Raw genomic sequence first — 72,089 nt, 5'->3', positions numbered from 1 at the left:
GGGTAATGCTGGTGGCTGTGTTGTGACACTGTACGTGGGGGAGGGGCTGAGAGGGAGCAGTGGCGCTTGCTCCACTCTCTGCTGGATTTCAGTCACTCCCTCTGCTACCCACAATCAAATTGGGCCCTTCTGGCCCTGATTCCCGAGTGGGTGGGCTTGTGCACACTCTAGGCGCCTGTGGGTCTCTCCAACGAACTCTTCTGTGAGGCTGGGGGTTTCTCCTGCTGCTGCCTTAACCCCCACGGGTGTTTTCAATCAGAGGTTTGAGGCTTTATTTCACCGTGCTGGAGCCCTAGGTTGCGCGGTCTGCTTAGCTTCCCCGCCGTCCCTCCTGGTTTATCTATGTGCGAATGTGGGGACGCAGGGTCTACCTTGTGGGGTCTTCTAGCTGCAGCCTGGCCTGCCCTGTTCTACAATCCGCCACCTCTCTGGGTCTGTCTGCCAGCCGCCACCTTGCCAGGAGTCCTCTCCACCCTGGCTGCCTGTCTGCACCCCTCCTACCAGTCTGGATGAATGTTTCTTCTTTATCTCCTTGGTCGTCGGGCTTCCATACAGTTCGATTTTCTGTCAGTTCTGGTTGTTTTTTGTCTTTAAACTGTTGTTCTTCTTTTGGTTGTGTGAGGAGGCACAGTGTGTCTACCTACGCCTCCATCTTGGCCGGAAGCTCGACCTATTTCTTTTTTAAAAGACTGGTTATATCCCTGGTTCGTGTGGCTCAGTGGATTGGGTGCTGGCCTGCGAACCAAAGGGTTGCTGGTTTGATTCCCAGTCTAGGCACATGCCTGGGTTGTAGGCCAGGCCCCTATAGGGGGCTTGGGAGAGGCAACCACACATTGATGTTTCTCTCCCTCTCTCCCTCCCTTTCTCCAAAAATAAACAAATAAAATCTTTTAAAAAATCAAAAAATAAGAGTGATTTTAAATGTTAACATATATATTGTTTTTCAGTTACCCTTTACACTCAGTATTCTTTTGTATTAGTTTCAGGTGTACAGCAGAGTGGTTAGACACTCATAGACTTTACAAAGTGGTCCACCCCTTCCTGATATTTCAAGTACCCACCTGGGCCCATACAGGTCTTCTGCCCACTTTCTAAATGGGTTTTTGTTTCTGGTGTTGAGGTGTCTGAGTTCTTTATAATTTTAAATATTAACTCCTTATAGATGTATAATTGGCAAATTTCTTATTCTGTTCAGTAGGTTGTGTTTTTATTTTTTTGATGGTTTCCCTTGTAGTGCAAGAACATTTTAGTTCGATGAGGTCCATTTGTTTATTTTTCTTTTGTTTCCTATGCCTGAGGAGGTATGTCAGAAAAAATATTGCTAAAAGAAATGTCTGAGATTTTACTGCCTATGTTTTTTTCCAGGAGTTTAATGGTTTCAGGTTTTATATTTGTGTTTAATCCATTTTGAGTTTATGTTGTGTATGGTGTGAGAAGGTGATCTAGTTTCATTTTTTTGTATGTATATGTCCTAAATATTATTATATTTTAAAATTTGGTTTCCCTGTGTTCATTACTAGTATATGTAAATATAATAGATTTTTGTATGTTTATCTTATATTCTGTCGTCTTGTTGGAGTCACTAGTTTCAGAAGTTTTTGTAGGTCATTAGCATTTTCTACATAGACAATTATGTCATGTACAAATATCAACAGTTTTATTTCTTTTTTCCAAATGTATTCATTTTCTCTTTTTTAATTTACTGGCTAGAACTTTCAACACTATGTTGAATTGCAGTGGTTAGGAAAGATATTTTTTCCTTGTATGCTGTTTCTGCATTGATTGATATGGTCATATAATTTTTCTCTTTTTTTAGCTTGTTAATTTCATGAATTACATTGATTAACTTCTAAACATTCAATCGATCTTGCATCCCTAAGAAAAAACCTCACAGGGTTACAATTTAGAATTCTATTGTGTGGCTGAATTGTCCCTGCTAATATTTTGCTAAGAATTTTTGCATCTATATTCTTGAAGAATATTGATCTGTAGTTTTCTTTTTGTGTACTGTGTTTGTCAGAGCAATACAAATAAATTGGAAAATGTTTTCTCCTGTTCTGTTGTTTGGAAGTGATTATATAAAGTTAATGTTAATTCTTGTTTGTGTATTTGGTAGAATTCTCTAAATTACCTTAGCCTAAAATTTTAAATTTTGGAATTTTTTATTACACATTTAATTTCCTTAATAGTTAAAGAGCTATTCGAATGATCTATTTTATATTGGGTGAGTTGTGGTAGCCTGTATTTTCTAAGGAATTGATCCATTTCATCTATCTTGTCAAATGTATGTGTGTAGAGTTGTTCTTCATAACTTCCTACTATACTCTAAATGCCTGAAAAATTTATAATCTTATTCCTTGTTTCATTCCTGATATTGGTAAGGCATGTTTTCTCTTTTTTTTTTCTTTGTTTGTATTGCTAGGGATTTGTCAATTATATTAATCTTTTCAAAGAATCAGCTCCTTGTTTTATCATTGTTTTCAATTTTATTTATTTTTCCATTTGTTTATTTATTTTAAAAAATCTCACCCAAGGATATGTTAACATGTTTACTGATTTGAGAAAGAGGGAAGAGGGGGGAGAGAGAGAAAGATAGAGGCATCAGTCTGAGAGAAATACATCAATTGGTTGCCTCCTATATGCTGCTCCCCTACTGGGAATTGGACCCATAATTTTTTGGCGTATGGAACAACACTCCAACCAACTGAGCTACCCAGCCAGGGTGATTTATTTCTCCTCTTATTTTTATAATTTTCTTCTTTTTTTTCTTTCTTTGAGTTTAGTCTGCTCTTCTTTTTCTGGATATTTACAGTGGAAACTTAGATTACTAATTGAGACTAAATGTATACATTTAGTGCTATAAATTTTCCTATTACTACTGCTTTAGTGGTATGCCACAAATTTTAATGTTTTATTTTTATTTTCACTCTTTTCCCTATACTTTTAAAATATTTCCCTTGAGACTTCCTCTTTAATCAATGGATTATTTGGAAATGTGGTCATTTGGTTTCCAAGTATGCAAAGATTTTTGTTACATTTCTGTTATGATTTTTAGTTTAATTCCATTGTGGTCAGAGGACAAATTCATATGATTTCAATTATTTTAAATTTGTTGAGGTTTGTCTTATATCTCAGGATATCATCTACTTAGTATAGGTTCCATGGGCACTCAAAAATAATGAGTATTCCACTGTTGTTGAGTAGAGTGTTTTATAAATGTCAATTAGATCCTTTTGTTTGATGGTGTTGTTGAGTTCTTCTATATTCCTGATGGTTTTCTATCTAGCAGTTCTCTCAGTTGCTTTGTGTAGAGTGTTGAAGTTCTCATCTATAATTGTGTTTTTTCTATTTCTTCTTTCAGCACTGCCAGGTTGCCTTTATGTGGTTTTCAGCCTTGGTGTTTTGGTCATAGCCTTTTGGGATTGCTGTGTCTTCTTAGTAGATTGACTCATGTATCATTATATAATGTCCCTCTCTATCTTTTGTAGTTTTCTTGGCTTTGAAGTCTATTTTATTTGATATTGATATAGCTACTTCTGCTTTCCAGAGATTAAAGTTTTCATTATATATAATTTCTCATCCTTTACTTTCAACTTGACTATATCATTAATTTAATGTGAGTTTCTTGTAAACAGCATATAGTTGAGTCAGCTTTTTAATCCACTCTTTAAATTGATGTATTTATGCCACCTAAAGTAATGTGATTATTGATATGTCATGGTTTAAGTCTTTTATTTAAGTGTTTGTTTTTGTCTTTTCTCTCTTTTGGTTTTCTGTTTTTCTTTTCCTGCTTTCATTTGGGTTACTTAAACATTTATTTTAAGAATTTCATTTTGATTCAATAATAGCATTTTTGAATGTTTCTGTTTGTATAGCTTTTTTAGTGGTTGTTTGGAGTATTATAAATACATAACTTATCACAGACTACTAAGGTCATTATTTTACCAGTTTGAGGGAGGCATAGAAATCTTACTTCCTTTCACATTTCTTTACTTTCCCCCATTTGTAAAAGAATTGTTGTAAATAGTTTCTATGTAATATTGAAAACCACATCAGACAATGTTATAATTTTTGCTTCAACTGTCAATATAATTTGGAATGCTCAAGAGAAGGAAAACCTTTTGAACTTACTCAATTTTTTTATTACCATGTCCTTTCTTCCCGGTGTTCCAAGATTGCATTATTATTATTATTATTATTATTATTATTATTATTATTATTAATTTACTTTCTCTTTAACCACTTTTTGGGGTTAGGTCTTCTCGCCCTGACTTCTACTTAGACTTCTCTGATAACACACTGGTGGAGATGTTGGGGAAGCTTGTTATAGCTTTATGAAGGTGGAATCTAGTTTCTCCACTCAGTCTTGAGTAGCATGGGTTGAAACAAAACCAGTTTTTTTCCTGTGGCATTTGGTTGGGGTAGGGAGGCTATTATCTAGAAGTTTTCTGTCTTGCTGAGATGCTTCCTACTTGTCATTGACTACAAAGAACAGGCTTTGCTCTTTTTTCACTTTTCTTGTCTGTGTCCATTGGCATTTCTAGGGTTTTGTCTTGTTTATATATTCTTGTGGGATCATGACTCAAAAAAGAATCTCAGGAAACATGATACCATATTACTCCTGGAGTCCTGAGTTCCCTAAATAATCTGCTTTCTCTCTTACTTTCAGAGTTGTCTTATGTTTTATATACAAAATATTAGTTGTACTTAGACAGAAAAATGAAGAGCGCATTCACTCCATCTTTCTAAGAGTGGAAATTTTTTTCTGCTTTCTTTTGATTAGTGTTAGCATGTATTATATCTTTGTCTATCCTTTTACTTTTAAACCCTTTTGTATTTTTATATTTAACATGCTTTCCTTGTTGGAAGTGTATACTTAGATCTTATATTTTTTAATCAAGCTTGATAATTAAGGTATTTAAAGTCAATTTAAAATTTTTTACTATAAACGATTTTTTTTTAATTTTAATTTTTTATTGTTATTCAATTACAGTGGTGTGCCTTTTCTCCCCATCCCTCCACCCCACCCCAGGTAAACCCACCCTCCCCCTTGATTTTGTCCATGTGTCCTTTATAGAAGTTCCTGTAATCCCCTCTCCTCACTGTCCCCTCCCCACTCCCCCTGACCATTGTTTGATTGTTCTTAACTTCAATGTCTCTGGTTATAGTTTGTTTCCTTTTTTCTTCTATTTATTATATTCCAGTTAAAGGTGAGATCATATGGTATTTGTCCCTCACCGTCTGGCTTATTTCACTTAACATAATGCTCCCCAGTTCCATCCATGAGGGTATAAGTTCCTTCTTTCTCTCTGCTGCGTAGAATTCCATTGTGTAAATATACCATAGTTTTGGGATCCACTCGTTTGCTGATGGGCACTTAGGTTGCTTCCAGTACTTGGCTATTGTAAATTGTGCTGCTATGAACATTGGGGTGCACAAGTTCTTTTGGATTGGTGTTTCAGGGTTCTTAGGGTATAATCCCAGTGGTGGAATTGCTGGGTCAAAGGGTAGTTCCATTTTTAGTTTTCTGAGGAAATTCCATACTGTTTTCCACAGTGGCCTCACCAGTCTGCATTCCCACCAACAGTGCACTAGGGTTCCCTTTTCTCTGCATCCTCTCCAACATTCATTTGTGGATTTGTTTATGTTGGCCACTCTGACTGGTGTGAGATGGGACTTCATTGTGGTTTTAATTTGCATCTCTCTGATGGCTAGTGATGCTGAGCATCTTTTCATATGTCTCTGGGCCCTCTGTGTATGTCTTCCTTGGAGAAGTGTCTGTTCAAGTCCTTTGCCCATTTTTTAATTGGGTTGTTTGTCTTCCTGGAGTGGAGTCATGTGAGTTCTTTATATATTTTGGAGATCAGGCCCTTGTCTGAGGTATCATTGGCAAATATGTTTTCCCATACTGTTGGTTCTCTTTGTAATTTAGTGCTGTTTTCTTTAGCCATGAAGAAGCTTTTTATTTTGATGATGTCCCATTTGTTTATTCTTTCCTTTATGTCCCTTGCTCTAGGGGATGTGTCTGTGAGGATGTTGCTGCATAGAATGTCTGAGATTTTCTTGCCAATGTTTTCCTCTAGGACTTTTATGGTGTTACGACTTATATTTAAGTCTTTTATCCATCTTGAGTTTATTTTTGTGTATGGCGTAAGTTGGTGATCGAGTTTCATTTTTTTTCACGTAGCTGTCCATATTTCCCAACACCATCTGTTGAAGAGGGTAGTTTTGCTCCATTTTATGCTTCTTCCCCCTTTGTCAAATATTAATTGACCATAGAGACTTGAGTTTATTTCTGGGCTCTCTGTTCTGTTCCATTGGTCTATATGCCTGTTTTTTTATGCCAGTACCAGGCTGTTTTGATTACAGTGGCCTTGTAATACAGTTTGATATCAGGTATCGTGATCCCTCCTGCTTTTTTCTTCTTTTTCAAAATTGCTGCAGCCATTCGGGGTCGTTTATGGTTCCATATAAATTTCTGAAATGTTTGTTCTATATCTGTGAAATATGTTATTGGTACTCTAATAGAGATTACATTGAATCTATGAATTGCTTTGGGTACTATGGCCATTTGGATGATGTTAATTCTTCCAATCCATGATCATGGTACATTCTTCCATTTGTTTGTGTCTTCCTTAATTTCTTTCTTCAGTGCTGTGTAGTTTTCTGAGTACAGGTCTTTTACCTCCTTGGTTAGGTTTATTCCTAGGTATTTTATTTTTCTTCTGGCTATACCAAATGAGACTTTTTTTCCTGATTTATGTTTCTGATATTTCATTGTTGGTCTACAAAAATGCCCTTGATTTCTGAATATTGACTTTGTATCTGGCTGTTTTGCCAAATTCATTTATTAGGTCCAGCAGTATTTTGGTGGAGTCTATAGGATTTTCCCTGTACACTATCATGTCATCTGCAATCAATGACAGTTTTGCTTCCTCCTTTCCAATTTGGATGCCTTTTATTTCTTTTTCTTGTCAGATTGCTGTGGCTAGGATGTGTGATACCGTGTTGAATAGAAGTGGTGAAAGTGGACAACCTTGTCTTGTCCCTGATCTTAGTGGGAAAGTTTTAATTTTTGCCCATTGAGTATGATATTGGCTCTACGTCTCTCATATATGGCCTTTATTAGGTTGAGGAATGCTCCCTCTATTCCCATTTTGCTGAGTGTTTTTATCAGAAATGGGTGCTGTATCTTATCAAATGCTTTCTCCACATCTATTGCTATGATCATGTGATTTTTGTCTTTGCTGTTGTTGGTGTGATGTATTATGTTTATTGATTTGCGAATATTGTACCAACCTTGCATCCCTGGGATGAATCCCACTTGGTTATGGTGTATGATCTTTTTAATGTATTGCTGGATGCGGTTTGCCAATATTTTGTTGAGGATTTTAGTGTCTATGTTCATCAGTGATATTGGCCTGAAGTTTTCTTTGTTTGTTGTGTCTTTATCTGGTTTTGGGATTAGGATGATGCTGGCTTTATAAAAAGAGTTGGGGAGTCTTCCATCAGTTTGGATTTTTTCAAATAATCTGTGAAGGATAGGGATGAGCTCTTCCTTAAATGCTTTGTAGAATTCTCCTGTGAAATCATCTGGTCCAGGGCTTTTGTGTGTTGGGAGTTTTTTGATGACTGCTTCAATTTCCTCTGCTGTTATTGTTCTGTTCAGGTTTTCGGCTTCTTCTTCATTCAGTTTTGGAAGATTATATTTTTCTAGAAATGTCTCCATTTCACCTAGCTTTTCAAATTTCTTGGCATACTGTTCTTCGTAGTAATTTCTTACCATCCTTTGTAATTCTGTGGTATCAGTTATAATCTCTCCTCTTTCATTTCTAATTGTGTTTATTTAGATCCTCTCTCTCTTTTTTGATGATCCTACTTAAAGGCTTGTCAATTTTGTTTATCTTTTCAAAGAACCAGCTCCTGGATTCATTGATCCTTAGAATTGTGCTTTCAGTCTGTATGTCATTTAACTCTGCTCTGATCTTGGTTATTTCCTTCCTTCTACTTGCTCTGGACTGTCTTTGTTTTTGTTCCTTGAGTTCTTGTAGGCATAGGGTTAGGTTGTTGGAAATGTTTCTATCTTTTTAAGGTAGGCCTGTATTGCTATGAACTTCCCTCTCAGGACTGCCTTTGCTGTGTCCCATAGGTTTTGGGTTGTTGTGAGTTCATTTTCATTTGTTTCCAGAAAGTTTTTGATTTCTTCCCTAATCTCGTTCTTGACCCATTCATTGTTTAATAGCATGCTGTTCAGTCTCCATGATTTTGAATGTTTTGGGTTTCTTCTTTTGAGGTTTCTAGTTTCAGTCCCTTGTGGTCAGAGAAAATGCTTGATATGATTTCAATTTTCTTGAATTTGTTGAGGCTTGCTTTGTGTCCTATCATGTGGTCTATCTTTGAAAATGTTCCATGTACACTTTAAAAGAATACGTATTTTGCTTCTTTGGGATGAAAGGTTCTATATATATCAGTTAAGTCCCTTTCCTCTAGGGTATTGTTAAGTGACATAATATCCTTGTTGATATTTTGTTTGGAAGACCTGTCCATTTTTGATAGTGGGGTGTTAAAGTCCCCTACTATAATTGTGTTGCTGTCAATATCTTTCTTGAAGTCCTCCAAGATTTTCTTTATGTATTTGGGTGCTCCTATGTTGGCTGCATATATATTTACAATGTTTATGTCTTCTTGGTGGATACCCTTTGAGTATTATGAAATGACCTTCTGGGTTTCTTTTTATGGCCCTTCTTTGGAAGTCTATTTTGTCTGATATGAGTATTGCTTCCCCTGCATTTTTTTCCTGTTCGTTTGCTTGGAAAATTTGTTTCCAGCCCTTCACTTTCAGTCTGTGTAGGTCTTTTGTCCTGAGATGGGTCTCTTGTAGGCAGCATATGTGTGGTTCATGTTTTCTTATCCATTCAGCTATTCTATGTCTTTTGATTGGAGCATTTAATCCATTTACGTTCAAGGTTATTATTGATAGGTAGTTATTCATTGCCATTTTTTCCTACCTCTGTTCCTCTGTCTTTCTCTTTTCCTTCCTTTCCTTAAAGCAGTCCCTTTAGCATCTCTTGCAGAGCTGGTTTGGTAGAAGTGTATTCTTTTAGACTTCTTTTGTCTGAGAAACTCTTTATTTGGCCTTTAATATGTAGGCCAAAGTGATTGGTCTTGATTGAGAGCTTTGCTGGGTAAAGTATTCTTGGTTGCAGGCCTCTGGTTCCCATTACTTGGAATATTTTTTGCCATTCTCTTCTGACTTGGAGCATTTCCATTGAGAAGTCAGGTGCTAACCTTATTGGGGCTCCCTTGTATGTTACTTCCATTTTCTCCCTTGCTGCCTTTAAGATCCTCTCTTTGTCTTGGAATTTTGCCATTTTAATTATGATGTGTCTTGCAGTGGGCCTCTTTGGGTTCCTCTTGCTTGGGATTCTCTGTGTCTCCTGGATTTGTGTGACTTTTTGTCTCATCAGATTAGGGAAATTTTCCATCATTACTTTTTCAAACAGGTTTTCTATCCCTTGCTCTTTTTCTTGTCCTTCTGGTATTCCTATTATATGGATATTACAATGTTTCATGTTGTCCTGTATTTCCCTTAATCCCTCTTCATTCTTTCTGAGCCTCTTTTCCTTTTCTTGCTCTTTCTGGGTGTTTTTTTCTACTTTGTCCTCCAGTTCACTGATCCGATCCTGTGCTTCATCAAGTCTGCTTTCATTCCTTCTACTCTTTCTTCAGTTCAGAAATTGTATTCTTCATTTCCTCTTGGCCCTTGTTGATAGTTTCTATTTCCTTCTTCATGTTGATATAGTTTGCAGTGAGTTCATTGTAGTTTCCCTGTAGTTTCTGGTAGCTCTCTGTGAGCTGAGTGAGCTTCCTGGTAACCATTGCTTTGAACTCAGTATCTGATAGTTGACTTGTGTCTTTTTCTGTTAGCATTCTTACTGAGGCTTCCTCCTTTCCTTTCATTTTGGGATTGTTTCTTTGTCTTCCCATTGTTTGTGAGACTTTTCTTGTTAGCCTCTGCTTCTTAAATTGATCTATTGTGACTCCCTGGGTTTATGGTATGAACTTCTATGGTAGAATGCCAATTGGATTCAGTGGTGCCGTCTCCTTAATCTCCTGTGCTCACTGGTATTGAGCTGACCTTTATGGGTCTAGCACGGTCTAACTCTGGTCTTTTCAGAGGTCCAGGTTTTCTTGTCTCACCTGTGGGAAAAAGAGGAAGGGGGGCAAAAAAAAAAAAAGAAGGGAAGGAGGGAAAAAGGGAATAGAAAAGGAAAGGAAGGAAGGAGGAAGGAATAAAGAAAGATTGGAGGCAAGATATAAGGAATTTTAACAAAAATTAAAACAAAACAATAAATAAAAAAAGGCAGGAAGAAGGAACAGAAATGGTAAAGGATGGAAGGAAGAAGGAATAAAAAAAGAAAAAGGACAGAAAGGGAGAAGGAATTAAGGGGGTAAGGAGGAAAAAAAAAAAGTCTTCTGCTGGCTTTAAACTGGTCAGGTTATTTCTGCTGGTCTTTCTGTGTGTGAAACGGGAGGGGGTGGTTGGAAGGATTGGTTTCACTTTTCTCCCTTACTGAGCCACACTCTTCCCTGTTGTTCAGCCTCCAGTCCAGTTCCTCCCGGTCCTTCTGCTCCCCACTAGGCCTTTTGTTCACCAGTTGTGCTGTCCTTGAGTTGCACCAATTAGGGGCAACTCACAGTCCCCCTCTTGCTCTTTGCTGTCTTAGATGCTAGGGGCTCTTGGTGCTGCTATTTGGTAGTTCAGCTCCCTACTGGGTCGAGTCTTTCCGGGGAATGCAGTCTCCCCTACCCTGCAGCTCCCCTCTACTGGGCGTTCTGCCTTCATCCTAGAGAGCCAGTAGGCCCTGCAGGGCTCTGTGATCAGGGGCTAGGTAGGAGTTGTTCAGAAGTGGCGCTTTTAGGTGTGGCCGCTGGCAGCCAGGCCATTGATCAGCTGATCCGCAGCTTTGGGCCTGGGTCGCCCAGCCGGGTGGTCTTCTGCTTTGGGCCCGAGCGTGCGGCAGCTAGCCTCTGCTCCTGGTGCGCACCCACCTGAGGTTTCAGGTGTGGGGGCCCAGCTGGGGTTTCCCTTGTGGGCGCCCAGTCTGCTAATCTGGGTGGGCGCAAGCAGGCTGCAGATGAGAGCTGGTGCTGCTTATCCTCCATTCACATTCCAGGGGCTGAGGGGGGAGGGGTTCGCTGGTGCTGCAGAGAGTTCTCTCCCTAGCTGCTGAGTGCCTCTATTTTCTCTTTTTCTTTTTGAGAGATTCTTCCTATCCAGCCCCGCTGGTCCAAACAAGCACCTGGCTGCTCACACAGCCCAGCCTGGGTCTCTCCCAAGAATCCTGCAGCAGACCCTGTGCCTGGGCCGGGGGCTTCAGCCGCCCTGGTCCCCGTGTAGGTCCCAGGGACCTTATTGTCCTTAAGAACTCTTCTTACAGTCAGATCTTTCATTGTCCTTTCTCTTTGGTCTCTGATCTTCATATATGCTGGAATGCCGTTGGGTGTTCACTCTGGTCCTCAGATCAGCTAGGTGTTTCACTGGTGCTGAGGGGAAGTGGACTCTGCTCCCACCTATCTCGCCGCCATCTTCAAGTCCCAAGTCAATTTAAATTTAAAGAGATGATTAATGTGGTTAAGTTTAAGTCCATCACATTGCCCTTTGTTTTCACTGCCTTTTATTTCAGAAATTCAATGTATTTTAAAATTCAATTTTATCTTCCTTGTTGTGTCATGAACTGTAACTTTATTTTTTGATTGGTTACTTTAGGGTTTACAACGTAGTTTCCTCGTTACAGCTTACTTGATAGTGATAGTATATTATTTAAAATATAAGAATCTATCTATAGTAATCTTTCATTTCTCCCCTCCCACTTTTAAAATTATTATTGTCACACATTTTAACTCTGTTGTAATTGCCATGCTACATTGCTATTATTTTCGCATAGTCAATTATCTTCTAAAGTTATTTAAACTATTAGGAAAAATTTACATATTTATTCTTATAGTTATTTCTGATACTCTACATTTCTTTGTACAGGTATCCAAATTTCTAGCTGGGATAATTTTTCTTCTGCCTAATGGTTATTCCTTAACATTTCTTGTAGTGAGGGTCTGCTAGTGATGAGTTATTTCAGCTTTTTATATTCAAAAAGTCTTCATATTGCCTTTATTTTTTGAAAGATATTTTTGCTGGGTATAGAATTTGAGGTTGACCATTTTGTTCTTTTAATACTTTAATGATGTTGCTCCACAGTCTTCTCACCTACCTATTTTTGAATGAGAAATCTATCGTCATTCTTTTTCCCTTGTATATAACATGCCCTTTTTTTCCCTGTAGCTGCTATTAATACTTTTCTCTTAGGGATTTTGAGCATTTATGATGTGACTTGCTATTATAGTTTTATACATGTTTCTTATCCTTGGGGTTCATTTAGCTTCTGGATATGTTAATTTATAGTTTTTGTCAAATTTGGAAAAATTTTGGTCATTATTCAATTTTTTTTTTCTGCTTCTCCAGCCTTGGAGATTCCAATTACATATATATTAAGGTGCTTGAAGTTGTCCCACAGCTTACTGATGCTCTCTTCATTTCTAAAATTCTGTTTTACTCTGTGCTTCATTTTAGTTTGTTTATATTGTTACTTCTTTGTTTACTAATTTTCTTCTGCAACATTTTGTCATTAATCGTATCTCATGTATTTTTCATTTTATCTATTAAAGTTTTCATCTCTAGAAGTTTAGTTGAGATCTTTTCTGTGTTTTCCACATCTCTGTTTAGTTATCAACATATGAAATACAGTCATAATAATAACAGTTTAATATATTTGTGTGCTAATCCTAATGTGTATACCAGTTTTTGAGTTGATTTCAATGATTGATTTTTCTTCTTATTATGGGTGGTATTTTCTTGCTTCTTTGCATGCCTGGTAACTTTTCATGGGATACCAGATGTTATGAGTTTTTTCTTTTTGGATATTGGAAATTTATGTGTCCATTCCTCATTACTTCATCTAGGCCAGAAGAGGAAGTCACTATTTGTCCTTTGACATACCATCAGTGCTGGGGTGTCAGCAGAGGCATATCTGGACATTGGCACATCTTATCTGGTGACAACAAGTGAATCAGTTTGGGCTGGTCTTCCAAGGATGCCTGGAGTTTATTTCCCAATGCTGGAGAGTGGCTCCCTCCTTCCCAGAATCTACTCCCTCTGTCATACTCCATTTTCAAGATTTTTTTTTTTTTATGGCATATTGGCTGCTTGTTTGGATAAAGAAAAAAAAAAGAAATCTAAACTACTACTCTCCATCTGAGTTTATAGCAGGGGCAAGAACCAGTCTTCTCTTTCCTACCAAATGTGTTTTGTTCTCTTTCTTCTTCATTCTCCTGTTCATTTACAGTGTGGAGTGCTCATTCTTTTCTATGCACTAAGAATTCTGTAATAAACAAGACAGGCAAAGTTTATAACTTCCTGCAGTTTATATTCTGGTGAGGGAGCCTATGATAATCTGAATAATGGCTTTCAAATATGCCCATTTCCAACCCTGTAAATATGCTACCTTACATGGCAAAAAGAACTTTGCAGGTATGATTAAGCTTAGAATTTTGAGATGGGGACATTATCTTGTATTGTCTGAGTGGGCCCATATAATCACAAAGGTCTTTATAAGAGAGGCACGAGGGTCAGAACTAGAAATAAGACAACAGAAGCAGTGGTCATAGACACAGAGAGTTGTTTTAACTGAGTAAATTTGTGTCAGTAGAACGTAAATATTGGACCAAATAATAAACGAACAAACAAATAATTAACCAATTATAGATGCCCGTAACTGCTACAGATAGAGTAAACAGAGTATGAATGATGCAGTAATAGAGAATAATGGTTGTAGATGCTGGTGTGGAGGAGAACCCAATTTGAACTGGGTGGTCAGGAAAGGTCTTTCTGAGGAGGTGGCATTTCATATGAGTCCTGAAGGATGAAAGAAACCAGCCATAGTAAACTTCCTTCTCTTTCTCTTTGTGGCCCAGCATGAGTTCCCCACCCCCTGTCTTGCTAAGAACACTGGACTAAGAGCAAAATACAATTACATGTTGTTTCTAACCTAGAGATTAATAGTAAAAGAGTGAGTTTAATTTGCAGGAGAAAGTATTAAGAGTAAATAGGGGGAAAGATTCTTTGGCTGAAAGCTGGTTGAGAAAGGCCTTGTTAATCCTCGAATAGCAGCATCACTCACATTTGAACTTGGAAGATAGCTCAGAGGGCAGTCAGTTTAACCCTGCAGCTGACTGAGGAGAAGAGGGAGGCAACTTGTTCATAGTTGCTCAGCAGCAAAACAGGGCCCGGAGCCCAAGTGTTGTATATCCCAGTTTTGTGCTGTCCTCCCCACTTTCCCTGCCTCAATACCACCAGGATTAATTTCATATTTTGGGGTTAAGCCCCTTGATCCACTTACCTGCCAAAGCACCCAAATGGTCTTGGGCAAAATCAGCTTCTTGGATGAGGCAGGAAGTTCCATTCAGCAGGCTTATTCAGACTGCCAGAGAAAGAGTTTGGAGCTTGTAGTGGGACCATCTGATGGTGAAATATTTGTTGGGAGCCTGCATGCCAACACCAACACCCCAATGAAGGGTCGGAACATTCTTGCTGGCTCCAGGCCACTGAGGCTAAGATGGTCTGTTGTTGGCTACCCATAGCCACTTTCTGTCCTCTGATTACAGGTTGATCCAAGAGTGGGAATAACCGTTGAGAAGGCGAATCAGATCAGGATTCCCAGTGCCACTAGTGATGCTAACATGCACCAAATTCCCTGGGAGCTGTCTGTCCTGAGGATGCAAACTCACTTATGTGAAGTTGGTGGATGTTGACTAAAGCTTGCCTGTACTCAACAGTGTGTTGAGTCCAGTGGGTAGAAAAGTGAATAGGGTGACAAAGGGAACAGAAGGAAGAGTAGATGTATTCATTACAAGGGTTTCTGAGTCTGTCTGCCTTGTAGATTCTCAAAGAATGCTTGCTAGCTAACTACTAATTCAGAGTCACTGGACATCGTTATCGACACTATTCACCTGGGACTGTGCTAGGTGCATTCACAAACATCCCCTTACTTAATGTCTGTAAAGCTCCCCACTGTATTGGTTCTTACTGTCTCCATCCCGGGAACACAGGACATAACTGCCAGTTATGGAGTTATGACCAATGACTTGCTCAAGATGGTGAGATGCAGGCTGATTCCACTGGAATCATTACTGTCCTCACTAAAAAAAATGAGTGAAGAAATGATTGGGAAACAAAGACTGTGCAAGCTAACCACAGTGTGCAGAAAAGAGGTGATAAGGGTTCTGAGAAAGGAAAGATATCTGTGGACAGAGATCGTCAGGAAAGATTTGGAAGGGAAGAGAGAGGACTCAGCCTCTACTCATGCTAGGCAGATAATCATTTAGTGAGAGAAGATACACTTTGAAAAATGATGAAATAATTTAAACCAATAAATATGTCAGGAAATATGAATAGAGCCACACACAAATTTTAGCAGGGAACAGAGAAAGATCCACCATCAGGAGTAGTGGCACCTAGGGTTAAAGGCAGGAATAGGGGGAACTGGAACCTGGAGGTAAAGGGTAATATTTATGTGGAGAGGAGTTAGCGACATGCTCCACTTAGAGGAGGGTGGATAAGCACATTCTGGGAGGGAACATGGTATGTAAAGCCAGAACCTGGCATGGGGTGTGTATGTCTGGGTGCCATGCTCAGCACTGTGTGTCTGAAAGGAGGGGTTGGGTGGCAGGCAGAGGAGCCACCACTAGGCAAGGAGGCCTAAACCAGCAGGAGTCTGAGAGGAGAGTGAGTTGGTTGAAATAGTCCAGGGGGACCCCAATACTAGACCCAAATCTGGTCAGAATGCCTAGCCATTAGGAGATGAGATCCCCCATCTTGCTGGGTCTCATCTTTCCAAGGCACCATATTTTCTCTCAAGCATCTTTTATGGTTCCCAGCTCCCAAGGGTGTGGCCATCACTCCTTAATCTGGCATTTACTGCTGTCTAGGCTCTGGTCCCAGCATGATTTTGGTGCTTCAACTCTGCTCTCATCTCCCATGTCCTCTGCCTCAGGTGCACCAGTCTTTACCTGCTCCTAGAATAACAGAGGCCTCTTGCTATTGAACCACTGCTCAGTCCACCCCTCACCTCCTACCTCATGGCTCTTCTCCCTTCCTATTCAAACCCATCCTTTGAGACCTGGCTCAAGGGCCACCCTCTCCAGGCAGCCTATCCTGGCTTTCCTGGTTCAGAATGGCCTCTACCTCCCTTAAATAGCTACAGGCTTTGCTGTCAATGCATCTCCCTTTACATTTAGCACATGATCCTTGAACACATTGTTCTGCTATGGTAAAACAGTTACAGGACTCATAAGATGTGTCAAAGCACACATGAGTTTTGATGTGTTAGTAAATATTTTTGTGCTATGGGTTTTTTTTTTTGTAAAATGCTGGGAATTATTGTGTTATAGTTTTATTGTGATTAAAACAACCTAGTATATGGGATATGGCTAAAAACAGTTGGATCCCAATGAATGGCTATAGAACACATTGTTTCCTCCTCCCATTAGTGTCTTCCCCACACAGGGTTCAGATACTCTAAGCCACAGTGGTGTCCAACCTTTTCGCATCTCTGGACCCACTGGAAGAAGAAGAGTTGTCTTGGGCCATATGTTAAATAAACAAACACTAACAAAAACTGATGAGCAAAAAAAAAAGATTTTAAGTAAATTTATCATTTTGTGTTGGGCTGCATTCATAGCCATACAGGGTTGCATGCAGCCCTCAGTCTGCAGGTTGGAAACCCCTGTGGGGTCAGCCACAGTTTGCAGATTCTGTGAGGGCCTGATTGCTCAGGCTTGGCCCAGATGAAGCAGGGAGGGAGCTCACTAGATGAACCCTGAGGGTGCAGGTGCTCTCTAGTCCATTGTTGCTGCTTCTTCTGTCTGTGTGGCAGGTGAAGGCACAGGTTCTAGGCTCACCACAGACTGCTGAAAAGCTGTGGTTCACTGCTAGTTATTGTTGCTAAGTTCCGTCATGTTCTTGGTCTCTAGGAATCTGTGTGCTGTCTTTCTGAGATTCTATTTTTTTAAAAAAATTATTGTTGTTCAATTGCAGTTGTCTGCATTTACCTCCAACACTCCCCTCTCCAACCCCAACCAAAACCACCTCCCTCCCTTGCTTCCAACTTTCCCCCTTGGTTTTCTCCATGTGTCCGTTGTGGTTGTTCCTGAAAACCCTTCTCCCCAGTATCCCCTCCCACCTCCCCTCTGGTTACTGTCAGTTTGTTCTCAATTTCAATGTCTCTGGGTATATTTTGCTTCCTTTTTTCTTTTCGTGATTAGGTTAGAGTTAAAGGTGAGATCATATCATATTTGTCCCTCACTGACTGGCTTATTTCATTTAGCATAATGCTCTTCAGGTCCATCCATGCTGTCACAAAGGGTAGGAGCTCCTTCCTTATTTCTGCTGTGAAGTATTCCATTGTGTAAATGTACCATAGTTTTTTGATCCACTCACTTGCTGATGGGCACTTAGGTTGCTTCCAGGCTTGGCTATTGTAAATTGTGCTGCTATGAACATTGGGGTGCATAGGTTCTTTTGGATTGGTGTTTCAGGGCTCTTAGGGTATAGTCCCAGTGGTGGAATTGCTGGGTCAAAAGGCAGTTCCATTTTTAGTTTTCTGAGGAAATTCCATACTGTTTTCCACAGTGTCCTCACCAGTCTGCATTCCCACCAACAATGTACTAGGGTTCCCTTTTCTCTGCATCCTCTCCAACATTTCTTTGTTGATTTGTTTATGATGGCCACTCTGACTGGTGTGAGATGGAACCTCATTGTGGTTTTAATTTGCATCTCTCTGATGGCTAGTGATGCTGAGCATCTTTTCATATGTCTCTGGGCCCTCTGTGTATGTCTTCCTTGGAGAAGTGTGTGTTCAAGTCTTTTGCGCATTTTTTAATTGGGATTTTTGTCTTCCTGGAGTGGAGTCGTGTGAGTCCTCTATATATTTTGGAGTTCACACCCTTGTCTGAGATATCATTGGCAAATATGTTTTCCCATACAGTTGGTTCTCTTTTCATTTTAATGTGGTTTCTTTAGCCATGCAGAAGCTTTTTAGTTTGATGAGGTCCCATTTCTTTATTCTTTCCTTTATGTCCCTTGCTTTAGGGGACATATCAGTGAAGATGTTGCTGTGTGGAATGTCTGAGACTTTCCTGCCTGTTCTCTCCTGAAGGACTTTTATGGTGTCACGACTTATATTTAAGTCTTTTATCCACCTTCAATTTATTTTTGTGTATGGTGTAAGTTGGTGATCGAGTTTCACTTTTTTGCATGTAGCTGTCCAGCTCTCCCACCACCATTTGTTGAAGAGGCTATTTTTTTGCTCCATTTTATGCTTCTTCCCCCTTTGTCAAATATTAATTGACCATAGAGACTTGAGTTTATTTCTGGGCTCTCTGTTCTGTTCCATTGGTCTTTGTGTCTGTTCTTATGCCAGTACCAGGCTGTTTTGATTACAGTGGCCTTGTAATACAGTTTGATGTCAGGTATTGTGATCCCTCCTGCTTTGTTCTTCTTTTTCAAAATTGCTGCAGCTATTCAGGGTAATTTATGGTTCCGCATAAATTTCTGCAATGTTTGTTCTATATCTGAAATATGTCATTGGTACTTTAATAGGGATTGCATCGCATCTATAAATTGCTATGGGTAGTGCAAAAATGCCTTTGATTTCTGAATATTGACTTTGTAGCCCTCTCTTTCATCAAATTCACTTATTAGGTCGAGTTGTTTTTTGGTGGAGTCTATAGGATTTTTTATGTACATTCTCATGTCATCTGCAAACAATGACAGTTTTGCTTCCTCCTATCCAATTTGGATGCCTTTTATTTCTTTTTCTTGTCTGATTGCTGGGGCTAGGACTTCCAACAGTATGTGAATAGAAGTGGTGAAAGTGGACATCCTTGTCTTGCTCCTGATCTTGTTTGGAAAGCTCTAAGTTTTTGCCCATTGAGTATGATGTTGGCTCTACGTCTCTCATATATGGCCTTTATTATGTTGAGGAATGCTCCCTCTATTCCCACTTTGCTAAGTGTGTTTATCATAAGTGGGTGCTGTACCTTGTCAAATGCTTCTTCCACATCTATTGCTATGATCATGTGATTTTTGTCTTTTGTTTTGTTTGTGTGATGTATTACGTTTATGTATTTGCGAATATTGTACCATCCTTGCATCCCTGGGATGAATCCCACTTGATCATGGTGTATGATCTTTTTAATGTATTGCTGGAAGCAGTTTGCCAATATTTTGTTGAGGATTTTAGTGTCTATGTTCATCAGCGAAATTGGCCTGAAGTTTTCTTTGTTTGTTGTGTCTTTATCTGGTTTTGGGATTAGGATGATGCTGGCTTCATAAAAAGAGTTTGGGAGTCTTCCATCTTCTTGGTTTTTTTTAGAAAAATCTGTGAAGGATAGGGGTTAGCTCATCCTTAAATGCTTTGTAGAATTCTCCTGTGAAACCATCTGGTCCAGAGCTTTTGTGTGGTGGCAGTTTTTTGATTACTGCTTCAGTTTCGTCAGCTGTTATTGGTCTGTTCAGGCTTTCTGCTTTTTCTTCATTGAGTTTTGGAAGATAATATTTTTGTAGAAATGTGTCCATTTCACCTAGGTTTTCAAATTTCTTGGCATGTTTTCTCAGTTTCTGAAATAGGTTCTCAACTCCCACCTCTGGGACTCAGTACCCTTTTTTATTGGTCACAAAGAGCCTTACTTTCCTAATGAGTTGCTAAGGAGCTGTCAATTATGAATACAAATGAAGAGGCCCAGAAATGAATTGAAAGGAGTGGCCTCCCTTCAGCCTCCTAGCTATCTTGCCTTGACCTGGGAAAGCTGGGCCAGGGGATACCAAGGAGGAGGCCTGCCCAGGACCCGCTGCCAATAGCTCATTGGGCTTCCTTCTTCTTATAATACCCCTTCCACTGTGGGGGTTGTCCCTCAGAATCATGTGAAACTTCAGGGTATGTGCAAACATACTATATATACTTTACTGTGTATATGAGGTAGCTCATACATACACACAACAAAAATAAACTAGCAGCTATTGAACATACGTGGTAGACACATTGTTGTTTTCAAAAAATTTATTATTAAATTTTCTTTGCTTTTTCATGACCACATGTGCATCTTCCACAAAACAAAACAATACAAAACAGAACAAAAAACAAACCTATGACAGTAGCTGCTCAATAAAATTTCACTTTATGCAATTGAAAAAAAGGGGATTATATGAACCTAATGGGCTGGTTTAGTGAGAATGGGAGATAGTCCTGAGACAGTTTACTTTCCTGACCTCATATCCTCTCTTCCGAGCCAAGTCCCCTTTTCTGGTTCCCAGAGACCACCTCTTTTTCAAATTCTTAAAACATACAAAACACCCACAAAAAAAACAATTTCACTAAAATATTTGACTAGAGCATTGTATGAAATGAAGATTAGAGGTGTGAGTTTGGTATCAGCCTGCCCAAATATTCAAATACTGTCTCCTGCCCTTGTTGGTGTGGCTCAATGGATTGAGTGCTGGCCTGTGAACCAAATGGTCACTAGTTTGATTCCCAGTCAGGGCACATGCCTGGGTTGTGGGTCAGGTCCCCAGTAGGGGCACATGAAAGGCAACCACACATTGATGTTTCTCTCCCTTTCTCCCTCCCTTTCCCTTTCCCTAAAAATAAATAAGTAAAATCTTAAAAAATGATTAAAAATACTTTCTCTTCTCACACCGAGGTCTCATTATTTATAATATACAGGCAGTTTTAGTGCTCTTAGATAGGGAGCTGAAATGACATAATGCATGAAAGGATCTAGCACACATTAAACCCTCAATGTCACAATAACGCAGTTATCTCACCGTCAGTAAAGGTGCTGCCTTGCTCAACCCTCACCAAGATATCATGAGGGGATGCCTATGGCCACCATTGTACCAGGGAAGAAACTGAGTCTTGGAGAAATTAGCTGGAGGCTGCTAAACAGAAATGGGAGTCAACCCTTTATCACAGAAGTCTGGAATTCCTGTTATTTTCATTTCTGGAGCTGACTGCTAAATCTTATTTTGTTGTTTCTTCCAAGGGATTTATATGTAATGGTGGTCAACGGGCCTATGTTAATGCATAGAACTGTGAATATCTAATTGTTGAATCTTAAAATACCACCTATGGGCCTGGGTGGAAGTGGGCAGAGGTAGTGAGTTGGGGAAGGAGAGGATATGGTTGAAAGAACAGCAGCAAAGGAAAGAGAAAAAATTTGCTGCTTCTGGCATCATGACACACAGCCATAAACTATTTCTCTAAACTGATTCAGAAGGATGAAATCTCAACCAAGTAAGAGGGGATTTAGAAGGGGTCTTGAGACCTGCAGGGTTTTAGGTTAAAAAATGTTCCTCTTGAGTCTTTGGAACTTGGAAACATTATAGGTGGTTGCAGGTCTATGAAGAAGCTCAAGAGGTGATTTGAAGCTATAATGGGCATTTATTTAGGAAGACTGACAGATTTGCAGAAGGCTGAAAAGCAATTCAGTCAGAATCTTTAGCTGCAGATACCCCTGGTCAAATGCAAGAGGAAATGGGTTAAATAAGTACAAAGGGAAATCTTGTTAGACTGGGCACTGAGAAGAACTGGGCTAGCACTGGCTTCAGAAAAAGCCAAGCTCAGAGGCTCAAATGATGTCATCAATTCTCATTTCGTCTCTGTTTCTTAGATCTTCCCTCCAGAGCCTCATTCTCAGTTTCCTAGGATGCCTCCTCACAGGGCCAGGATAAATTCATCATTGATGCTGGCAGTGCCAGTGATAGCAGGAGAGTACCCCTGCACGTATTAGTCAAGGTCTGGTTAGGAAACTAAGAGCCATTCTAGGTATATGTGATGCAGGCCTTCTGGGGGTTAGAGGACCCAAGGTTCTGTGACCATCTGTGGGTTCTTGGCTTTGTGAAGGAAAGAATTAAAATATGAGCCAGCATAGACTTTTAAACGAAAGGAAATTTATTAGTGAAGCAGTGAGACAGAGAATAGGCTATTCCACAGGCAGAGCAGCCCCCCTTTAGCAGAATTTGCTTCCTTCATTGAAGTTCATTTAACCAGGGGATAGGATATTACATAAGAGGAGGGGATGGGGTGGAATATTCAGGATCTTCCCAAAAAAGGATTAGAAATTTTTCAGAGGAGCTCCGTCAGGCACATTTTATCTTTATGTGGGCTTTCTGTTTCAGATCCTGGTAGCTCAAGCTGTATTATTTAGCTTGCTAATGTATTACAATGAGCATCTAATGAAGCTAGAGGTTAGCCTTAGGTGAAACTAGTTGCCATGTTGGATGGAGCTGGTCTCTGCCAGCTTGAAGCCACAAATCTGGTGGGGGGTGGTCTTCCTTCTTCTTGACACTTTCTGTGGGTTTTACTGATGGCAGCTGCTCTGCCACATACCCTATCTCATATGGAAGAGCAATGAATTTAACACAGAGAAAAACTAATACAGCCACTGGAAGAATTGGAGAGCAAAGGGCAGGAAGGCAGCTACTTACCTCCAGGAAATTTGGAATGCAGGAATCTCAGGGAAGCTGCCACTAGTAGTGTCGGGTGACCATAGCACCCAAATAAGTGACTCACGAAGGAATGCTTGGAAAACTCCATGCTGCTGGAGAAAAATGGCTGTTTCTTCTCTTCTACTTTCCACATCTTATACAAGTACCTCTCATTGGTGGGCAGGGACCAGGCTGGCAAGGGAAGCTGGGAAATAGAATAGCTTCTTTCAATAATTCTGTTGCAAAAGATTGATTGTGTTTTGGCAAAGGACTGGGTCTGGATGTGCCATGTAGTCAAGATCCACCTGAGTTGTGCGAACCCCTGAAGCTGGGAGTTGAGTCGATTACACAGTCTGAGAGTGGGGAAGGGAATCTCATGAAAGAAAATTTGGGGTATTATCACTAAAAGAGGAGAAAACATACTCAGGAGCCAGAAGAACATTGGTTACTTGTTCAAATATCTGTGTGATTTGGGCAGATGTCTTAAATGTTTTGGAGCTTCATTTTCCTCCTGAGAGTAATAAGGTGATGCTCTCTAGTCAGCAAGATTATTGTAAGACTTATGAGTAATAAATGGCTAAGCTACTACCTTGTACAGACTGTATCCACAAAAATGTTAGCATGTTTTCTTCTTTTCCCTTCCATATCATTGTTGATTGACTTAATAAATATTAGTTGGGATTCTACCATATATGTCATCAGCACCTTGCTAGATGCTGAGAATTAAAGATAAGTATGACATAGTTTCTGATCTTCACTAATTCAGAATCTAGGGAGAAGATAGTTATAAACAAACACACAAAAAAAGTACATTAAATGGTATAACTCATTATAACACAAAGTGGCTTTTTTCTGATGTATAAAACCAATGAGTTATATATTAAGTGACATTTCACTATATACTTAATACTACTGTTGCATACAATTAGGGCTCTTGTCAGAAAACTAGGGTTTTCAGTTGCTATTATTGTCTATCTGCTATCATTGCTGTACTGCTTCCTGTCCCCACCATGGACCAGAGCTGCCCACAGGCAACCAAGTAGATGGATGAGTTCACTGCTAACTCTTCTTGTCCCTTCCTCATGCCACACAGCTTAAGGCTCTGCCTCACAAATAAGAAAAGAAGGTCTCAGGGTTTCTGAAAAGCAGATAACCACCCCATAGTAACTCCCTGTACCATTTTCTGCTTAGTTCCCTCTACCTTGGTTTGTGTTGTGCCTGACTCCCCTGGGGCTGGTGAGGCGTGGGATCAGCAAGGTTGCTGGACTTGATGTGTCTCCACAGGAGGCTTTTCAATGCCTGTGAAGAGCATATTCTAGCCTTTTATACAACTGCACCTGTATAAACTCCCGAGGAAAATATTCCAGGAGGCCCTGGATGGCCTAATTCTTCACTTAACAATGGCAAAGACTCTCCTCCACAGTAACCTTTAATCTAATTGTACATTCAGCATCATTCAGTAGGACTCACAATTCTTTAGGGAAATGATAAGAAACTGAAATGCTGCCAAAGTTCATCCCTTTGTGGTCTTTTTGCCTCAAATGCCACCCAGGCTCCTGCAGTAGGAGCATGCAAGCATGCCCAATAGTGGGAGCTCCAAGGGGTTAGAGCTATGGCAAGAAGAGGAAAAGGATGGAAGACAGGGGGAGGACCCTCTGAGGACATGGTTCTAGCTGCCTCAGAGGTAGTTTTGGAAAGGGCATCAGACCACACACAGTGATCATACTATCATACTGTGTCCAGGTATTGTGGTGCCTTTGCCAAAGGGGTTGACTGTGGGAAGGCCAGAGAGGGTGAAGACCTTGGTGCAGGTCCACACAAGAGGAAGCAAAATGGAGAGTGGGATGGAAAATGCCTGGCTACCTTCTGAGTATTAGTCTGAAAATAGCAAGGCAGGCAAATGGTGGGTCCTTATCACATCATCCTGGGAAACAGGCTGAACTGAGAGACATCCCAGGGAGAAGAGCCAGTCCCTACTTTCAGTGTGTGCTCCAGTGTAGGCCCTGCCCCTGCCATTGTCTGGCCCTCTGCACCACTTGCTGAGATTACTGAGCTCGCTGGCAGACTGGTCTCCCTCCCCTTGCTCCATCTCTCACTGCTGTCATGATAACCTTTGAAAAACATAAGCCGAATCATGTCACTTTCCCCCAGATCCTTCAAAAGTCTCAAAGGCCTACAAAATAAATTTAAACTCTTTGGTTTGGCTTTGAAGCTCATCTATGAGTTGGGCTCAATCTACTTTTCAAGTCTTAGCTCCTGTAACATCCCTCTGTACACCTTGTGCTCCACCCTCCTCACTTCTTGATTTTTTGAGTGCATAAGGCACTATTATGCCAATGTGCCTTGGGTCATGTGTCTTCTCTGAATCTAATTGTTTTCTCTTCTTTGCCCATTGACATTTTACCTATGTTCCAAGTGCCAGGTAAAGCCATCTCTGATCTCAGATGAGTATTTCTGGCTCCTTGCATCTCCTGATGTTAACTGGAGACACCCCTACCCCCATGAGGTTGTAAGCTGTTTAAGGTCAAGAACTGTAAAAGTCATTCGGTACCATTTACTGTGTCTAGCTTAGTGCCAGGCTTATAGCAAGTGCCCCATGGATGGTAAATAAATGAACAAGAGAGAAGCCCTTGCTCACAATGAGTGGGAATGAACTATAGATGTGCGTCCAAGGTAGTAAAGAAGCTGCGAGAAGAGCATTTTTCTTTTACTATCTTTATTCATTTGCCAGGCCGAGCTCAGCAGCCCTGCCACAGAGGAATATAGTTTGAGGCCTGGAGGTCTCTTCCAAATGGGTCTAGATATTCTCGGGAGTTTTCTCTGTCATAAAGAGAGTCTCCTGATTGGCCCACTGACCTTTCCTAAGGCTTCCTGAAGTACAAGAGCTGCTTCCCTAGAGAAAGAAGAAAAAGTATGCAAGAGGGATGATACTAGTAGCTCCCACTTATTAAGCAGGTACAGTGTGCCTTCTCTGCTAAGCACTTGGGATACACTCATTTACTTAAACACTGTGGTGACTTAGAAATGATAAGAATCTGAGACTCAGAATGCTTAAGTCAGTTGACTAAGGCTACATAGCTATTAGCTGATGGAGCTAGAATCTGGACCAAGTCTGTCTGACTCCAGAAGTCCACGTTCTTGTGGGCTGCATTTTATAACCTTGGGGTGGGACAGTGCACCTGCTTCTCAGGAGGACCTTTTTCACTCAGAGATTAGTCCCAGAGCTATAAATGGGCAGTTGGTTTGTGAGGGCTGCTCCCACCCTTGAGGTATTGGGGTGTGTGTGTATATATGTGTGTGTGTGAGAAAGAGAGAGATGAAAGATAGGAAGAGAGAAGGAGGGGCTGCTCCTCATGTGTGTGAAGGCTGGCATTTGTAAGCCTTTGTTTGCCTCTTTTGAAGAAAACGTTGATATGATACGAAGCACATTCTAATCACCACATCTAATGGGGGGGAAAAAAGAGTAAATCACCAAACCAAATTAGTTTTCAGATCCTTAATTATCACCATAAAGAGTAATTAATAAGAAAAACAGAAAATGACCCAGACAGAGGCTACAGCCCTCAAGGAGGTGCTTCCCTTCACAGCTGTGAGTGGTCCTGCTCTGAGGCTCCCAGAGCCCTGGTGGGCAGCACACATTTCCTTTCTCTACACACTTTTAAAAGTTTGTGTGCCCTTCAAACTTGGTCTCCAAGTTTCTAAGTCATTCCTTCCAGGATGCCTTTTTTTTCTAGGCCTCGAGGACAGAGTAAGGCAGAGAATTATAATAAATAGACAGATTGTCCTCCCTTTATTTCTCCCCCAGGGTAACAGGTTCTGGGCCAGAAACTCTCTAACCAATCGATGATAACAAGCTCAAGTTCAGTGCCATTGGCTGTCTGGTGAGACCTTCCTGGCTTTTCTTGTCTCTATTCCTTGGCTTGTATTTCTTTATTTATTCATTTTAATAGTAGCATCATATAAATAAAACACCATTACAAAAATGTCGCAGAAAGTTCAAAACTATTCATTATCCATTTCACACAGATTAAAATTGCCATCAAGGCTGTTTGGATTTGACTTGTGTTCCTTTCCTTCTAATGAGCTGGATAGAGAAGGCAAAAGATGCTAATTCATCCTTACATCTCTATCATATCTCGGCTTTTACTATATAAAGCATCAAGGTCGTATTCTGGGGAAATGTCTTTTTACCGAAGGTGCTATAATAATAATGAAGAAGCAATTTGTTTCAGCAAACTGCCTGCAGTAATGAGGCTTAATTATAACCATGTTATTAATACCGCTGCTTAAGGTAATTCGCTTCTGAGTGGGGTGCAGAACAGTAAACTATAATTTAAACAAGAATTGAGACCTAATTTAAATCATCGGATCTACTGCGGAAAAAGGCAAACATAACGACTGTAATCCAGACGTGATTTAAAGCTTCCACCCTAAGTGCCATTTCTGGGAGAACTTAGGTGCCTGTGAGAGGGGCAGGAAACCTGGGATCTGAGTCTTGTTCCTCCCGCCTTCTTCCAGGTTTTGTAGGTAACACAGCTGCATGGACCTGCATTCAGGCACCTGCTGCTTCTTGATCCCCCTTTCCTTTGTAAACAGGGGAGGCTCAGAAGCCAGAGGAAGATCCTCATCACCTCAAGAACATCTCTGATGTGCTTGCTCTTGAACCTACCTTAGTTTTCTCCCTGCTAATTTGCTATGAAAATGAGGAGTTTTGTGCTGAAAGGCACCTTGTTCTGATCTCAACTTCTTTTTTAAAAAATGTACATGTACATATACATTTAAAAAAATATATTTTACTGATTATGCTATTACAGTTGTCCCAATTTTTCCCCCTTTGCCCCCTTCCACTCAGTAACCCTCTTTCCTCCAGCAGTCTGACCCTGAGTTCATGTCCATGGGTCATACATGTAAGTTCTTTGGCTTCTCCATTTCCTATACTATTCTTATCCTCCTCCTGTCTATTTTGTACCTACCATTTATGCTGCTTATTCCCTTTAAATTTCCCCCTCTTCTCCCTCGCAGCTGATAACCCTCCAAATGATATCCATATCTATGATTCTGTTCCTGTTCTGGTTGTTCCCTTAGTTTGTTATTTTTAGATTCAGTTGTTGATAGTTGTGAATGTGTTGCCATGTTAATGTTCATAGTATTGATTTTCTTCTTTATCTTAAATAAGTCCCTTTAACATTTGATGTAATAATGGCTGGGTGATGATGAACTTCTTTAGCTTTACCTTGTCAGGAAGCACTTTATTTGTCCTTCCATTCTAAATGATAGCTTTGCTGGATAGAGAAATCAAGGTTGTAGGTCCTTGCTTTTAAACACTTTGAATACTTTTTGCCAGTCTCTTCTTCTCTACCAAGTTTCTCTTGAAAGATCAGCTGATAGTCTTATGGGAACTCCTTTGTAAGTAACTCACTGCTTTTCCCTTGCTGCTTTTAAGATTCTCTCTTTACCTTTAACCTTTGGCATTTTAATTATGACATGTCTTGGTGTGGTCCTATTTGGGTCGACTCACTCATGACTCTCTGTGACTCCTTGACTGGTGTGTCTATTTCCTTCACACAACTAAGGAAGTTGTCTTTGATTATTTTCTCAAATAAGTTTTCCATTTCTTTTTTAAAAAATTTTATTGTTGTTCAATTACAGTTGTCTGCATTTACCCCCAACACTCCCCCTCCAACCCCAACCAAACCCACCTCCCTCCCTTGCTTCCAACTTCCCCCCTTGGTTTTCTCCATGTGTCCTTTGTAGTTGTTCCTGAAAAACCCTTCTCCCCAGTATCCCCTCCCACCTCCCCTCTGGTTACTGTCAGTTTGTTCTCAATTTCAATGTCTCTGGGTATATTTTGCTTCCTTTTTTCTTTTCATGATTAGGTTAGAGTTAAAGGTGAGATCATATCGTATTTGTCCCTCACTGACTGGCTTATTTCACTTAGCATAATGCTCTTCAGGTCCATCCATGCTGTCACAAAGGGTAGGAGCTCCTTCCTTATTTCTGCTGTGAAGTATTCCATTGTGTAAATGTACCATAGTTTTTTGATCCACTCACTTGCTGATGGGCACTTAGGTTGCTTCCAGACTTGGCTATTGTAAATTGTGCTGCTATGAACATTGGGGTGCATAGGTTCTTTTGGATTGGTGTTTCAGGGCTCTTAGGGTATAGTCCCAGTGGTGGAATTGCTGGGTCAAAAGGCAGTTCCATTTTTAGTTTTCTGAGGAAATTCCATACTGTTTTCCACAGTGGCTTCACCAGTCTGCATTCCCACCAACAATGTACTAGGGTTCCCTTTTCTCTGCATCCTCTCCAACATTTCTTTGTTGATTTGTTTATGATGGCCACTCTGACTGGTGTGAGATGGAACCTCATTGTGGTTTTAATTTGCATCTCTCTGATGGCTAGTGATGCTGAGCATCTTTTCATATGTCTCTGGGCCCTCTGTGTATGTCTTCCTTGGAGAAGTGTGTGTTCAAGTCTTTTGCGCATTTTTTAATTGGGATTTTTGTCTTCCTGGAGTGGAGTCGTGTGAGTCCTCTATATATTTTGGAGTTCACACCCTTGTCTGAGATATCATTGGCAAATATGTTTTCCCATACAGTTGGTTCTCTTTTCATTTTAATGTGGTTTCTTTAGCCATGCAGAAGCTTTTTAGTTTGATGAGGTCCCATTTCTTTATTCTTTCCTTTATGTCCCTTGCTTTAGGGGACATATCAGTGAAGATGTTGCTGTGTGGAATGTCTGAGACTTTCCTGCCTGTTCTCTCCTGAAGGACTTTTATGGTGTCACGACTTATATTTAAGTCTTTTATCCACCTTCAATTTATTTTTGTGTATGGTGTAAGTTGGTGATCGAGTTTCACTTTTTTGCATGTAGCTGTCCAGCTCTCCCACCACCATTTGTTGAAGAGGCTATTTTTTTGCTCCATTTTATGCTTCTTCCCCCTTTGTCAAATATTAATTGACCATAGAGACTTGAGTTTATTTCTGGGCTCTCTGTTCTGTTCCATTGGTCTATGTGTCTGTTCTTATGCCAGTACCAGGCTGTTTTGATTACAGTGGCCTTGTAATACAGTTTGATGTCAGGTATTGTGATCCCTCCTGCTTTGTTCTTCTTTTTCAAAATTGCTGCAGCTATTCAGGGTAATTTATGGTTCCGCATAAATTTCTGCAATGTTTGTTCTATATCTGAAATATGTCATTGGTACTTTAATAGGGATTGCATCGCATCTATAAATTGCTATGGGTAGTGCAAAAATGCCTTTGATTTCTGAATATTGACTTTGTAGCCCTCTCTTTCATCAAATTCACTTATTAGGTCGAGTTGTTTTTTGGTGGAGTCTATAGGATTTTTTATGTACATTCTCATGTCATCTGCAAACAATGACAGTTTTGCTTCCTCCTATCCAATTTGGATGCCTTTTATTTCTTTTTCTTGTCTGATTGCTGGGGCTAGGACTTCCAACAGTATGTGAATAGAAGTGGTGAAAGTGGACATCCTTGTCTTGCTCCTGATCTTGTTTGGAAAGCTCTAAGTTTTTGCCCATTGAGTATGATGTTGGCTCTACGTCTCTCATATATGGCCTTTATTATGTTGAGGAATGCTCCCTCTATTCCCACTTTGCTAAGTGTGTTTATCATAAGTGGGTGCTGTACCTTGTCAAATGCTTCTTCCACATCTATTGCTATGATCATGTGATTTTTGTCTTTTGTTTTGTTTGTGTGATGTATTACGTTTATGTATTTGCGAATATTGTACCATCCTTGCATCCCTGGGATGAATCCCACTTGATCATGGTGTATGATCTTTTTAATGTATTGCTGGAAGCAGTTTGCCAATATTTTGTTGAGGATTTTAGTGTCTATGTTCATCAGCGAAATTGGCCTGAAGTTTTCTTTGTTTGTTGTGTCTTTATCTGGTTTTGGGATTAGGATGATGCTGGCTTCATAAAAAGAGTTTGGGAGTCTTCCATCTTCTTGGTTTTTTTTAGAAAAATCTGTGAAGGATAGGGGTTAGCTCATCCTTAAATGCTTTGTAGAATTCTCCTGTGAAACCATCTGGTCCAGAGCTTTTGTGTGGTGGCAGTTTTTTGATTACTGCTTCAGTTTTGTCAGCTGTTATTGGTCTGTTCAGGCTTTCTGCTTTTTCTTCATTGAGTTTTGGAAGATAATATTTTTGTAGAAATTTGTCCATTTGACCTAGGTTTTCAAATTTCTTGGCATATAGTTCTTCATAGTAATTTCTTACAATCCTTTATATTTTGTGGTATCTGTCCTCTTTTACTTCCGATGGTGTTTATTTGTGTCCTCTCTCTTTTTTTCTTGATGAGCCTACTTAAAGGCTTGTCGATTTTGTTTATCTTTTCAAAGAACCAGTTCCTGGATTTATTGATCCTTAGAATTGTGCTTTTAGTCTCTATGTTATTTCATTCTGATCTGATTTGTAACTTCCTTCTTTCTACATGCCCTGGGCTGTCTTTGCTGTTGTTCCTCCAGTTCTTGTAGGTGTAGGTTTAGGTTGTTGTTTGAAATGTTTCTATCTTTTTTAGGTAGGCCTGTATTGCTATGAACTTCCCTCTCAGGACTGCCTTCACTGTGTCCCATAAGTTTTGGATTGTTGTGAGTTCATTCTCATTTGTTTCCAGAAACTTTTTGATTTCTTCCTTAGTCTCATTCTTGACCCATTCATGGTATATTAGAATGCTATTTAATCTCCATGATTTTGAGTGTTTGGGGGTATGTTCCTTGAGGTTGGTTTCTAATTTCATTCCTTTGTGGTAAGAGAAAATACTGGATATGATTTCAATTTTCTTGAATTTATTGAGGATTGTTTTGTGTCCTATCCTGTGGTCTATCTTTGAAAATGTTCCATGTGCATTTGAAAAGAATGTGTATTTTGCTTCTTTGGGATGAAAGGCTCTATATATATCAGTTAAGTCCATTTGATCTAGGGCTTTGTTCAATGCTACAATATCTTTGTTGATATATTGTTTGGAAGACCTATCCATTTTTGACAGTTGGGTGTTAAAATCCCCTACTGTAATTGTATTGCTGTCATTATCTTTATTGAAGTCCTCTAGGATTTTCTTTATGTATTTGGATGCTCCTATGTGGGTCCATATACATTTACAATATTTATGTCTTCCTGGTGGATTCTTCCCTTGAGTATTATGAAGTGACCTTCTGGGTCTCTTTTTCTGGCTCTTTTTTTGAAGTCTATTTTGTCTGATTTGAATATTGCTACCCCAGCTATTTTTTTTTTCGTGTCCATTTGCTTGGAATATTTGCTTGCAACCCTTCACTTTCAGTCTGTGTAGGTCTTTTGTTCTGAGGTAGGTCTCTTGTAGGCAGCATATGTGTGGGTCATGATTTCTTATCCATTCAGCTACTCTATGTCTCTTGATTGGAGCATTTAACCCATTTATGTTTAAGGTTATTATTGATAGGTAGTTATTCATTGCTATTTTACTTCCTGTGTTCCACTTTCTCTCTCACTGTTTTCCTTTCTGCATCTCTTGGAGAGCTGATTTGGATGAGGTGCATTCTTTCAGGCTTCTTTTGTCCAGGAAACTCCTCATTAGGCCTTCCATTTTAATTGAGAACCTTGCTGTATAAAGTAGTCTTGGTTGCAGGCCTTCGGTTTTCATTGCTTGGAATTATTCCCTGCCATTCCCTTCTGGCTTAGCGTGTTTCCATTGAGAACTCAGCTGCTAGCCTTATTGGGGCTCCCTTATATGTTATTTACTGTTTTTTGCTTGCTGTCTTCAAGATTTTCTCTTTGTCTTGGCATTTTGCCACTTTAATTATGATATGCCTTGCAGTGGACCTCTTTGAGTTCCTCTTTATGGGACTCTCTGTGCCTTCTGGTTATGTGTGACTTTTTCTCTCATCAGATTAGGGAAGTGTTTCATCATTACTTTTTCAAAGAGGTTTTCTATCCCTTGCTCTTCATCTTCTTCTGGTGTCCCTATTATATGGATATTATTCCATTTCATATTCTCCTGCATTTCCCTTAACCCTTCTTCATTCTTTCTGAATCTTTTTTCCCCTTTATTTGCTCTTTCTGAGTGTTTTTTCCTACCTTGTCTTCCAGCTTGCTGATTCAATCCTCTGCTTCATCAAGTCTTTTGATTCCTTCTACTGTGTTCTTCAGTTCAGAAATTGTATTCTCATTTCCTCTTGGCCCTTGTTGATAGTTTCTATTTCCTTTTTTATGTTGATATAGTTTTCAGTGAGTTAATTGTAATTTTCCTGTAGTTTTTGGTAATTCTGTGTGAGCTCATGAAGCTTCCTTAGAACCAATGCTTGCACTCAGTATGTGATAGTTGACTTGCCTCTTTTTCATTTAGCATTGTTTCTGAGGCTTCCTCCTTTTCTTTCCTTTGGGGATTGTTTCTTCATCTTTCCATTGTTTGTGGGACTCTTCCTGTTAGCCTGTGCTTCTTAAGTTACACTGTTCTGGCCCCCTGGATTCATGGTGTAAACTTCTGTGGTAGAATACCTGTGAGATTCAGTGGTACAGTCTCCTTGATCTCCTGAGCTCACTGATCTTGAGCTGTCATTTATGTTGGCTCTCTGTATGTCTTTGTGTTTTGATTGTTGTTGGGTCTTTCTTTGTTGGGTCCTTCCCTACAGCTGATTAACTGAGGGTCACTCCAACCACCAGATCTTGTATTTTGCTTTGCTGGTGTGGACAGGTTTTGTTGAAGCTGGTTCTTCTGTCTGTAGCAGGTTTTGAGGCTTCTCTCTTGCTATTGTTCAGTTGATTGTACTGGGTAATTTCTCCACCATTTAGTTGTATTTCCATATTGGTCCTAGGTGGAGGTTAGTGTGGTTTCCACTCAGTACTTCACCTTCTTCTGAATTATCTGTTGGTGCTTCCTTTTTTGGTGGGTTTTGTCTTCTAGCTGGTATACTGGGGTTCACAGCTTCCACCTATTCGTTTACGTGATCATTTGGAGGGGAAAGGCAAAATGGATTAAGACAGCCAGAGTGTATTCTATGGTATTTAAAGTACCAACCTGTAAAGAAGAGATAGGAGATCCTTTGAATATGTATAGTGTTAACCGTGATATTTCACCAAACTAGTCACTTTTTAGAAAGGGTGGAAAAAGATAAGAGTCTTGTTGGGGGGTGGGAGGTGGATTGTGAGTTGGATCTAGAAAGCAGTGAGCTTGTGGGAGGTCCGATTGTGAGATAAAGTGAGAGTAAAGGGTAGAAAATAGGTGTAGTGTATGAGAGAATAGAGTTGACTACCACAGTAATAAAGTTCAGGAAACAGTGAAATGAGCTAAGATTTGGGAGGTGTGCTGTGTAGGATTTACAATTGTATAGAACAGCAATTATTTACAATAGTAATGGAGCAACAATCTTGTGACAGAATCTATGTGACCTGAATAACAAAAATAGAAGTACACAACCTAGAGTAGTGTGCTATTGGAACACAAGTGAAGTGAAAGAAGGAATATTAAAAGTATACTCTGAAAGTGAGAACAAGGAAAACCAGTGGAACAATGCAATTTAACAAACAAAATGAAGAAGACTAAGGAGAAACAAGAGTAGTAAAAAATACTAATAAAATAAAAGATGTAAAAATAATGAAAAAATAATAATACAAATATACAATAACTTGCATGTTCTCTGCAATAACAAAGTGCAATTTGTCTCACTGTCTCAGTTGTTAGGATGACCCCTCTTTGGGTCTAACTCTGGTCCTTTCACAGCTCCAGGTTTTATTGTCTCACTTGTAGAATTAAAAAAAAAAGAAAGAAAGAAACAAAGGAAGGAAGAAGGAAAAAGAAAAAAACCTCCTGCTGGATTTAAAACGGCCAAGCCAGTTCTGCTGGTCTTCTTGGCTGCAGCAGGCTGAAGGGGGTTTGGTTTCTCTTTTATCCCTTCCTGTGGTTTTGCCGGGATGGGGGCCAGGTCTGAGCTGCACTCTTTGCAGTTGCCCAGCCTCTAGCACAGTTCCTTAGTTCGCTGCCGGGGTCTCCAGTGCCCTTCTGAGCTCGGCCTATGCCTTCAGTCCACCAGTTGTACTGTCCTTGAGGTGTATCAATTAGCGGCAAATCACATACCACCTTCTTGCTCTTTGCTGTCCTAGATGCTAGGGATTCTCAGAGTCTCTTCAGGGTAGTTCTGCTCCCCCACTGAGTTAAGTCTTTCTGGGGATTGCTAACTCCCTGAGCCCTGCTGCTCTCCTCTGTGTGTTGGGCTTCTCCATCTTCCTTTTAGCGAGCCAGTTGGCCCCTGCAGGGCGGGGCCTGGCTGCTGCTGCAGCTGGGGCAGTGGGATTGGGTGCACACCATTCCCAGGGCTGCGGGCATGAGCACTTCGCCTCCACTGCTGCAGCAGGAATACAGTAGAGGGGAGGCGGTGTTGGCACACCAGCCTCAGCTGCTGCAGTGGTAGCTGTGGAGTTAGAGGGGGTGGGAGGCCAGCTGGGTCAGTGGCACACCACTGGGGTTGTGGGTGCAGTTGGGTGCACTCTGCTGCTGTGGCCAGGGGTAGGGTAGGGGTGCAGCCTCTGTCCTGGCCACAAAGGTGGACCCACAGCTGAGGGTTTGGTCAATGGTGCAGCTGCTTGAGGGGAATTCCCTAAACAGCCACCAAGTGCCTCTTTTTTTTCTTTTTGAAAAATTCCTCCTGTTCAAGCCTGCCGCTCCAAACAAGTACCTGGCCTCTCACACAGCCTGACTCTCCAACTGGACTGGAGACTATCCAAGACAGGGTCCGTCAAGGCCCAACTCTTTCCAGCCAGCATCTACAGTCTCTAGGGGTGCACACCGCCCCTGTGTGTTTGCCACTTTGTCCTTATTCTCCCCAGTGACTTCAAGCATCCAGGTCCATCCTGGTGCTGCTCAAACCTTTCTGTTTGGCAGGGGAGGGAGCTGCTGACCTGGCTCTTTGCCAAGAATCCTACAGCAGATCCAGCAGGCACTGGGCCTGGGGCTGCAGCCGCCCTGGTCTCTGCGCTGGTCTCAGGGACCTTATTGTCCCAAAGCAATCTCCTTACTGTCTGATTTTCAATGTCCTCTATAGTTTTGGCTTCCAACCTTCATATATGCTGGGATACTGTTGGTTGTTCACTCTGTTCCTCAGAGATTGGCTAAGTGTTCCACCGTGTGCAGGGGGAAGTAGATTCTCTTCCCACCTATCTTGCCACCATCTCTCATTCTCAAGTTTTCAATTTCTCACTTTTCCTCTTTTCCTTCTGGCATCCCTATGATTTGGATGTTGGTACTTTGGAGATGTCCCAGAGGCTCCTTATACTATCCTCATTTTTTTTTAAATTCTTTTTTCTTCTTGCTGTTCTGCTTGAATGCTTATTTCTTCCTTATATTCCAAACCATTGATTTGAATCCTGGCTTCCTCCCCTCCTCTGTTGGTACTTTGTAGATTTTTCTTTATTTCACTTAGTATAAACTTCATTTTTTCCTTTATGTTTTTGTCGTACTTGTTGAGTTCTTTGAGCATCCCAATCACCAGTGTTTTGAACTCTGCACCTGATAGGTTGGTTATCTCTATTTCATTCAGTTCTTTTCTGTTTTTTTAATGTTCTTTCATATTTCTTTGTCTCCTCAACTTGGCAACCTCCCTGTGTCTGTTTCTGTGTATTAGGTGGAGCTGCTTTGACTCCCTTAGCAGTGTGGCCTATTGTAGAAAATGCACCTGTAAATTGTGTGGTGTGGAGCTTTAGGTAATTGCCAGGTCAGAGCAAACTGCTTCACTTCTTTGGGGCTCTGTGGGGGTTAGGGGGAGAGGGCTCCGAGAGGGGACATTGCCTCTGCCTGGCTTCTAGAGGTTTGCCCAGCACTCACCCCATTTCCAGTCACTTCACTCATACCCTGTATGTGACTGGAGCCTTTCCAGCTGTTGCCCTGGTGCTGAATTCCAGAGTAGGGGTGTTTGAATAAGTTCTATGTCTATGCAGGCCCTTTAAGCAGAGTCTCCTTAAAATCCAGCAGTTTCTGCCCCAACCCCCACTGATTTTTACAGCCAGAAGTTATGAGGATTTCTCTTCCTGGCATTGGAACTCTGGGCTGTGTGGTCTATCCTGGGACTGGGATCGCTCACTCCCAAGGTGTCTCTCCTTATTTTTATCCACTGCATGTGAGTGTGGACTGCTTGTTCACTGCTGCTGCCACCTCTCTATGCCACCTCTTTGCCCATCTCCATATCTGTGACCCTCCTACCAGTCTGGATGAATGTGGCTTCTTTAAATCTTTGGTTGTCAGACTTCACTACGGCTTGATTTTCTGATGGTTCTGGATGTTATTTGTTTTGAGGTCTAGTTGTAATTCTTTCTGTGGTTGTGTGAGGAGATGAAGCATGTATGCCTATACCTCCATCTTGAATGGAAGTCCCATTCTCACCAACAAAAGACCATACATAGGCCCAGAAAGGGGAAGAACAATCGTGTGTGTGTTATCACCCAGAAACACAGTTGGCTGCCAGGTATAAACAGAAATCTTCTGCCTGCTGTTGCAGTATTTTTGCAGCAATATCAATGTCATCTGGTGGCCTCAATGCCCTTATGCTTCCTCCCATGGCACCTAAGACATCTACTTCAGTGATTCTCAGAACTGACTGTTCATCAGAATCTCCTGTGATGTTAGAAAATACAAGTTCATGAGTCCTCCCCTGACCTAGATTCTGATTTTGTTAGTCTGGCTTTGGGACATGGGATCCATGTATTTGTCAAAAACCTTGATCATTCTGATACAGGTGGTTGAAGGGGTGAAGTGTGTAGTTTATTCATCTGTTCAGAAGCACTAGCACATTTCAACACCCAAGGTATGGTGTGTGTGTTTTCTTGATTTTTCTCTTCCATTCATTCATCTATTCAACACTTAAAGGGCATCAGTTATGTGTAAGATACAGCTTATGCACATCAGCTCTTCCAAGCCAACTCTTCTCTAATTCCTGCTGCTGAATTTTCAGTACATTTTCCTCCTTTTAATGCAGGACTGTATTCCATGTTATTTTAAATGAAAACAAACAGGAAATTGAGAACAGACTTAAGTATGTGGCAAAACTTAGACCAGGTTTAACCCATGTTTAATACCACTGTCCTGTGGATGTTAGCTATTATCAAGGTAAAGAGCTGTGTTTCTAAGAGTCTCACCGATGCTAGCTAACTGAGTAAGACTGAATTCCTGGCAGTCAATGCTAGGTTAATGAGGCAGATATGAATGCTCCATCACTGGTAATTTATAAAGGCAGGAGAGATTTCTGGAGTCAGAACAAATGAAGACACTATGATAAAGACTCCATGATAAATCATAGAAGTCTCTGCACCCAGTGGGTAGTGTGTGACTGATATCCAACTCTTGCCTGTCCATCCTCCATCCAACCATCCAATCAGCCATTGTTCTAACTGGGGTGGTAGGGGAGGAAGGAATCCAGTTGCCTGAAACCCAGAGCTCACCAAGGGAGATTCATATCCTTTTTAGACTGAAGTCTGTCTGCAGAGTATGGCATCCTTCATATTATTGGCCCTTATCTCCTCTAAGCCTCATGCACGGAGTTAGGTCCAAAACAAAACTAAATGCGGAACCCATTGCATTCAAATCTGGAAATCTCTTCTGAGGCCATGTCCCCCAGAAATCCTTCTTCTATATTCTGGAGAACTTTGACAAAAGATTGGCTAATTGTGAAATGTAAAGTGGAAAAGTGTGACTTCAAATGTCTCAAAAGACATTAGAACTTCTTTATTGAAGGGAGATAAAAGCTTTACTTTGTCCTAGAGTCAGCCAACCCACTCAGGCCTTCCTCGGTTTACCTACAGCATCACCCACATGCATTCTCTGTCTCTGCCTGTTCTTAAGAAGTCTGCAGCTTCTTCTCTTTGCCTCCTCTGCTTTCTGTTTCTCTTTTACCTTTGTTCTTTTCCAAAAGAACCCTCCCTCCTGGGTTTTCTCGTAGGTACAGGAGCTCTGCAAAGCCAAATGACACCAACTGATGTCTCCAGCTGGTGGTAATGATTGGGCTCTGGCTGAACTGCAATAACAAGGCTCAGAACTATAGGCAGAACCCAGACTGTACTGGGAGAGATGATCCCTTTCCTTTCTGTCTCTGTTTCTCTCTTTACTTGTCTCTAGCTCTTTTGGTCTCTGTCTCTGTCATACTCTCTCTCACACATACACTCATCCCATAACTTTACATGCATACAAATATGCACACACATAATTTATTGCACATAAAGCCACACATATGCATATATAACTTAAATGCATGCATATATAATATACACATGTGAATTCATATACACAGTATAAAAACACAGACATCGATGCTGCTTTGTGTGTGCAAATATGTATACCCATGTAGATATGGAGGCAGACATTGCTTCATGGGGCAACACCCTCTCTTTCCCCTTAATTATGCCCCCTTCCTTCCCCAAGGGCTATATTCACCCTACCAGTTATGGGGGCAGCTGTCTGTGGAAGTAGTCCATTTCAATCCTGGAGACACTGTGAACCCATCCAGATAAAAATGTCTGGGAAGTAGCTGACAGCAATAGAGGTGGAGGAGGAGGAGGAGAAGGAAGTTGTGGAGCATTTGCCTTAGGGAAAAATAAAGCCCCCCCCCCCCCCAGTATTCCATTTCTCTGCTACCTCCCACAGGCTGTTTCATCTCATATTGTGTGAGCTCCGATGGGGGTGTCCAATCTGAGGAACAATAACTATAAAGTCATTTGCAGTGCCCTGCTGTGGCACAGTGTCTGACCAATCTGGCTACACATTGCACTAGCTATGAGGAGCTGACCCTTGCTGTGTGTGCATCAGCTCCCTCCCCACTGTGACCCAGCCCCCAACTCCCCTCCCTGGAGTCCAGACTCAAGTTCCTTAGAGATGACCTTCCAATTGTGGCATTGGAGGAAAACTGGGGTGGGTATCTGCGAAAGGCACTGGGAGATCTAGGTGGCAGGCAACGATCCCAGAGAATGTTTGGAAGTGGAGGGACCCCCTTAGGTGGCTGTGGGAAGGTATGGTATGTGGTTTGACTCTGGAGGCTAGACTTCCTGCAAAAACCGTGACCTATTGCCTAGAGCCTCAGGGCTGCATTTAAAAACCCTGGAAATTGGAACCCCTTTTTAAAAGTAATGCTGAAAGGTGTCACCTTCACAGGTCAATTAGATCATTACCTGGTCTTTAAACGTTTTTTAAAGTTTTGTTTTGGAGGTAGGGGGAGAGGGAGAGAGACAGAGAAAGACCAATTTGCTTTTCCACTCATTTACGCATTCATTGGTTGATTCTTGTATGTGCCCTGACCAGGACCATCATCTGGTCTTAGAGAATTTGCCCCTTCTTGGACAACAGTGCCTAGGAAGGCCTCTGCTCCTTGAAAGTATCACTTAGTCTTCCTCCATCTCTATTTTGATAATAAAAATCTCTTTCATCTTAGACTTTTCAAAGCACTTTCACATCCATTAGCCCATTAATTGATTCATTCATTGTACATATTTATTGAACAACAAGGCACTTCAAATCATTTTTAGAACAAGGCAGGATCCAGATAAATATAGGCATACATATTGAGTATCCATAAAGAGCAAGTTGCTCTGCTGAGCATCATGGGGAGTGACAGGTCTTTACAGAGACAAAGGCGGAGCAGCCTTCAAAGAGAGGCCCCCTCCTAGCACTCTGTAAGTCAGGTAACAAATCTATAGTGCCTGTTTTGCAGATGTGTTAAGCTAGAGTCAGGACAGTAAAATGACTGAAATTAGTATGAGTCTGATCCAGAATGCACTTGATTCAGTTCGGATTGGCCTCCCATTCTGTTTTCTGAAATGTTGCTTTCCAGAAAATTCTTCCTGTGGCCAGTTCTCCCTTTCCTTCTTTTCCCGGTCTCTCTGGAATAAGCTGTTTCAAAGGAGAAATGGTCACATTACAATTCTTTCTGGGCCCACATATATGTTACTTCAGGAATGAGAAAAAAGTTAGTCTTCTCTATTTCCATAAGAAGGTCAGCAAGACTGGGCAGTTGTTTGTATTTCATATGCAACCTCTCGAGGACCTCTATTTTCTCTAGCAGAGCCCTGGGGTGGATAAGGCAGGCAGCTGGCTATGAGCAGTATCTACTGTGCCCAGCTTTGAGGACAGTGTCCTCTTCTACCCCAGCCTTTCCTCACAGATGAAGGAGGTCCCCTTCTCGGCAGCCTTCCAGCCAGGGGCCTGAAGCTGAGAGAGAGGTTTAAAGGACTTGTCAGGGGCCATGTTAGAAGGTAGTGGAAGGTTGACATGGTTGTCCTTTCAGAAGATTTTACCTGAGCTTGGACTCAGCCTGTTTCTTTTTCTGAGGAAGGATGCATGCATGAGAGAGAGAGAGTTTATGAGATGTGTGAGGCAAGTTCAAGGTTGAAGAAGGAAGCAATGTAGCTCTTTTCTCTCTGTACATGTCATATTGTCAAAAATTCTGGGACTCTTCAAGCCCCGGACCCCTCTTAAGTAAGGTCACACTGTCAACCCCAGCAGCGGGAACAGCCACAGGAATAATGGGGCTGCCTGGTTGCTTGGGGAGGCGCTGGTCTATGCCCAGGGTGGAGCCTGATTCTCAGGAGAGCTGCTCCAGGGCAGGCAGGACACTTCTGGAGCCACATCTGTCACCTCCCTGCTCAGGCCCTAGGGACAGAATGGCCCTGCCTCCTGTCCCTATGGAGTAAGGGGAAAGTTGTTGCAAGCAGACAGACTGGCTCTGGGTGGAGTAAACAGAAAATGGGATTTGTGGAAGGACATCAGTGGCTCACTAATCTTTAGGCACGAAGGCCACCTGACTGGGCTGAAGAATGGTCAGGCACTAGGGTGGCTCTGGAGAGGGAGAGGCAGAGAGCACAGCAATTGTGTTTCAACAGGAGATATCTGGCCAGGACATTACCTACTGCTGCATGGGGCAGCCTGGCTTCTGCTGGCCATACTGTACAGCTGCTGCCACTGGCAAATTTCCCCCCTTTTTTCAAAGGATGATGGACAGATGGCCAGGGGAGAGTAAATGGGCTTAAGTCACTGCAGAAGAGTAAAGAATAGATGTGTGAAAGAAGTTTCCTGGCAGTGAGGGGGCTGCTGAGACCTGAGGTAGATGATTGCATATGAGGGGAGTCCTCACCCTGGGGATTGAAGGAGACCTCTCAGGCCAATTCTTCCCCGACACACCTTACCTCTTGGAGGAATGAGTGTCTGCTTTCTTGAAGGGTCTGGGGTAGCATCCTTTCCTAAAGACACATGTAGGAGTGTGTGATGGAGGGCAGGTGGGCAGTGGCTGAAGGATGGGATTTTTTGTTACTGGGACAATGGAAGAAGACACTACTGGAACTCTCCCCTTTACCTTTAAGAGAATGAGAGTGGAAGAGAGCTCCCAATCTGGAAGGCCAGTGTTCTCTAAGTCAGAAAATGAATGTGAAGCCCAGTCTGGGGGATCGTCTGGGGACTCCAGGGTGCCTTAAACCATCTAGAAAAGAGGCATGCCTGAGAGTCCCACCCTTGCCCAGAACATGCACACTCAGTGTCCTATCCCTTTAAAGCACCCCGGTCTGATGCTGCAGCAGCATGGAAATGGGGCCAGCCCAGCAGCTCTCAAAGGACCCTGAGTAATAAATGATGAGCATCTCCCCTGAACTCATCTCCCTGCACCCGGTGTTTAAAGTGAATTGAAACGAATATCTGATAAATGAATAAACCTGTAAATGGAATCAAAAACCTTATGAACCTGAAGGAGAAATAGAAGTCCCAGGCCTGTTAAGTCTAAATTGAATAAATCTGATCAACTCCCTGACAATTTCTGCCAATGCTCTTGAAGAAGAAGTGTGAGCAGAGACTAGGCAGAGGAGGGGGAAAGAGTGAGTGGGGGAGGGCAAAGAAGGAATTGGTTCAGTAATTAAGCTATCACCATGAGCCAACAGAGAGGGCCCAGGTGACCCCTGCTTCACTCAGTTGGACTGAATAAATACATGACATTAGGAGGCTCTTGTAAGACTGGCTGCTCCTGTGTGTCTGCCCCAGACGACACCTCCAGAGAACAATTAAAAAGCCAATTTTGGACCTTCCTGGGGGAGGTACTGTGAAAGGATGGCAACCTGTGACACAGCAACTAGGCCCAGGTGAGCTTGGCTGCCAGGGTTGGAGTCCTTGGTACATGGGAGTTGGTCAGATAGCAGGCATTGGAGGTAGGCAAGTCATATATAAAATGTCTTCAGAGTAGTGATGGAGGCAGAGAACTCCTCCCTTGCTTTCCATTGACTTCTGCCACTTTTTGCCTGTTATGTTGGGCAGGTAAATTCCTGTAGTGGTTTTAAAACATGGACACAAAATTCTTTAGCACTCATCCCAGGGAGAGGTGGTGATGATGGTGGTGGTGGTGGTGGTGGCGGCTAGAGGATTGGAGTTAGGGAAATCTATGTTCTCTTTTCTTGAATCAAGTTGGGTTTGTGACTGCCTAGACCAATACTGAATAGTAGCATTGATGCTGTGTGACTTTCAAGGCTGAGTCAGAAAAGCTTCTGCCTGACTCTCTTTGAGGGAAGCCAGCTGCTGTGTAGGAAATAATTACCCTGAGACTGCCATGCTGGAGAAAGGTCCAGGCCACAGCCCAGCTGAGCTCGCAGCTGACAGCCAGTGTCAATTGTCTGTCATGGGAATGAACCCTGTTGGCCATCCAGCTGAGTAGAGTCTTGAGACACCTGCAAGCCCAGCCCATATCTGCCTGCGGTGACCACATGAGAACTGCCCCACCAAGCCCTTTCCGAACTCCTGAACTGCACAGTCATGAACATCAGAAAATGGTTTTGTAAGCTGCTAAGTTCTGGAGTAATATGTTAATGGTAATCAAAATGCTTCCTCTCTTGGGTCTTAGTTTTCTACTTTAAAATGAAGGGTTAAACTAGATAATTTTTGTTTTTATGTTTCACCCTCACCTGAGGACTTGCATGCTTACTGACTTAGAGAGAGGGGAAAGGAAGGAGAGAGAGACAAACAAGGATCGGTTGCCTTCTATACATGCCCTGACCAGGGACTGAACCCCAAATCTGGGCATGTGCTCTGACTGGGAATGGAACCTGCAAAGTTTTTGTTTAGGTGACAATGTGCCAAACAACTGAGACACACCAGCCAGGGCTGGACTAGATAATTTTTAAACCAATATTTTGAAAATTATAAGTAGTACATAAACATGGTATTTTTTAAAAGTTCAAAGAACACAAAAGGATAAAACAGAAACTAAGCAATTTCCTACCATACTCTTGAATTTTCCCCACAACTGAGATTTATAACCTTCAATAAATTATAAATCCTTCCAGAAATGTTTAATATAGTCACAACATATGTAATTATGACTTTGAAAACTATGCATAGAGTTATACATAATTTTTTAAATTTGCTTTTGTCATTTACTAATACAAAAATGGAGATATCTGCATGTCAATATACATAAACCTGCCTCATTCTTTTCATGGCTGAATAATACTCCATGACATGGCTGTATCAAAATTGACTTTCCCAGTCCCTATGTGATGAATGTTTAAGTTGTTTCTACATTGGTCAAGAAACAACTGTGAGAGCAGCCTCATGATCATCATGGATGCGAGTCTCTAAAGAGTAAGAAGGAGGGCTCTGATCTACGGAAGTTGGGGTGTCCCTGGGTATAGGATTAAGGGAATTTTCAGCAGCTGGGGCCTGATTGTCAGAATCCATTGTGCCTGGGGAGATGGGTCAGGAGCCTAGAGTAAAGGCTGACAAATCCTGATTTTCAAAAGTGGCTGTGAGTGGGAGAGAAAGAAGGATGAGGGATAGTGAAGTTGCACTCACACTGAGGAGAGAGTGAGAGCTCATCAGAGGCACTCAGTCCCTTGATGCCACTTGGTGTGACTATCTTGTTGGTTAAAAGCAATGGCATGTCTTCAGGATTCTTTCAGGAGAATGGGAATGGTATCACCCTCAAATAACCCTCTTGACTCTCACAGTCGTGTCTCCGACTGTGATCCACTCACCAAAATGGGAAGCATGGAAGGACAGGTTCTCTGCATGTCACACTCAGGAAATCTGAGGCTCACAGTACTAATCCCACTCACCCAAAGCCACCGAGTAGGTCAGCTGCAGGGCCAGGGCCAGGACCAGAAACCTGGCCTCTCACATCCTGGCGAATGGCCTGGCCAGGTATTTTCCTGCATATTCTCTGTCCAAAGAAGCAGAAAAAGGAATGTCAAGCATTGACTCTGAGCCACTGGATTTTCAAGGAGTCACAGAGTCACAGTGAGATGGAAACAAAAGGGGAAAAAAAACACCTTCACAGTCTTCAGGAGATGTGCGGCCTGTCTCCACAGACTGTTTGCTCCTCATCACAACTGCGACAAAATGCTATTTTCCTTTCAGTGGTGTGCACAGGTGCCAATCCAGATTAATATTATTCGCACACTTCTGTCCAACCACTGTGAACTCTTTAAAGGTTGATTACACCTCTGATATTGTTGCTTTATTTCTTCTGCACTCCTAGGGGAAGTGCTCCCTCCTATGACCTGTCCCTTCTTACTTCTGTGTCCTTCTCCAAGCACCCTCTTCCCACAGAGAATCCAGGTATCCTTGGAGAGGATGGCATCTGGTCTCCTTGGAGGGGGTATAACAGGGATCCTGGCTTACCTTTGGTTTTCTGAGGACTTAGAGAACAAAGTACAATGTGGGCACCTTGTGTGCATTGGGGCTGGTGGCGGGGGCACTTAAGGGTGAAGAAAGTAAGGGATTTGACTTTGATTGCCAAGCAAAAATCTATTTCCTCTTAGTAATGACTGACTGGAGGATATTGGAAATCACAGCTGCCCTGCTTGACTCTCCCTGTCATTAGTCCCCATTGCAGCAATGTCTCATTGGACATCGCACCTGGTGAAGTGAGACATGATGTGCTGCTCTACAGACCTGCTTTCCCTGCAGCCTGACAGTGGTGACTGAGAGGCACCCAGTACTCCTCAAAGTTCCCTTGTTAACCCAAGAAAGCCAGTACTGCTGGATCATTCTTCAGGTTTCCTTAATCTAACCTATCACCAGAGGTGGGTGCATAGAAAATCTTAAGGCATCTCCAAACAACCTGCAGTGCTTCACAGAATGCCTGGTGAACAGAAATGATCCACGATTAAGTCAGTGCAGGAGAGTGACAACTTGGAAGTGGTAGGGGACCTTCAAGACCATAGAGTCTCTAGTTTTCTTTTATTGCCCAGCATCCACTTCCCTTTCTTTGGTTATATTTCCTTTGAAGAGACATACCTTTCCTACTCCAATAGAGAACTTTGAGTAGGCTCCTCCCCACACCCTCTACCCTACCTTCAGGGATGGGTATATGACCGAAGACTGGCCAATCTACATTTGACTGTAGTGTTTGACTCAAGGATTAGTGTGGAAACCCAAATACAATGCTGGGAATACTGACAGGAAATGTCTGTTTTCTGTTACCTGGTGCTGCTGAGTTGATTACAAGTAAGACAGGGACCACACTTGACTATCTTGACACCACATGGAGGGACCATATCAGTGGCTAATAAAGAGTAAGTAATAGTGGGAACACATATACAATGACCTGATTTATAACAAATATTCCACTACAATTAGTAGGGGAAATGATACACTTTTTAATGAATGGCACTGGGTTCATTGGATATTTATGTAGAAGGAAATGAACCTTGACCTCTACTTTACACCATTCACAATAAATTAATGCATGAAGGATCATAGATCTAAATAGGAAAGCTAAAACAATCACATTTCTGGAAAAAAACAAAAGATAATATATTCATGCTTTTGAGATAGAGTTTTCTTTTCTTTTTTTTAATGCCATTATAGCTGTGTAATAGGGGAAAGTTTCCAAGTATATATCTCTAGGTCAGTTTATTCCATAGAAATACAATGTGAGCCACTTCTGTATGTCTACATGTTCTGAATAAAAAGAAACAGGTGACTAGTATAATATTTTATTAACCTAATACAGTTTACTGTCAACAACTAGTCAATATAAAGATTATTCTTTAGGGAAAAAAAGTGTTTCTTTGAATAATCTTTATATTGAGATAGAGTTTTCTTCAACAGGATATACACACCCACCCACTCACCTACACACACAAACTAAACATAAAATAAATATCAAATTGGACTTTATTAAAATTTAAGAACTTCTATTCATAAAAAGACACTGTTAAGAGAAGATGCAAGATTGGGACAAGATATTTGCAATTCATATATGATATATATATGACATATATAGATCATAATATATAAAGAACACCTGCAAACAACAAACAACCCAACTAAAAATGCTTGTATGGGTGTAAATTGGGATAACTGCTCCAGAGAAATGGTTTTGAAGTATGTACTAAGACTCAACATAAATATGCTCTATTTCCTGCCAAGTCCACACACCCAGCAGAAATTAGTGCTTTTGTTTACCAAAAGACAGCTACAAAAGTACTCATATCAACTTTATTCATAGAAGCCAAAATTGGAAATAATCTATGTGTTTACCAACATTGTGTGTACCAAAAATTTGTGATATATTCATATAGTAAAATATTGCACAGCAATGAAAAAGAACAAACTCCTGTTACATCAAGAAGCATAAATTTTATAATTATAATCTTGACCGAGCAAAGTCAAAGCCACACAGGAATGCCCACTGTATAACTTGATATATGTGAAATCCAGATAGGGAGGATGAATCTGTTGTGATAGAAGTCAGCATAGTGGTGACGCTGAAGAGGTTATTGACTATAGTGAGGGAAAAGAAGACTTATGGGGTGATAGACTTTCTACTATCTTGATCCGAGTTGTGATTTTGTATGTAGAAATTTACTAAAGTGCACAGTATGATCTGTATACTTTAATGTATGCAAGTTATACTATCATTAAAAAAAAGGATAGTGAAGAGAAAGGAGAGAATGAATCTTGTGATATCATCTGAACACGTGGATTCAGCCATGACCAAGGATAAAAACTCATGAGCCTCTTAAGAGCCAGTCAATCCCCCACTTTTTTTCCCTTGAGTCAGTTTTTTTCCCTCACTTGCTACCAAAGTTATCCTCACAATTAGCATTCCCCTGTTTCTAGACCAGAGTATTCCTCCTGAGTGGATGGGGGAAGTTCTATGCTCACCCAAGTGAGCAAGGTTCCAGTAGGAGCATGCCATTGGAAAGAAATCCGACATCTCTGTGTTGTAGTTTTATCATCTGTAAAGTGGAGCTGATAATAGCAGCTACCTTACACAGTAGGTCAGGTTCCTGTGTGGAGTCTGAAATACCTTATATTCTTCTTTCTGGTCCTCTTTTGGCTAAGGTTTGTGTGACTATAACTGCCATGGGGCAAGAATTGTCCATTTTTCTCATTGCCATGTATCTAGGGCAGGGCCATCCCTAGGGTGTATTGATATCTAAGCTTTGTTTTTTTTAATTTTTTGTGGAGCCTCTGTTTGTATAATCAAGTCACACAAAGTCAGTGTGTCAGCACATTTTAGTAGGTCACTCTCAGGGGACTCCATGAAAGAAATACTCCTATGGCTAGAGGGAGTGATCTACTCAGATTCCATAAGTGTGAGGCACCTCACAGCATCTGGTCAGCCCCGTGTGTGTGTGTGTGTGTGTGTGTGTGTGTCTAGAAGTGGAGTGGGGAGGAGGGGTGGAGAGTAAGAGGTTGCCCTGAAGGGGAAAAACAGGGATGGGGCTCATATGGGGCTCAGGATTTCCTACCTAGTCCACATGTCCAATTCCAGCCAGTACCAGGCACCAGAGAAAGACAGAAAATTCACAAAAAGGTGCTACAAAGCACAGGGCCTTCAGGAATAGCCCATGTTGCCCAGATCCTAGGTCAGGACTGCCCACTATAGCATGTGCACACAAGAAGTTTTGTTTGACTAAACGAGTGAACAGAAGGTTGCATGAGGATTATATAACACATGGAATGTGGTCAATAACGTGGGATAGTTGCATTATGATTCCTGAGAGGCAGGAACCCTCCTTGTTCCCATGCCCCACAATGCAAAAGAGTTGGGTAGTGGGGTCTTGTGACCTAGGATTGAGTGAGTCAGCTTCTCACAGGGTCAGGCTTGGGAACAGTCCCATTGTGGTCCCGTCACAGAGGACAGATTCCCAAGGAGGAACAAAGGGTCCTGAAAATCAGGCCAGGGAGAAAAATACCCTTTTGGGGTTATTTAGTGTTTGTTAATTGGTCACCTCGTTAGCAGCCCATCTGCAGCCTGATTCTAGCAAGTGAGCAGGCAAAAGGGAGGGGGGCGCCATGGCCAAGACTGGCTTCATAGACTCAATAATAAGGATGGAGCAATTACGGGAACTTCCTGAGCCAGTTCCTGTCAGGAGCGTGCCAGACCAGGCTTTGTCCTACGAGGAGGAAAGGTCAGTGTGCTCTGTGGGAGGAGGAAAAAAGAGCCCTTCATAGGGAAAGAGCCTGACTGAGGCAGGGAGACAAAGAACAGGAGGGCTGTATGGAGGTGAAAAACTAAAGAGAGAATGACATTTGGAAGTTCCTCAGAACGAAGGGAGGAAAATAATGAAATAAAAATGACAAGGGAGAAGGAGCCAGTGAACAAACCAGGGAATATAACTCTGCTGTTTGTAAGACACTGATTTTTGGACTTGTTTACTATATCAGTATAACCTAGTGTGTCCTGACCAATGCACATGCTAAGTGTAGACCCTCAGGCTGGTCCAATTGCAGCAGCTTCCTAAAGGGCAATTCTGTCTCCAGGATCACACTCTCTGGCTCACGTGCCTCACTGCTACTGACATACCTCTCTGAACTACTGACCTCATATATCTGCCCTTATTGGCACACCCTCAGTGGTTCTCCAAGACCCACCAACAGATGAGAGGTAAACCCCTTTCAGTGCTGCAAAAAGACCCTTCAAGTTCACGTTTAGGACCTATATTGAGAGTCATTTAGTAGGAAATTAAAAGAAAGAGAAGCAGAGATGGGGGTAGTGAATGACCCAATTTGCAGAGGCACAGGGGCTGAGGTGGGGACTTGACAAGCAGGGGTCCAGGGCTGAGCTGTGTGTCTGAAACAAACCTGGGCTCTATGTGGCCTGATGTCTATAATTACTCATAGCCCCTCTGCCTCCCTGACCCTCTGTAAGCTTGTCCAGCAACCCCCATCCACTAAGATGAGAGGATGTCTCTCTCCTTGGTCAGTTGGAACCCAACAAACTATAAGAAACAAGAGTTAGAAATTATTGTGAGATTTACTTGTGGATCAGCCCACTGGGCCTGAGCCCTCTGGAATAAAGGGGGAGGGTCCTCATCTAATGGAGAAATAGATATCTTTCTTTCATAGTATGTGGACTAGGCCTGCAGAGATTAAAATTAACCCATAAAACCAGCATTCCATTCCTAAATGCCTTAGAATGTCCTGGGTGTGGGATTCCTGACTGGGTGGGATGTTTCCCTCTGCATTTCTTGGCCCACTTAGGAAGCTCAGGCACAGAATCAGGCTTCCAGGTACTGAGCTTCCCCTTCATTGGGAATAAACAAGACCTCAACAACAATCAATGCAAGGCCTATCCATGAAGGCCCCGGCTTTGGAGTCCATAGGGGAAAGGTGGTACTTTCCCTCTGACCCTTCCTCTGTCTTTGTTTTACAAACCATTTATCATTGTTTCCCAAGAACCCTTTCCAAGGGGCTATGAATAGACAGGAGTGGGTGGAGGATATGGGAAAGAGTTTACTTATGAAAGTTGGAGCACTGAGGTTCCAGTGGGTGACTGAGGATGACACTTTCTCTTCCTTCCCTAGCCTTCTTGCCCTCATCCACAGGATGCCTCCCCCTGCTTCTCTCCTGACCAGCCTGATCTGTTTCTAAGTTCTGAGCACTGCTCTGGGATCCTTTGCTTCTTTTTTGTCTTGCTTCCTTCCACCCTTATCACCCACAGCAGTGGGTATTCATTATTTAAACAACCCATGCCTCTGAAGTCTTATTTATCCAACATCTTTTCACAGCACATGTCAAAATTTACAGTAAGTGCATTCATCCCATAATAAACATTTGGCTTTGCTGGTCTACTGGCAGCAGGGCTAATTAGGGAGAGCAATTCTCTTGTTATCTGAAGGGAGGTCAGATATAGCAATTAGCATCCTTGCATGGCTTTCATAGCTGTGACTCGCAGGCGAGGCCCTTTGGTGCCAGGTGGGGAGGAGAAGTTGGCAGGGAAGAAAGAGGAGACTTCCCCAGCAAGTTCTGGAAAACCAGAGTTGAGCTTTCAAAAGCAGCCTGACTATTGGTTTTCTGGGCTTCCACATCCAAGTCTGCCTTCCCACTTGCCTCTCCCCTCCCAAGCTCTCAGGCTGGCCTGAGAACATTGTTGTCTCTCACCCACATCTGTCTACCTAGCCCTCTCTGTGGGCACTCGCAAGGACATTTCCACTTGAAAATCCTGTCATTACTTCAGACTGAAAGCATCCAAACCAAGTGGACGAATCTAACAGCCAGTACTTTAGGCTTTGAGAGAAGCTTAAAGGTTATCTGGTTTATCTCTTGCCCCCCCCCCATTTATGGTCTCTATGGAGCCTCTACCAAGCAGTTGTTCATCTTCAGTGGGGACATTCTCTGCCCTCTTTTCTCTGGGGAGGAAAGAGCTAAGTACTCCAGCCTAGGCTGGGGTCCTTAGGAGCAAGAACAAATCATGGGCATGGCTGCAGATGAATCCTGGGTGCTGCATTTGCCATCCCTGGACAATACAAACTTGGAGACAATAAGGTCTAAAGGGAACATGTAGAGAGCCAGGCCCAGATATGAAACAAAAGGTGATGAGAGGAGCATGCAGTAGCAATGCATCAAGAAAAGTGCTGTTCAGGAGTCCCCAAGACCACTCTCAGGTTCAATAATTTCCTAGAAAGACTCACAAAACTTGAAAGGAAAAAAAATCTTGTTATACTCACTGTTATAGTTTATTACAGCCAAAAGATACAGATGACAATCAGCAACAGGATGAGGCACACAGGCAGGGTCCAGGAGAGTTCCAGTCATGAACTTCCAGTGATCCTCTCCCAGTGAAGTCATCCAAACAACTTTACTTCTCTCAGAGACAATGTGTGGCACCACGTACAAAGTATTGCCAACCAGAGAAACTAGAGCCTTGGTGGCTAGTTTTTTCCCCCTAGGGATCAGTCATGTAGGCGTGGAGCACCTGCATTGTGGACCTTAGTCTCTAGCCCCTCCAGAGGTCAAGTTGATACTGAGTGACCAAAGGCCTCCAGGTAAGGAAAGATACTCTTATCAGGCAGACATTCCAAGGGCTTACAGGTTACCTCCCAGGAGCCAGGCAAGGGCCAAACATTTCTTAGGGCAAAGTTAACCCTTGCCCATCTGCATATCCAGTGAGGAGGCTGAGGAAGTATTCCAGGAGCAGGCCCCGGAGGGCATGGAGGTTTATTTAGGCCTGCCTTGGAAGAAGAAACCAGCCACCTCTCCAGTCCTCTTTCCTCTGGGGTAGGTCTGAGAGAGCACCAGCATCTGAGCCTAGAAAAGGACTTGGAGTGACTGCTCCACCTGGGTGAGGTTTGGCCTTCAGAGAGGAAGTCTGAGGGGAAAGGCTGCTTATGGTGCAAGAGCAGCACACACCAGAGCGAGGAGGGACAGGCTAAAGGCACAGAGCTCTTCAGATACAAATATTCAGGGAATGGAAGTTTCTGTTTGAGATTCCAGAGTCAGGTGAGCCTGGGTTTAAAGCTGACCTTTTCCCAGGTTGCTTAGGTAAGTTACATAACTTCTTTAAGATTCTGTTTTCTCACCTGTCAAAGGAAGATGATAACTGTTCTTGTGTCACCAGGCTGTGGCGAGGTTTGCATAACATGGACCTGGGATAAATGGTCACTATCCTTATCCTCACCATCCTCAACATCCTCTCCTCCTGACAAAGCAGAGTTTAGAAGCTGTTAGCTTCCATAAAGTTCTTCTACTGAGGTAAGACCTGTTTTTTTGAACACCACTTCATGTTACACTGGCCTCGCTCTTTACAGTCTGTTTCTGTCAGAGGTATCATCATTTTTTTCAGGACCATCAGTTATTTATTCACTTATCCCTTCACTCATTCATTAAATTTTAATATATATTGATATTTGTCTGTTGGTATTGATATTGTGCTAAATGATATAGAAAAAAATACCTCACCCTCAAAGGACTTACAGTTAAGTGACATAGTAAACAATTGTATAAAATAACAGTTAAAATGTTTTGTTTGGCAAATGTACTGAGTACTTGAACATAAAAGAAGCAGTGATCTGTTTTATCTCCTTCTCCCAAATGTGCCTTCTCATTTGCTCTTATTCCCCTCCTGAGGTAATTTCCAAATTCTCTCTTTATTTTCTGTCCTTGTTGATAAAGATTCAAAGATTATACATAAATTTAACTTCTGATTGGAATTCACAATTACTGGTAGTGATGTCTTGGAGGGCTGTGTGAGAGGGGTTCTAAGGCAGCATTTCTGCTGTGAGACTGGGTAAGACCACCTATTTGAAGACAGTTTAAAATCTGCAGTTGGTATATAAACCTGAGCCTCTCCCATTGGAGCATATGCAAGGCCAGCTGAATGTAGTATCTATGTACATTGTCTAATTTCTTCTTGCTAGACCTTGGGGAGGATGCAAGAGTTACCCTTTAGGCAGGGGTGTCCAAACTTTTGGCACCTCTTGACCACACTGGAAGAAGAAGAGTTGTCTTGGGCCACACATAAAATACATTGTGACATGTGATCCCCCAAAAAATCTCATAATGTTTTAAGTAAATTTACAATTTTGTGTTGGGGGACATTCACAGCCATCATGGGCCATGTGTGGCCTGTGGGCCACAGGTTGGACACCCCTGCTTTAGGGCAAGAGGAATGAATAAGGACCTGGTTACTGAGCACTGACTGGCTGGTGCTCTCTACCTGAGAGGCCAGGAGCTCCCAAGAAGAGTGACAAAGTTTGAGAACAAACTCTCTGAATTGGAGCTAAAGTAGAATAGCAGGCTGTCTCATCTTTGCTAGTTATATTGATGGGGAGGGGTTGACCTTAGGAGGGGTCTTTGTGACTTCTGTAAAACTTATTTGAACAATGTTGGAGATGTCTGGAGTCTTGGTCCCATGCCTGAAAAGACATGATGACACCATTGAAATCTCTTAAGATTCTGCAGGCCAGATGCATCAAGGGTCTTCTTTCCCTTATCTCAAGCCTTTTAAGCACTAGAGCTACCCCAAAAGGGGGGATGAAGGAGGATATTTAAGACTCTGAAAGAAGGGGTCCTACCCAAGCTATGAGGAGGAAGTTCCCCACACCTGTACATCACCCAAACAACAAATGCTTCCCAATGATTCTGTGGGCGGTTTACCCAAGAGTTGCCCAACCTGCACCTTCTGTCCCTCAAGTTGCCTGTATTCTTTGCCAGGAGAGGCTTTGGGTTGACCATCCCAACAGAGACAAGAACAAAATAATAAACCTCCTTGGTTACCTCTGAGATTAAAAGAACAAAATAAGAGAGAATGAGAAAGAGAAGGAAGAAGAAAATCAAAGACTAATTTGAAAAAAAATTCTCCTTTAATCTTAAAGCTTCCAGACCTACTTTCCCTTTCATCTAGGACTTCGAAGTTACCTATTTTATGGACATAGAAACCACAAGGCAAAGAGAGGATAGGGGAGATTAAACTAATGAGCAGGTAAGCAGGTTTATTATTTTGTCTGATCCTTCCTTCTTGATAATTTCTCTGAGCCAATTTGGGAGGCAGAGCCTATCATGTTAACTCAGAGACAGACTATTATATCCATGTTCTTTCTGAAGCCATTTATCTGAAGGATATTAAGGATCCAATTTACATAGACATTATGACATTGTGAGGAGAGTATGTACACATGCACACACAAGAGAAAGAGAGAAAAGGAGCTGGGGTACCCACCCAAGCAGCTTGTGTTTGTGCATATGCTCACCTGCATTGAAAATCATCTCCCATGGGGCTCTCAGAGAAGTTTACAATCACTTAACAAGTTAATTTAAGAAGGTATTGGGCCTTGATAGAAATCAGACTCCAGGCAATGGCGAAAATGATTATTAAATTTGTGATTCAACTTCACACTCTGCATTTCCTTATCATTGCTACAAGGTTACAAGGGAGGAGATGGGATCCTCTTGAATTTGATATCTGCCTAATTGAATGCCTGGTTGGGTTGCCCCAGCCCATGTATATGCCTGTGTGAGGAGGAATAGGATTGAACAGATGTCAGGAAGAAGAGGTCAGACTCCCAGTTTAACCCTGAGCTTCTGGGTTAACCCAATCCAATGTGTAGTTTTTGGTTCCACACCCCAGAATTGAATGACTTGGGATAACTCATATCTCTTTGGGGAGTGGGGAATATATCATTTTATTCACTTATGAAACATAGATAAAAACACCCATCCTGCTTATGACCCTGGTTTGTTATGAGAATGAAATGAAGAAATATGCATAACAGCATTCTGCAGAAAGGATAGTATAACATGCAAATATAGTGGCTTATTGTGAAGAGTCTATCAGCAACAGACAATTTCCCTTTGCTGATGTTGGATTCGTCAAAGAGCCTTTTGATAAATAATTTGGCCTCCTGTGCAAACTTGTTCAGGAGACCATGCCAATGGCAGTGCCAGTGGTCCCATGGGGGACACTGCCACTGTGAACAGTGCGGCATTCACCTTCATTCTTTGGTTCATTCATTGGTTCTTTCATTCATTCAACTCACATTCACCGATGACCTGGTGCAAGGGTTCATAGCCTTGACTCCACTGTAGATCACCTGGAGATCTATAAAAAACTCCCAGACCCCTCCCCAGACCAATTAATTCGGAAGCTCTGAAAGCAGCCCCAGGCACCAATATTTTGATAAAGTGTTCCCAATTGTTCTAATGAGCAGCTGGGGCTGAAATCATTGACCTGGTATATGCATGTGTTGGGCTTACCTCCAGAATATACAAAGATGAACAAGATCCTCTGAGCTCAATATAAACCAACCCCCTGGCACCAGATGACCCCTGGGAGAGTTAGTGAGATTATATTCATGATTTTGCAAAGATGGGGATCAGGATGAAACCCAAATTCCTGATGACACAACAAAATGATTTTTCCATCCACCTCTCACTCATGAGCCCAGTCTGCAGGCCTTACTCCTTCAGAGTAACAGGCACTTTCCAAAATCAGGCACCACTAAGCTCACCTTGGCCTCCCACTCTGGCTTCTTTTCTGGCCCAGGCATCTTTTAGGTCCCTCTGCCTGCAGCACAGATGGTGAAATTGGTTTGGTGAAGCCCAGCCTGTTTTCTACCCTGGCTCCTTTCTGGACCAGGTCCTTTTGTAATCCATGAGGAGACCGTAACCTCAGGAGTCAGCTGCCTCAAATTTCTTTCTTCCAGGAGCTCCCAGAAGACAAATTGTATCCTTCCTTCCTGAAGCCCAGCCTACCATTGCACCTAGAGCTAAGTTTATGGTTTGTTTTTGAAATAATGTAGCTCATTTGAAAAGGAGAATAGATGCCTAGACTCTTACCAATAAATGTAGGTCAGGTGATGAGCTTTGTCTACTTGGGATTTTTATGATTCGGCCAGGTGACACCTCTTCCAGGCAGAAATTTTTCTAGGGGCATTTCCCCACACCCTGTTTTTGTCCTCTGTAAGTCAGTTAGGTGTGCTTTTCTGCCCACTGTGCTCAGCAGCTCACACCCTGAATCTTTCGTTCCTTGCTATTACAAGTCAAAGAGATAGTACCAGCTTAGGTCAGGCATCTGGTTCATGGCTGGGTTAGAACTCAGGCTTCCCAATCTATTGTTTCTTCTTTTACTCTCTCTTTAGAGCTGGTTGCCACAATTGGATGAGATTGTGATGTTTTCTCATTCAAGTCTGTTAAGCATCTCTTTCTTTGTGTTCCTCACTTTATTTCCATCTTCTTGGGAACTTAATGTCCTCGAACTAAGATGAGACCTTCAAACATGAAATGCACTCGCAACTTCAAATCTGTGTGTATTGCCAGAGGGTCCCAGGGGAACATCAATATGATGCATGTTTGCTGTAGTACAAAGAGAAGCTTGGCTTCTTGATGGACTTGATCTGAGGGTCAGGATGATGAAGTTTGCTGTTTGACTACAAAGGAGGAGAGGATTAGGGGAGGAGAGGTTTAAACTCCAGGAGGAAAAACTGGCATCAGCAGTCTTTTTTCCAAGGAAGATCGTGGTCTCCTACCAGAGCAGAAGCAGGGCAGATGCCAAGACCCCTGAGATTGTGCAATGCCAGCTGTTGCTGCCCTTCAGTAATCATAAAAACGCCACCATGTGTGCACATTTCCACACACTGCGTCATTTTCTGTTCACATTGCCCTGTGGGTAGGTAATGCTATTATTACAATGGTCACATGAAGAAATGGAGGCTCCAGGAGAACAAATTGCATGCTTGAGATTGTCCAGCTAATATTGGATCTATGTTGTTTCTTTCAACAAAGGTAGTAAGTAGACTTTAATACCTGATAAATTGATAGTCATTGCTTAGATAGCAGGCTGAGTTGAGAAGAATTTTGAAATTGCATCTGGATTCAGAGGGAAAGTAGGCTGCAGTTAATGTGTTAGGTAAAGATATTTTATCACCCAAAGTGGAATGCTTTTCAGAGCGATAGGGACTGTATTCATAATTATGCTTGAACAACTATAAACTGTGACTGTCCTGGGTGAACCAGGATTTGTGGTCACCTAATTAAGTAATTATGTGTGATCTGGGTATTGGTGTGAGGTAGTGGGTGGAGGTTGCTAATCTGTCAGTTCTGATTTATCTCTGTGATTTCTATGAGGACTTTACATTCCTACTCCCAAGGGACCAGCTCAGCTTTTCATGTCTTGCAAAAAGTTGAGAGGGGAAGTTATAGATCAGAGGTCATCTCATATGACCACAATGCAGACCACAATATGCCATTCCATTTGTGCTCCCGACTCCCCAACCCCCTTATCTCCTGGGAGGAGATAAATAATAATAATAAATACAAGGAAAGGAAATGGTCACAAATTGAACACATCTCTCTCTCTCCCCCCCTCTCTCTTTTACTGCAGTTTCAATATTACAATGATCCTTACCCATCCCCCATCTTGAGCATAGCCACAGAATCTCTCAAAACCCACTCTGAGCTTATTTGACAAATATTCCTTCACTTCTGCATTTCACTGCCAAATGCTCATCATTTCAATAGCCTCCTTACTTACCTCTCTGCTCTCATTCTTGACTCTCCACTTCATTTTTCCCTCTGCCAAAAGACTGGGATTTCTAAAAATTCAAATCTAACTGTACCACTTCCTAAAAATCTTCCTAAAAATTTTCACACCAAGTGCTTAAATAAAGTTTGAAAAATTAATTAATGTGCAAAAGGATGAATGAATGAATGACACCAGGCCCTGTTACAACTGTTATAAAGTGAATGTTTGTGTGCTCCCCAAATTCATATTTTGAAGCCCTAACCCCCATTATGAAGATATTAGGAGGTGGAGCCTTTGGGAGGTAATTAACATTAGATGAGGTCAAGAGGCTTGGACCCTAATGATGGAACTAGTGTCTCTCTAAGAAGAGACTCGACAAAACTTGTGTCTCTCTTCACACACACACACACACACACACACACACATTGGAAAGGCCACGTGAATGCACAGTAAGAAGGTGGCCACCTATAGCCAATAAGAGATGTGTCACCAGAAACTGACCATGCCAGCCCTTGATTTTGGACTTCCAGCCTCCAGAACTATGAAAAATAAATATCCGTTGTTTAAGACACCTGGCCTCTGATATTTTGTTATGGCAGCTCTAGCAAACTAAGACAGCATGTAAAACAATTAGGCTCACATTTACAGCCTTCTACAATCACTTTCCATTACTTGTCTGTACAGACTATATTGTGACATTTCCAGATTATTCTCCATTTTCTGATTACATACATGGCACTTATTTTCATGCCTCTGTATCTTTGTATGTGCTGTTCTGCTGCCTGGAATCTCTTTTCTCAATTTCTTTAACACCTGGTTAATGCCTACTTAACCCATAAAGCCCCAACTTCTATCAAACCTTACCCATTCCCCTCCCCCATGCAGAAGCAATTTCTCCATTCATTTTGTAGCATGATATCATGTATCATATGCATACTGGCTTACAGCCTTGTCCTTCCCACAAGATGTGAGCTCAAGTCTGTGAGCTGTATAGTGTTCATGTCTAACATGATGCATGGCATACCAAGTGCTACATTAATATTGTTTGAGAAATACTAATGCACAAAAGGATGGATGAATTAATGATACCAGGCCCTTGGACAGAGCTTCTCTACTATAATGTTCAGGGAACTGCATTCTTGGCTTGCAGACATTTCTCTCATTGAAAGGACCAGGGAGGAGGAAGACAGTGGGATTAAGCATGGAAATTGAATAGATGTACAGCTTTGCCTGCTGTCCTCTAGGAACCCACTTTGGGTAGAGGCCAGAGGGCAACAGTGGGGAGCAGTAGCACTTGGGATGAAGGGGTGCTCCATTGCATGGCCCATCTAACTAGCTGGGTTGAGAAGTGGAAAGTGGAGAAACAGTGAGTGGAGAATAAGCTGGGAAAGAAAGCTGCTCTCTTTACCTCCACTTACTCTGTTTCCTACCCTAAACTTTCTCTTCCACCCCAAAGCTATGAGTGACCCTCTTTGACTGCTCCTAGCAACATTCATCCCAATGCTTTCCTTCTTCCATGACATTGGTCTTGCCCTCTGGACATCCTCCAGCAGCTTGTTCTTTTTGATCTTCCTCCTCAACCTCCTTCTTGGGAATGCCACGCTGAGTAATCTTCCCTCATCCCCCACTAACAGTTCCCCCACAGCAGTGAACAGGTAAGTAGGGTGCAGGTAGGGTGATGGTGGTGGTGGGGGGGGGCAGGGGAGAGTGATGCCTGGACCTGAACCTGAAATAGGGAGTTCAACGGGCATCAGCTCCTGTGGGCTGCCTCAGCCTCACTATGGAACCTCACCTGATTCTCAGGCCCTTGCTTTATAGAGGGTCTTGGCTGCACCTTTCCTGTGGCCTCATCATAGGCCCCTTGCTGCACAACTGTTTATTCACATTTCTTTGCCCCAGCACATTTAGCAGCCCAATCAGAGCCTTGAAGATAGTTTCTTGAGTCTGAGCAACCCTTCTCCCAAACTTTCACCTGCCAGTTTTCCTTTCCTGACCTTGTAGGGAGATGTTTGACAAGCTATCTTCTATTTCATCTTCAAGCAAACTAACATGCTCAGGAACTCTGCTGCTATCTTCCAAATAAAAACCAGGTTAATTAGACATATTTTTTTAGCTTGTTTTTAAAAAGGAAAACAAAAGAGAGAATGGGTAACCTAGCTCATGGTTCCTAATTGTTTTTTTCCCAAAAAGTCTTCGGCATAAAACAGCCTAATTGAATACTTCCCAATCTGGCACTGAAAAACTGAGCAGGGCCGTCCCTAGCCCAAAACATAATTCCCACTCTCCTGCAAGATCCAGCTCTATGCCACTTCATCATGGAAGACTTCACTCTCCTTTAGACTAGCTTAGGTGATTATAGTAGACTCTGCTGTGCAGTCCAGAACCTTTGAAAGGACTTGCTCTACTAGCTGCTGGGAAGGTTATCAGCAGACAGCCCTCACCTGTTAACCCTCCTTTAGAAATCACCCTCAATGAAGAGAGTCATTTTGTCCAAAGTCATGCCCTTTTCCTGGGACATGCCAATGATTGGCCCATGCAAAGATGTCAAGTCCTGGGCCCTTCATTCCAGCTTAGCACAACTTTGAGGTGCCATTCTAGCTTTGGTTTCCTGTGCTGCTTGCTGCAGCCTTTAATAAGATTGCATTTCAGCCCAGGTCCTCCCTCTTCCCTGTCTTGCTGCCTTCCCTTTCCTATAGATGTTGATCCTGAGTACTCCCTAATAAATTTCCTGCATGCTCATCTCTACCACATGATCTGATTGCTGGGCAACTCAGCCTGTAACAGTGAACCTCCTCTGTGTTCCAGTAGAATCTTTTCTGGCCATATCATTATTGGTGTGCAGTAGTGTGTTGCCCAAAGGGGAGGCATAATGCAATGAGGCCATTTATGTTTTTTCATCTAGCAAAGATATGTTCATTTAATTCTTTACAGACTTCTCATGCCCTATTAAATGCAACAAACATTATCTACCTGCCTACAATCTATCAACCATGTTTATATCTCCTTCCTTCCTTCCTTCCTTCCTTCCTTCCTTCCTTCCTTCCTCCCTCCCTCCCTTCCTCCCTCCCTCCCTCCGTCGCTCTCTCCCTCTCTTCCTCCCTCCCTCTCTCCCTCCCTTCCTCCCTTTCTCTCTCTCTCTTTTTCTCTTTCTCTCTTTCTTTCTTTCTCTTTCCTGTTGGCACCCTACCCGGGTCCCCTTTACTGGTTGGCGCACCATCTCCCACCTGTTGTAACTATTGGCTAATTACAGTTCACACTGTACCCTAGTCCAGATAATTTTCCTTTGCCCAAAAAGGAGCTGCTTCATCCTGGAGGCTGTACACCCACCTCCTCCTCCCCAGTGGCTGACCTTAGCCAATGACTGACTGGCAGAGGGGTAAAAGAGCAGCCCTCTTGCCTCAAGGTAGGACAAACCCTGTAGTAAAAGTTGCAGTCTCCCCTTAGAAGAAACTGAAGCTAGTTTTGAGCCAAGGGCACATCCCTGCTTAGATTTTTCTCCTCACCCTATTTTGCTTCCCTCAATCGCCCTCTCCTGAATATATTTTTCCAGTAAATATGTAACTTGAATGAAAGTGCTCTTCTTAGGCTTTGCTTTTTGGAGAGCCTAACCTAAGGCATTTGGTATAAAGAGTGGTCCTAAAAAATGCAGATAAACAGAAAACAAAGGCAGGCAATAAATAGGGATTCTAGAATTGGATTGTAATAAAACCTCATTGCTGGTGGTAGGTGGAGTATCAATAGTCTCTAGCAAGCTGTGGCAGTGTGATTGCTAAGATCTTTACTTAGGTGAACTGGAAAGGGGATGTGAATTTGGGAGGTGTATTGGCCTGTTCAGGCTACCTTAAAAAATAGCACAGACTGGGTGGCTTAAACCTCAGAAATTTATTTTCTCACAGTTCTGCAGGCTGAAAGTCCAAGATCAAAGTTACCATGGATTTGATTTGTCTTGGGGCCATTTTTTTTGGCTTGAAGGTGGCTATCTTTCTGCTGTGTCTCCACATAACCTTTTTCTCTGTGCATGTGCATCCTTAGTCTCTCTCTTCTCATAAAGATATAAATCATATTGAATTAAAGCCCCACCATAATGACTTCATTTAGTCTGAAAGACTTCTTTCAAGGCTCTGTCTCCAAACAGTCATGTTTGGGTTAGGCCTTTAACATATGAATTCTTGGGAGGCACAGATTAGACAACAATACAAGGTACAGGGAGATAACAACCATAAAAACTGTAGAATTAGGTTGTTTTTGCTAAGTACCACTGATTTGTTAAAGAGAGAAAATTACAGGCCCAATTTTATTAATTAACAATTTTAAAACAAAATCAGCATTTTAAGAGACCTTCCATTTCTATAGCCAGCAGCAGACAGAGCTAAAAATCCAAGCACAGGACTTTATTGTAGGAATGACAAAACTTCAGAGCAGACTGAATTCTCAGACCAGGTGGATCACCTATGCTGAAAGCAGGGCCCTGATACTTGGAATGGGAATATCAGGATAGATGTACTTGACAACTGATTCCCCAGAATTCCCTGTTCATTGGGCATGCACAAATGGACTACCCACCTTGTTAAGAGACAGAGGATGTACTTGAAGATGGTGAAGAGACCTCAAATGAAGGCCTTAAAGACAATGTCTGCCCTCCTCAGATCTGCCCTCCCTTTCTGGCCACCAGAATCACAGATTGAGGTCAAATCTCAGCATACCCAGACTGGGAAAGTGCTGGGCCTGCTAAGGGATCAGAGGATTATATCCAGAGTTACAGGACTTGGCTATAACACAGTGGCAGGACCGAGGAGTGGATCCAGAAGGGCTTGGGAGGGCCAGAATGCAAAGCTGGTTGGGGACAGTTTTCCAATACAGAGCACTGTCCCATGACACAGGGTATAATGCACTGGCAAGGACCCTGTGTTTCAGTTCTGATACACTGCTGAGATGGTTTGGGGGAGCATGGCTATGGCAATGGCCCACATGAGACAAAAGAGTTGCCAGAATTGTCATGGTGAACTGGGTAGAAAGAGATCAATGGTTCAGAGAAGTAGACATACTAGATGAGTCTGTTATATTATCTGAACAATTCACCAACTAACCATGCTCCTCAGTGGGGCCTGGATGACACTCTGATTACTATGGTGGTAAGGGACACTGACATCACTCCAGGTGTAGGAATGATGGAGATCCTCTTTCAGAGCTCAGCTCCCTGTTGGAAATGGGATGTCCAAGAGCAGCAGAGGCCAGGTGGTGGCACCTAATTATCAGAGGCAAGGTAAGTGTAATTACCACAGTGGTGAGTAGGTTGGAGTGGCAGTCAAGAGAACTTGGCCTGCAGAGATTTCCAGAAATTGTTCATAGATCATGGTGTTCTTAGAGGCAACAAGAAAAAGTCATGATCCTTTGCTTAGTTTCTAAAACTGAGCCAGTTCTGAAACCCAGAATGCATTAACTAAAAGACAGGCCAAGTTCCCAGGAAGATGGTCTTTGTAACACTGTGATAAGTTTATACAGTAGTATACTGTATACAGTAATGGTCCCTCCAGTTCTTCCCCCAAAGGACCTATTGTTATTTACTTACATAACCAGGCACTGGGGAAAAGGAAAACACAGAGCCTTGAGAGGTCTGTTGGAGACAAGGTCTGAGTTGACTCTGATACCTAGGGACACAGATCATAGTTATAATGCCCCTATTAGGTAAGAGAGGGCTAGATAATAAGTTCGGTTCTAGCCCAAGAGTACCTCAAAATATCCACCTGTTGATAATTTCTTTGGTTGCTAAAATATAACTAGAATTGACATAGTTTGCAGAAGATATAACCTTTAGTTGGTTCTTGGACATATAAAGCAAAGACTACTGAGTAGGAAAGCCAGAGGAACTCTCTAAGAGTTCCTCCCTTCACCAGGATAGTAAATCAAAAACAATGGCACATTCCAGGGAGGATGACAAAGATTAATCCACCCTAACTGAATTAAAGAATATAGAAGTGGTGGTTCCTTTTCATAGACCCGTATAATTTCCTAACCTGGCTCCTGAAAACTTCAGGTGGATCATGGCAGATAACAGTAGACTACTGCAAGTTTGACCAAGTAGTATTTCCAATTGTAGCTACCGTATCAGTCATCCTATGTTTACTAGAATGGATTAACATGGCTTTGGTAAATGGTATGCAGCTATTGATCTGGGAAATGCATTTTTTTTCATACCCATAAGCCAGATGGATCAAAAGCAGTTAGCATTCATATGGAACAGGCAACAGGGTATATTCACCACCTTGTCTCAGGGAGAATATGGATTCTCTATTCATAATACAGTTCAAAGTATCTGACACCATCTGAACATTCTATAAAACAACAGAATGGCCCACTATACGTCTGCCATCATGTTAACTTGACCCAGTGAGAATAAATAACAAATACTCTGGGTGCCCTGGAAAGATACATGCTCAATAGAGGGTTGGTGATAAAGCCTAGAGACGTAGGATTCTGCCACATCACTCAAGTGTTAGGGGGACTAATGGCCGAGGGAGAGTCTCTCCTCAGGACAAGTTATTGCTATCACCCAGCAGGCTTCTGTGGGTTTTAGAGTCAGTATACTTCATACTTGTAAATTCTTCTACAACCCATTTATCAGGTGACATTGGAATGCCCCTAGGTTGGACAGAATAAGCTAAGTCAACCCACCAGGCAAGTCATTCAGCCAAAAGAAGTGCTAGTTAAATGTAAGAATCTAGAACGTGCAGTGAAGGCAGAAGATAAAGAGTAGCACCCATGTCCTTAGGAACAAGTAGCAAGGCTGTGAATCATTCTATTAACCCTCCTTTTGTATGTTTCTCAGGAAATTGTGACCTATCAGGTTCCTGTAGACTTTGTGTCTGGATGGAGTAAACTAATGGGAAGAGTGGATCAGAGCTGTGCAGAGGTAGACTGTGCAGAGCTGTGCAGTCGATACTGGTGGAGCCCAACCCAGATACCCTTTACCTACTGTGAGCATTGGTCACCTGACTTGAAGATGACTACCCCCTTCCCTGGGAGCTGGTGTCAGCCAATGAATGACTGGCACAGGGGAACAGTGGTCCTCAGGTTGCGCTAACACTGTGGTGCATAGTGCTCTAGATTAGAGCTCCCTCATGGGATCATCTAAATCTACTTCCCATCTGAGATGGGAATCTACTTCCCATGTACTTTTTCACTTAGGCCCCCCTACCTCTCCTGCCCTCTCCCACTTGCTTCACACCTAAGAGTGGTTTCTACCCAAGAAGTCACTCGAGCAAGAATCCCTATTCAGGAACTGCTTCTAGGGTACTCAACCTAAGATAAACATACATTATTTGTGTGTGTACTTATTGTTTCTTTTTTAAATCCTCACCCAAGGATATATTTATTGATTATAGAGAGAGAAGGAGAGTGACAGAGAGAGAGACAGAGAGAGAGAATGATGTGAGATAGAAACGATTGGTTTCCTCCCATACATGCCCCGACCTGGGACTGAACCTGAAACCTAGGTATGTGCCCTGACTGGGGACTGAACCTGCAACCTTTTGGTGCATGGCACAATGCTCCAACCAACTGAGCCACCCAGCAAGGGCTGTACTTATTGTTTTTAACACAATACTTCTTTTTCCAAAGTTGCCATCCAGCGTTTACCCCAAAACCCAGCTGTCACATTTGGGTTCCCTGAATCATGTTCGTTAACTACAGGGTCCACATATATCTAAGTCCAATTTATCATATGATTTCTCCCATCTTAAGTAATTCCCATCTATATGTTTTGAGGGATTGAGAATTTTGCACTAGGAAAATTTTACTATTTCAAACTGAGTTAGTAGGTGGAATTACATCACATAATTAAAATTTAACTTCCTGAATTCCATCATAGAAAGAGAAGGAGGAAAGAAAGGAGGAAGAGGGAGGGAGAGGGACAAAGAGAGAGGGGTGGGGTATTATCCTCTCTTTCATAGCTTTAATTCAAAGAGAAATAAGAAGAAATTCACTTTTGGCTTTTGAACAGCTGAGAGCCCATGTTTTGGAGATTTTAAAGGAGAGTTTTGACAATGTCTATTTTTACTTTGCATGCTTGATTTTAAAAAGACTCTCTTATGATAAACTATTGAATTATTTTATTATTTACATTCTTCATTTCAGAGTAGGCTTCCCCACTTTGGTCTGAATTAGTGAAGTTTGACTAAATGTAGGCAGCAAATGAATTGCAAATTATATGTAAATGTGTATAAATTAGCACCAGTTATTAGAATAATTTGCATCAACAGCTCTATAATTAGGCAGCAACCTAAGAGAGAAGGGCAGTGGGCAAAGGATGAGGGAAGCTGGGAAAAGCAGCACAGGAGTCCTGGGGTCCCCACCTCTATGTTAATGAGGCTCCTGTCTCCCTTCCCCAGGCCCCTTGGCACATGACCTTTGGGATCTAAAATCCACACCCCAGTTTTTTTCTGATTCTTGCTAAGATTCCTCACTGGTACCGCTCAGGGAACTCTACTTTTCCTGTTCAATGTAGCAGAGTAGGAGGCCATGGGATCTGGAGTATGGAAACCTCAGATCTAATGCTTTCAGGGTGACTTTAGCCAAATCTCTCTCTGATCCTCAATTTTCCTCATCTAGAAAATGGTATTTGCAACAAGTGCTTCTTTCCACACTATCTCCCAGTATTGTGTGGCTCAGATGACATTATGTATTAAACTGAATAGCTCTCTATATGCATTTTGTATTATTATGATAGCTGAGTTCATTATTAAGCAAGTGGGAGGTTCAGGATGGAACTGGGTTTGTATGGCTTTGCAGCCCCTCTTTAACGCTGCCTCCCAAGCCCAAGCAGGAAGCATGTGTGAAGAACAGTTTCTTCCCAAGTCATCCATTTCCCTGGCACGACTTGGCCTCCTGTCTCCTGTGGGTACAGGTCTCTTGAAGCCAGAGATTTTGTCTTCTATGCCTAATGCATCCTGTCTTCAAGACACTCTCTGGTGGGTCATCCTGTTACAGAACAGACTGGGGAGGGTGGTGCTGAATGATATAAAAGACCCCCCCTTTTTCTCCGGGGGGTTCCTCCCCCGTGCTAGGTTCACTTTACCTGCCGCCAGAGGAAAGATGTCTCTCAATGCCAGAGACTGGTGAAAAGGAAAGGAATTATTATTTATTTGAAAGTTATATAGACTAAAGTTCTTTAGAATACCCACAAATGCACACAGTCCTTCCTTCTCCCTCTGCCCAGTCTGGGGTACTGTATCTCAGGAAAGAAGTAGAAGTCCACGATTCAGGCTCCAGGTACCATCCATGTGGCAAAAAGGGAGCACTTCTAATGCCATGTGGTCCCCCAAAAGACGCGTGGTCCCAAAAAGAGACGCCAAATGTCTGCCAAGCCTGGGTTTATATCCCACCTCCAATCTTCCTCTGTAGTCCCACTTCCAGGCTCCTTCCACAATTGGCCACAGCTGCCAGCATTCTGGGCAAGTGTGGTCCTGTGGTGTGGAGCCAATTATCTCAAAGCTTTTCTGGACCCCATTACAAATCCCTGTTTGGGTCCCTGCTCTTGGCTGTACCCTGTTACAATCCAGGTAAGTGCCCTGTCTTTGGGGCTCCTCTGTGAGCTTATCAAGGGAGGGTATTTCTGTTTCCCCTTAGCCTGGGGCAACAAGGGGAATGACAAAAAGCTCCCATCCCCTTGTCTATAGCTACCCTTGGATAACTCATCCTTGAGTAAATGAGGGTAGTCACACAGGCATGGGAATCAGAAAGAGTGTCTGATGAAATAAATGACCACCTCCTAGCCTTTAAAATTAATCATATGAATTTCTTTTTAGCATATTTGTCATCTTTATTTGCCAGGAAAACCCATGTCCATGTTCTCAAGACAGGCTAGGGGATAACCAGTGGCTGAAGGGAAAGCACTAAGGTGTACGAGTCATCCCTGTGCATATTCAATACCTGTTATGGAAAGATTACAGGGTTTGGGTTCAGAATCAGCTCTAGCTCCTGCTCTGTGATCTTGTAAGCCTTGTGAGCCTCCTTGTATCCTTCATAGAGTAACTGTGAGGATGAAATGAGATTTTATATATAAAAGGAATTTGCCCTTAATTCATTATGATTAATAATCCTCAGCACAGACCAGTCAGATCTTCTGTTTCTGCCTGCCTCTCCATTCCCCAACACGCACAGTGCTCTGGTCATGGAGAACTGCTGGTCTTGCCAACTAGCTCTACTTACACTGCTGTCTCTTCCTGGAACAGGTTTCTCTGCTCCATTTGCTTGGCCAATGTCTACTGATTAATTTATCCATTCAACAGATGGATATTTATTGAGCATCTACTGTGTGCCAATTGTTGATAGGCACTGGGGACACAATGGTGAACTAAACAAAGATATTTCCTTTTCTCAGGGAGCTTGCATTTTCTCAACAATTTAACACTCAGCTTAAATATTACAGCCTTCCCTGACATATCCATCTTCCTTTTTACCTGGCCTGTGTCTCAAATTCTTCTATCATAATGTCTTTAGCATTGCAGTAACTTACATGCTCTGCCCTGCTCCTCTCTTCCTCCTCTCTCTCTTGCTGTCTTTATTTCCTTCTTTCTTGTCTTTCTCCCTCTCCCTCCCTCCCACTGGCAGCCATCTTCTCTAACCTTCCTTGGAATTTATGAGGCCAATCTTGAAATGAGAAGGTGACTACTTTCCTACAGATAAAAAACCCTTCTTTTCTGAGAAGATAATTAATTTGTGTCACTTGGTGGTTGTGGAATATAATTGAGGCCAAAGGCTTAAGAAGGCCCTGAGAAGGAATTAGACATGTAGTCACACCAGGGGGAATGTATCTCTCATTCTACTTTCCTATCCCAGGAGAGTGAGTTTAGCAAGCCCTATCCTGAGCTTCTCAGCCCATTTAGAGGCCCAGGCCAGGTACAGTACCCACTTACCACACAGTGAGCTGAGAGCTAGTTTTCTGGCATCAGTGACAGAATTGTCAAAGGGTGGGTGGAGAATATGTTGGAAGTCTTGGATTCAAGGTTTGTCACTTAACTAGTTGAATTATTCAGACCTATTCCTTAACCCCTCACACCTTCTAGTTTCTTGAAGCTCATGAACCCCATGTTTTTCTTCTCCCTGAGCTGCAGAGAGGCTCTAAAAATGCAACAGCCTGGCAAGTGGTGGAAGGTAAAACACTGAGTGTTCATGATGCTCATCTGGTTTCTCAACTTTGGGTAGAGTGAAAAGCTGTACACTAAGAGAGGATGCTCCCCAAAGTTGCTGGCATTGCTCTTGGCTACAAGGACCAACTTTTGGGCATGTGGTGATCCCAGGTGACATCCTGGGTGTAGAAGTGACTAGCATTCCTGAAATTGAGGCTGATTCTGGCACTAAGCAACTGAGGTCCTAGCAACTCCTGTTCCCCTTCTTTTATTTTAATTTTTATATTTTTTATTATTTTATTTTTAGTTTTTATTGTTCAAGTACAATTGTCTCCATTTCCTCTCCACTACTCCAGCCATCTCCACCTCCCACCCTCAATCCTACCACCCTTTGGCTTTGTCTATGTGTTCTTTATACATGTTCGTGACAACCCTTTACCCCTTTCCCCCCATTATCCCCTCCCACCTCCCCTCTGATTACTGTCAGTTTGTTCTTAATTTCAATGTCTCTGGTTATATTTTGCTGGCTTGTTTGTTTTGTTAATTAGGTTCCACTTATAGGTGAGATCATATGGTATTTGTCCCTCACCACCTGGCTTATTTCACTTAGCATAATGCTCTCTAGATCTATCCATATTGTCACGAAGGGTAGGAGTTCCTTCTTTCTTTCTGCTGTGTAGAATTCCATTGTGTAAATGTACTGTAGTTTTTCAATCCACTCATTTACTGATGGGCACTTAGGTTGCTTCTAACACTTGGGTATTGTAAATAATGCTGCTATGAATATTGGGGTGCATAAGTTCTTTAGGACTGGTGTTTCAGGGCTCTTAGGGTATAGTCCTAGTGGTGGAATTGCTGGGTCAAAAGGCAGTTCCATTTTTAGTTTTCTAAGGAAATTCTATACTGTTTTCCACAGTGGCTGCACCAGTTTGCATTCCCACCAATGGTGCACTAGGGTTCCCCTTCTTGACTCTCAATTTCTTAATCTGCAAAATGAGCATGGAAGTTGGAGCAGATAATTGTACTAGGTCATGAGTGTTCAAGGTGTATTCCTCAGCACATTAGTGAAGATTCTCCAGAAAGAAGAGTTCCAGAAGAAAAAAAATCAAAAGAAAGTTTGGGAAATGCCATCTCATATATAAAAATAAACGGAGTACAGATTAGCATAATGCATCTCTTAGAGGACCTGTAGCTGGGAGAACTGTCTTTTTTTACCTGGTGTGGTCCAAGATTTGTAGAACCTTCATTAATGTCCTATGGATATTGATGCTCTCAAGAGAATGCTTTGGGGATCATGTGATAAAGTGGTCTTTGCTGTCAAACATTTTGTGTTTCTATGACACATGGCAATTCCACACAGATGGGGAATCCAACCTGAGACCAAGGATTGGCCAGTGGTCAGCACTGTGATGATTTAAAGTGTCCTGTTTAGCCAGTCTGCCATATCCTTCTTCCTGATTATTCTTTTTATGGTTAGGTGACAGTCAGCCAGCTTTCCCTGAGCAGGAACACCTAACTAACAGAAGGAGGGGTGGACGGTGGGCAATTCAGCAGACAGGAAGCCCGAAGTGGGTAATTGGGAGTGTGCTGCAGGTGCTGGCATGTTGTGCATGTTGCAAACTAGCCCCTTGAGACACAATGTGAGCCGAGTCTTAACTGGTAGCAGGTGCAATAAGCCCCTACCTGTAGAATACCAGCAAAGAGAGCAAAGCTGTGCAATACTATTTAGCATTTCCATGAAAATGCACTGGGTGTTTCAACTGTGCCAGGCACTGTAGTGATTGCTGGAGACAGAGATGTCTCACACCCGATCCCTGACCCTGAGGTGCTCTTAAACTGGGACACACAGGGGACAAGAGACAATACATATAAACAGATAACAATACCTATTCTTCTGCATTAGTGGGCAGTATCACATGGGAAGCTAGTTAAAAATTCAGATGTCTGGCTCCCACCCCAAATCCTGAAGATCAGAATCTGCTGAGCAAAGCCCAGGCATCTGTATACTATGATAGGTGACTCCATTGGGCAAATTATGGAATTGCTTGGACAGGGGTAATGGGAAAGGCATGCACTTCAAAGTCAGAATGTTGGTTGGGTGACCCTGAACAAGGCCCTCCAACTCTCCAAGCCCTAGCCTCTTCTTTTTAAAAGCTTTATTGAGGTATAATCAACAAATAAAATTGTAAGATATTTAAATGTACATCATGATGATTTGATTCATATACATCATGAAAAGATTCCCCTATCTAGTTAATTAACAAATCCATCACCTCACATATTTCTCTCTTTTTTCTTTTTGGTGAGAACACTTAATTTCTGCTCTCACAACAAATTTCAATTATACAACACAGTGTTATCAACTATAGTCATTATGATTTACTTTAAATCCTCAGACCTTATTCATCTTATAGCTGAAAGTTTTTACCCTCTCACCAACTTCTACTATTTCCCAATTCCTCCCCAGTCCTTGGCAACCGCTTTTCTACTCTTTGTTTCTGTGAGTTTGGCTTTTTTTTTTCTTTTTTAGATTCCACACATAAGTGATGCCATGCAGGTTTGCCTTTCTCTGTCTGGCTTACCTCATTTAGCTTCTTTCTTGAACATGCTCATCTGTTTGTGTGAGGAGTGACATCAGACCATCATGTGTAAAGCACATGGCATGGAGTCTACCATGTCAAGGAGCTCAGGGAGTGGTGGCCATCCTCAGTGTATTTGTTGGAGCACAGTAGAAACATAGAAGACAGAAAAGTTACCCATCAAGCCACTTCCAGAGAGCAGGAGGGGCCAGGCTGGGTTCTGGATGTGTCTGGAAGCTGCTGGGCAGGGAGTACCACATATTGATATAAAGAGATTTCATTGAACTGCAGAGGTTTTTACTGGGCCAGACACTTGAGTGCTTTTACAAGGGAGGGTTTGAGGGCTTGTGCATTTCTGCAGAGTTGCATGGCTCTATTCAGCCAAGACCCAAATTCTAGTTACAGCATCTCCTTCGGTCTGGGTTACACATTTAGTACCAAAGCATTCCCTTTCCTACAGCACTTACTAATTTCCTGTGGGCATGCCTTACTGTCTTGCTAGCTCTGGAAGGCCAGGAACTGGATGTTTGACACCTCTCCTTCCCTAACCTAGTGCTGTGTAAACAATAAGTACTCAAAAAACCTGTGG

The sequence above is a fragment of the Desmodus rotundus genome, chromosome 5 (assembly GCF_022682495.2).
Source record: "Desmodus rotundus isolate HL8 chromosome 5, HLdesRot8A.1, whole genome shotgun sequence".
NCBI classification, from domain to species: domain Eukaryota; kingdom Metazoa; phylum Chordata; class Mammalia; order Chiroptera; family Phyllostomidae; genus Desmodus; species Desmodus rotundus.
The sequence above is the reverse complement of the archived record's forward strand: the minus strand, read 5'-3'. Positions refer to the sequence as shown.